General features: G+C 44.4%; 7 protein-coding genes across 7 annotated transcripts; 6 read left to right on the forward strand and 1 right to left on the reverse strand.

The window, feature by feature from the left end:
• Positions 1–3,321: 3,321 nt before the first annotated feature.
• LOC123346848 (olfactory receptor 14A16-like) lies at positions 3,322–4,111 on the forward strand. Its single transcript, XM_044984296.1, has 2 exons — positions 3,322–3,483; positions 3,554–4,111. The coding sequence occupies exons 1-2, from the start codon at positions 3,322–3,324 to the stop codon at positions 4,109–4,111; spliced, it is 720 nt and encodes a 239-aa protein (XP_044840231.1).
• An 8,638-nt stretch (positions 4,112–12,749) lies between these two features.
• On the forward strand, positions 12,750–13,307 carry LOC123346849 (olfactory receptor 14A16-like). Its single transcript, XM_044984297.1, has one exon. The coding sequence runs from the start codon at positions 12,750–12,752 to the stop codon at positions 13,305–13,307; it is 558 nt and encodes a 185-aa protein (XP_044840232.1).
• Positions 13,308–14,707: 1,400 nt separating this feature from the next.
• Positions 14,708–15,310, reverse strand: LOC123346850 (olfactory receptor 6M1-like). Its single transcript, XM_044984299.1, has one exon. The coding sequence runs from the start codon at positions 15,308–15,310 to the stop codon at positions 14,708–14,710; it is 603 nt and encodes a 200-aa protein (XP_044840234.1).
• Positions 15,311–20,414: 5,104 nt separating this feature from the next.
• On the forward strand, positions 20,415–21,362 carry LOC123345679 (olfactory receptor 49-like). The gene has a single exon (XM_044982663.1). The coding sequence runs from the start codon at positions 20,415–20,417 to the stop codon at positions 21,360–21,362; it is 948 nt and encodes a 315-aa protein (XP_044838598.1).
• Positions 21,363–24,180: 2,818 nt separating this feature from the next.
• LOC123346851 (olfactory receptor 10A7-like) lies at positions 24,181–25,210 on the forward strand. Its single transcript, XM_044984300.1, has 2 exons — positions 24,181–24,950; positions 25,039–25,210. Exons 1-2 carry the CDS (start codon positions 24,181–24,183, stop codon positions 25,208–25,210), a joined length of 942 nt encoding a protein of 313 aa, XP_044840235.1.
• Positions 25,211–27,325: 2,115 nt separating this feature from the next.
• On the forward strand, positions 27,326–28,117 carry LOC123344828 (olfactory receptor 6M1-like). The gene has a single exon (XM_044981304.1). It carries the CDS (start codon positions 27,326–27,328, stop codon positions 28,115–28,117), a length of 792 nt encoding a protein of 263 aa, XP_044837239.1.
• Positions 28,118–51,624: 23,507 nt separating this feature from the next.
• LOC123346852 (olfactory receptor 14A16-like) lies at positions 51,625–52,545 on the forward strand. The gene has a single exon (XM_044984301.1). The coding sequence runs from the start codon at positions 51,625–51,627 to the stop codon at positions 52,543–52,545; it is 921 nt and encodes a 306-aa protein (XP_044840236.1).
• The last annotated feature ends 18,534 nt before the right edge of the window (positions 52,546–71,079 follow it).

Below are 71,079 nucleotides of genomic sequence, written 5' to 3' on the forward strand. Positions count from 1 at the left end.
AGGTGTTTTTGCATATAATTTGAGCACTGAATAAGAGGTAAACAAATATCTAAGTATCTATCTGTCCTCTGTCTATTTTGATGACTATGTAATGGTCCATTTGCAGAAGTTGACAAGAAGTTAAGAGGAATGGGTGAGGGGTAGGAGAGGAATAAACATGGGGAAATAGTTTTACTTTGTGTAATGACACGTCCACTCCCAGACTTTATTCATGCCTAATTTAACGGTGCCCATTTTGCAGATTAATTCCAATTCAGCAGTCTCTCGTTGGAGTCTGTTTTTGAATGGTTTTTTGTTGTTGTAATATTGCGACTTTTAGGTCTGTAATCGAGTGACCAGGGAGACTGAAGTGTTCTCTGACTGGTTTTTGAATGTTATAATTCTTGATGTCTGATTGGGGTCCATTTATTCTTTTACATAGAGACTGTCCGGTTTGGCCAATGTAAATGGCAGAGGGACATTGCTGGCACCTGATGACATATATCACAATGGTAGATGTTGTAACAATTCCAACTACTCCAAGTTATAACTCTTATCCCCATTGTAGGGATGACAACTGAGGAATGGAGCAGTGAAGGGACTGAACAAAGTCAGAGGAATCAGATCTCAGGATACCTTGGATCTTAGCTTTTTAATAATTAATTATCTGATGGTTGAACCTGATATGAGAGGTCTATTATATTAGGTAAGACACAGTCTCCGCCCAAGGACAGGCAAAGGGTGGGAGGGAAAAGACAACCCCAGGAACGACTTTCCCAAGGTAACACAGCAGGCCAGCGGCAGGGCTAGGAATTGATGACAGAGGTCTGGAGTACAGTCCTGTGTGCCCGCAGTGTTTGCCTCACAATCTTTCCTCTAGACCCTGCTGCCTCGTTGGAATTCTGATTATTTTAGTTTCTGGAATCTGTTGAGGGAAGTAGAGGGCAAGAGAAATTAAAAGTTGCCTCTGGGCAATTGAGGGTTCCAGGCAGTGAGTCCCACAAGCCCTTAGAAAACAGACATGGATAAATCACCTTCCTGCAGCACCAGCCTTTTTGACACACAGCTCATCTGCAGACAGCACAGATCTCAGTGTATTTCCAGCAGCTCAGCCTCAGTGCAGTGCGGGAACAACCTCTCATAATACAGTGATAAGGGCATTAGATAGAGAGATTGGTGGATAGAGCAGCATATGGGGCTACAGAGAGAGGGGAAACCAATTGCAGTCTGTAGCTGGAGGAGAAAAGACATCTCAGTCTGGGAAGATTCCACATTGACTGGCACCATAAGTTTGCTCTTGCAATTAAATATATTTGGGAGTTACACAGTGGCACTTTAAGGATGAAATTGTAAGTGATTTTTTTTCATAGTTTCACTGTTAGTTTAATTTTGGCATGGGAAACTGAGGCAGTCCAAAGAATTTATCTTAGGAAAGAAAGGGCAGAATATCTGTGCCTCAGTTTCCTTCTATTGGGAGTTGGGAAATTGATGAAACTGACGGATTTTTTTTTAGAATGGATTGAGGAGTTTACATTAAAGTAGTCCAAAAATTGTGACAAACACTATCAGCTCGTTGATAGTTTTCTCTCTGTATACATTAGTTTGTTGTTATTGCTGTTTGTCTGTCTGTTTGTACTTTTCTCTCTCAATTAGTTTGTTTTTACTACTCTATCTATCTGTTAGTTTTTGTTAGTTCTGTGTTTCTCTCGCATTCTCTGTAGCTGTTCTTTTCTTACTTGTTTCTCTCTCTTAGTTGTTATTCTAGCTAGCTAGCTAGCTATCAATTTGTCTCTAGTTCTCAGTTTACTGTTACTTCTGTCTATCAAATTGCAGCAACGGCAGTTGAGTCAAGTGGGTTAAAGTAGGGTGATTAGGACCCTGGACTCCTGGGTTTTATCCCCAGCTCTGGAAAGGGAGTGTGGTCTAGTGGGTAAGAGTAACGGGGACAAGAGCCAGGCATCCTGAGTTTCATGTGTGTCTCTGGGTGGAAATTCAGTCCAGGGTGAAGAGGAGAGGAACCAGAACTGGGGGTTCTATTTCTGTCTCTCATAAGGACTCTGGAGCAGTCACCCCTCATAACTTCAAGCTAAGTGGTTAGGGCACTCTGCTGGCTTGTGACAAACTCAGACTCAATCTTTCCGTCTGACTGATCTTGAGAAGGGGTTTGAATTCCCACTTTACAGCAGGGTGCCTAAGCCGCTAGGCTATGGGCTGTTCTGAAATGAGACTGTCTCAGTCTCTCCTGTTGAAGCTGAGCCACTCTGTATCAATAATTAAATAGTGATTGCAGCAGGGGCTTGAACTCTTTCAGACACAAGATGAGTGACCGAAGTACCACGCTGGAGAATCCTTCTCACTAGCGTTTGTTAGCCCAATGACTCTCCAAATTGTCACTCTCGGCAGTCACTGCTGATGGCAATGGAGAGTCACTGGGACAGAGGCTGATGCAGTCATTAGAGAGGACTGGGAGTTATGACACATCACTTGTGTGCCCAGCTCTGGGAGCGAGTTGAGTCCAGTGGGTAGAGCCAGAACTCCTGGCCTGTTAATTTACTGGGTTAGTGCAGGGGGAGGACTGGGAGTCAGGACTCCTGGGTTCTCTTCCAAGCTCTGGGAGGGAGTTTAGATAAGTGGTTAGAGAAGCAGGAGAGGAGCCGGAATGTATGTCTCTCACAACGAGTGTGGAAATCTGGCTAGAACAGTGGACGGGGCACCAGAGCTCCTGGGCTGTATTCCTAACTCAAGTATACCATGTAATTATAATTGGGTTGGATCACCTCCATGTGAAATGCCGCTCCAGTTTAGAGCAGTATAAAGTGGGAGGAATTCCATGGCATGCAGTGAAATTACCCCACCTTTACAGCAGTGCCCCTCACAGCAGAATCTGGCCAGGCAGACCCCCAATTTCCCTTGGCAAACTGAGGATAGCAACACTGTTATCCAGAATTCGCCCACCTCTGGGTGACAGAGCTATACAAATACCTCGAAAGCAATTGTTCCTATTTCTCCTCTCTGTCACCTCAGCGTAAATCAGGAGTAACTCCATTGGAGTCAGTGGGGCTCTTTTCCCCATCCTTATTCCCATATTACACCAAACTTCACAAGCTAAGATGAATTTCACAAAATGAGAGTTATTTTACTGATCTAATCCTGCTCCTTGCTCTTGTCCTTCCCTCCGCAGACATCCTGAGACATATCCTGAGAAAGAAAATGTCCAACCGAACCACAGTGACTGAGTTCCTTCTCCTGGGATTCTCTGAAGTTCGGGAGCTGCAGATTTTGTACTTTGTGGTGTTTCCAGTGATTTATCTGGCATCCCTGGTGGGGAATCTTCTTGTCATCATGGTTGTAGCCCTCGACAACCACCTTCACACCCCCATGTACTTCTTCCTGATGAATCTGTCCATTGTAGACCTTGGCTCCATCTCTGTGATTGTCCCCAAATCCATGGCCAACTCCCTCATGAACACCAAGTCCATTTCCTATGCTGGATGTGTTGCCCAAGTCTTTTTCCTCCTCTTCTTCCTGGGAGAGGATTTTGCTTTTCTTAACCGTCATGGCATATGATCGATAGGTCACCATCTGCCAACCACTGCACTATGAGACAATGATGAACATCAGAGCTTGTGTTCAAATGTCAGCTGGTGCCTGGATCAGTGGGATTCTCTACTCTGTGTTACACACCGGGAACACATTTGCTTTGACCTTCTGTGGAGGCAACATGGTGGATCAGTTCTTTTGTGAGATCCCCCAGCTACTCAAGCTCACCTGCTGTGACTCATATCTTAGTGAAGTTGGGGTTCTTGTCTTTAGTGTGGGTTTAGTCTTAGGCTGCTTTATTTTTATCACTGTGTCGTATGTTCAGATCTTCAAATCAGTGCTCAGAATCCCCTCTGAACAAAGCCGGCATAAAGCCCTATCCACCTGCCTTCCTCACCTCATTGTGGTCTCCTTGTTTGTTTGCACTGCCATCTTTGCCTACCTGAAACCCACCTCCAACTCCCCATCTGCTCTGGATCTTCTGATGGCTGTTCTCTATTCTGTATTGCCACCAATCATGAATCCAGTTATCTACAGCATGAGGAACAAGAAGATCAAAGCTGCCTTGAGGAGACTGACTGGGTGTAGGTAATTCACCAAGAATTAATTTCTGTCTTTATCTAATAAAACTTTGCTTACTTAGTATCTGCTCATTAATGTCAGTTATTTCCATCACCACACAGCTTGCACACAACCAGCTCTGATTCTGATCTCAGTTGCACCAATGCAAATCCAGATTAACTCTGCTGATATCACTGCTGCTGGGGTGATTTTCACCAGTAGAAAATCTGGTCCAGTTGAGGAATTAAATGGGTGTAAATTGTGTGCGCAAAAGGAATCATACTTTCATTCCGTGCCAAAACAATACCTGTTATACTGCCTGGTCACTTGCACCCATCCCATGGCCAGGGAAAATAAGGATGGGAGTTGTCTTGCTTGTGTGTATAAATCAGGAGTGGCTTTATTGGAACCTGAGGAGTCAGACTGGTGTAAGACTGGGGTAGGTGAGGAGACATTTGGTATAGATCCTCATCACATCAGTGTAGTTCCATTGACTTTGGTGGTGCTAAATCAATTTGCAGCATCTGTGGATCTGAGCTATTGCCTCCAATGGAGCTGTATATCCATTGCCACCAGCTGGGGACTGGGCCCATTGTCTTATAAACCACCATTTGTGGCCTAGCCACTAGAGGGGGACTAGGAGCCAGACAATGTTAGCCTGGCTCACATGCACATTTGAGTGTGTGAGAAATGGAAAGACTGGCTAGAAATTATGGGGTGGTTTCTAACCACCAGTGGGGCGAGCTTCTGGAGCAGCCTCCCAATAGGAGTTGTGGAGGGCAAATGACCGAATTAGTCTTGATTAAATGGTGACCCTCACAGACAGGCAAGTGGCCTGAGAACTTCAGGGGACCTTATTCCTGCACTAATCAGAGGCTGATGTTGCCTACCAAGCTACAGCAGAACAGCAGCAGGAGTGAGACCTAAGAGGGGAGGGACTCCTTAGTGAGAGGAGGGGCAGGTTTATTCCTGGATCATCTCATTCCTAGTCCCTGGAGACCGAAGATGCATGATCTTTATCCGGCTTAAATCCACGCTGCAAGATGGAGTTTTGGAGTCACATGGGCAAGTCTCATGTCCATGCATGACTCAGAACTTTAGCAGCTGATGCCACATTCCCAGGAAAGCTCAGATGTGGATTGGCATCTCTCAGAGTTCATTGTTAACTGAAGTGTTTCTTGATAGGGCTCTTACTGAGAATAATGTTTTCTCAAGAAGGTGACCAACTGCTTCACTGAGGCTACTTAAAATCAAAGAAGTACATAGCCACACTCATAACTTCAAATACAAAAATGATACATGTATGTAATTAGGATGAATATATCCAATAGATCATAATCTTTGCAGAGATTATGGTTACTTGGCACATCTAGTGTAAAACATATTCCAGTCATGTTATATTTACACTCATAAGCATATTTCTATAAAGCATTATGGGGTGCAACATCACTCCAGACATTCTGGTACTTCTGGGAAAGATGTGTCCCTGCAGCTGCCTACCTGGCCCCTCCCACCAGTGTGATCTTGCATGTGTCCCTCATTTATGAAACTGGACAAAACCACATCTGGTTTTCTCTCAGTACCAGACAGGGGACAAGCCACACGGTAAGGGGATTATCCAGCTTATAACCAAATGAATTGCCAGTTCCCTCGATCCACCATGCTCACCCCTCCCGAACAGCTTCTTAGCGGCTTCTTAGAGACCTCCTCTACCACGAATATGTTCCAACAAACCAGATCTCCTGCATTCTGTCCCAGAGGCACTGGTGGCGGGTATATTGTCCAACAGTTGTAGCCTGATTTGGGGTGGGTTAGTAGGGACAGTGGAATTTAGTTTTATTTAATAATTAATTTTCTAATTAATTAGTAATATTAATAATTAATAGATATTAATAATATGGGTATGGCTCGCCAATATGTGTGATCAGAAGATAAAGTTCGTCTGGAATCAGGCTTCACAGAATTTATACAAGGAGATTGGGGTATCTGACAGGAAATTACACTGAGACAGAAATAGTCAATCAAGACCTTTTATTTAAAATCAATGGAACAAGAAGTAAATGCAAAAATGTTAAAAGCAGTTTGAGATTACAAAGTTACAAAATATCACAGTTCTTTAAGAGAAATACCTATGATAATAAATGGTTCTAAATTCTCTAGTGCAGTAGCACTAGGGTGTTCACACTTCTGATAGATAAAGGAAGTGATAAAAATGATTATGAGTTTTAGCCCTATAATGCTTTAGAGGTAAAGCAGAAATTAAAGTCCTTTTTATACTTACAACTTTGAAAAGAAATAACACCACGACTTATCAGTAGTTTGACAGCTTTTGTAGGTGTAGGCAGGGTGAGACGATGGAGAATAGAAAGATGTATCGCCTGCCTAATGGTGGATTGTCACCCTTTTTATAGGGAGAAATCCTTCCTCCTATGCCCAGATTTGTCTTTCCCCCATGGAAATGTTAGGGTACCTATTTTCATAGGCTGACCTTTTATGTGCGTATTAATGACAGATATGTACGCAATTTGTGGTGTAAATGTGAGATTTGTGGGCAGAAATCCCCCACTCTTCACCCTATCTACGTGAAAGGTTAGCAGACATTCAAAAGGTCCCTAGACATTTGCGTAGGTTTGTATTCTATTATTACTTTTCTGAGTAAGGGTCTTAAAGGTTGCTTTCAGCGTCATGCAGGAAATTGGCCAGGGTGTCTGGCCTGGATGTCTATAGGTATCTTGCATTACAGCTTATTATAAAGATTCTATAATCTATGCAGCCTACACACTTTTATCAAAAAGACATTTTATACAGACCAACAGATTAATCCTCAGGGCTACACAGTGAACATTGTGGCTCCCTTCTGGAGTAGGGCCTAATGGAGTTAAAGGAGTCCTTGGGAACTTGTGTTTAACTCCTCAGGACTCTTAGAAAATCACATCTTAGACCAACCTCTTGTCCTCTCCCTAGATGTGACACCTCCAGGTTATGTGTCAGACATACTGCCTTGGAGAAGTGCACTTGCTTTATAGGTGAAAAGAAGGATTTAGTTCTCAAGGGCTCTCAATTAAGGACCAAATTAACAAGAGATGGAAAACAGGCTTTAGTCTAGAATTTTAAAGGTCCCTAGAGGATCTGGACCCTAGGTCCCATCAATGGAAATTTTTGGAGAATATTCATAGCATTTAAGGCCAGAAGGGACCATTAGCGCACCCAGTCTGAGTCTTCTGACCTCCTATAGATCACAAGCGAGTTACCCCTGTCTTGAGCCCAGTAACTAATTTTTCATGAATGCATGTTCCAGAAGAGCATTCAGTCTTGATCTGAAGACATGAAGCGATGGAGAATCCAGCATGGGCCTTGGTAAAAGCTGTCAAGGTGAATTGGACGTCCAGTCCCACTGAAGGGAATTTTCAAAGCTACTTGGGGAATATGATAGATTTGAAGTTCTGAGCCTTATTGTATTCGTGTCCCACCATATGGTTTAGCATATGGCACAAGGGATGTTGCTGCTCTTTGAGCATATCCTCAATGGCAGTTGCTGTACTGGGAAGAGAAAAGAAGTCTGAGTGGGGACCTGATAACAGTCTTCAAATGTGTTATGGGCTGTTATAAAGAGGATGGTGATCAATTATCCTCCATGTCCACTGAAGATAGGATGAGAAGTAATGGGCTGAATCTGCAGCAAGGGAGATTTAGGTTAGAGATTAGGAAAAGTTTTCTAACTCTAAGAACAGTTAAACTCTGGAATAAGCTGCCAAGGGAGGTTTTGGAATCCCCATCACTGGATGTTTTGAAGAAGAGGTTGGACAAGCACCTGTCAGGGCTGGCCTACGTTTACTAGGTCCTGCCTCAGCTTCTCGGGGTTCTTTTCAGCCCCACATTTCTATGGTTCTGTGATTCTATAATATACCTACAAAAGACAGAGTTCACTTTTCTCTATCGGGTGGGTTGGCACCAGCCGTGGAATCAGCAGAGATATGGGCATGTTCTTCAAAGGGAGGATTATCTTTTTCCAGCAATTTAAGAAGGGATTTACAAAGATCCAGGAACCTGATTCCCCTTGGATTTCAGTCCCTCCCAGCCCAGCATTTCTGTGATTCTAGGATCTCTGGTGGATATTGAAGATCATAATCAATGAACCCACAGCTTCATACCAGGGTATCATTGCCCAGTATAGACACCCGCACTTCATCACTTAAGGCCCAGATGTGAAAGGTGTTTAGGTGCCTAGTAGGATTTTCTAAAGGATAGAAGTGTCCAAAACTTATTGACCCAGGCAAGGTGACCCGCAGTGCAGAAACACCTAACTTTTAGGCACCACTGGGACAACAATAGGGTCACACAAAACCTGAGTCAGGCCCCTGGGCTCCCTATAAAATAGATATAGAGAGACAGACACTTAAGAATGGGAGTCACAAAATCCAGCACGCTAGGAGGGGAGATGCCTGAGCTAGCCAATAGGAGATGCCAGGAAGAGGAGTGTGTGCTAGCTCAGATAGAGATGCCTAAGTCCTGTCAGGGAGGCCCCTGTGTCTGCTAGCGATCCACGAACCAGGGGAAAATAGTGACATGCTCCGTCTAGGGCCTGATCTGATAGTACCCAATACTTGATGACATCAAATGGATACTTCCCTCCTATCAAACATACCTCGCCCTCCCAAACCCCCACCCACCAAAAACATCTGGAACAAAGAAACAAATCAACCAACCAACAAAATACAGTACATCTTCGCTATAACCAACCCCTGGGGATCCAAGCCATTTGTTCGTTAAAGCCACAGGTCCATTATAGCAAAAGAGCCCTGCTGCTGGGGGCAGCAACTGACACCTTGAGCCCCATGGCCAGGCGAAGGCTGACAGATCTTCCAGCCCTGGGGGCAGAGAGCTCCTCTGGCCTTGGGGCTGTAGCAGGGGCAGAATGTTTACTTTCCACCCTGAGAAAAGGAGAAGAGCCAGAGACACGAATTGTGACTTTGATATGGTAACTGTTTTTATGTGGAAAGTGCTCTGATACCATGGTGATGGGTGGCACTACAAAAGCCTCAGATTGATTGATCGATTAGTAGATGGAAGGGTATGTTTAGGGATGCATGGATAGCTAGACATGATAAGTTCATAGAGGATAGATCCATCAATTGCTAGTAACCAAGAGTATCAGGGATGCAACCCTGTGCTCTGGGTGTTATAATTCTTGACGTATGATTGGGTCCATTAATTCTTTTATGTAGATACTGTCCGGTTTGGCCAATGTACATGGCAGAGGTGCATTGCTGGTACATGATGGCAAATATCACATTGGTAGACGTTGTAACTATTCCAACTATTACAGCTACTCCAAGTTGTAACTCTTATCCCCATTTTAGGGATGACAACTGAGGAATGGAGCAGTGAAGGGACTGAACAGAGTCAGAGGAATAGTTGGGATCAGATCTCAGGACACCTTGGACCATAGCTTTTTAATTATTAATTAATTAATTAATTAATTGTCTGATGGTTGAACCTGATATGAGAGGCCCATTATATTAGATAAGACACAGTCTCCACCCCAGGGACAGGCAAAGGGTGGGACGGAAAAGACAGCCCCAGGGAAGGATTTTCCCAAGGTAACACAGCAGGTCAGCAGCAGTGCTAGGAATTGATGACAGATGTCTGGAGTACAGTCCTGTGTGCCCGCAGTGTTTGCCTCATAATCTTTCCTCTAGGCCCTGCTGCCTCGTTGGAATTCTGTGTATTTTAGTTTCTGGAAACTCTTCGGGGAAGTAGAGGACAAGAGAAATTAATTGTTGCCTCTGAGCTGTTGAGGGCTCCAGGCAGTGAGTGTCACAAGCCCTTAGAAAACAGATATGGATAAATCACCTTCCTGCAGCACCAGCCTTTTTGACACACAGCTCATCTGCAGACAGCACAGATCTCAGTGTATTTTCAGCAGCTCAGCCTCAGTGCGGTGGGGGAACAGCCTCTCATAGTACAGTGATAAGAGCATTAGATAGAGAGATTGGTGGCTAGAGCAGTGTGTATGGGGCTACAGAGAGAGGGGGATACCAATTGCAGTGTGTAGCTGGAGGAGAAAAGACATCTCAGTCTGGGAGGATTCCACATTGACCGGCACCATAAGTTTGCTCTTGCAATTAAATATATTTGGAGTTACACAGTGGCACTCTAAGGATGAAATTGTAAATGACGACAGATTTTTTTTCATAGTTTCAGTCTTAGCTCAATTTGGGCATGGGAAACTGAGGCAGTCCAAAGAATTTACTTTCAGAAAGAGAGGGCAGAATATCTGTGCCTCAGTTTCCTTCTATTGGGAGTGGGGAAATTGATGAAATTGACACACATATTTTTTAGAATGGATTAAGGAATTTACATTAAAGTTGTCCAAAAATCGTGACAAACATTGTCAGCTCATTGATACTTTTCTCTCTGTATATATTATTTTGTTGTTATTGCTGTCTGTTTGTCTGTTTGTAGTTTTCTCTCTGAATTAGTTTGCTTTTAATTCTCTATCTGTTAGTTTTTGTTAGTTCTGTGTTTCTCTCGCACTCTCTGTATCTGTTCTTTTCTTAATTGTGTCTCTATATTAGCTTGTTGATCTATCTATCTATTTGTGTCTAGTTCTCAGTTTATTATTACTTCTGTCTATTAAAAGGCTGCAAGGGCAGCTGAGTTAAGTGGGTTAGAGTAGTGGTGACTAGGAGCCAGGACTCTTGGGTTCTATCCCCAGCTCTGGAAAGGGATTGGGGTCTAGTGGGTAAGAGTAGCGGGGACAAGAGCCAGGCATCCTGAGTTTTATGTGTGGCTCTGGGTGGAAATTCAGTCCAGGGTGGAGAGGAGATGAACCAGAACTGGAGGTTCTATTTCTGTCTCTCATAAAGACTGTGGGACAGGCACCCCTCATAACTTGAAGCTGAGTGGTTAGGGCACTCTGCTGGCTTGTGAGAAACTCAGGTTCAATCCCTCCCTCTGACTGATGAGGAGAAGGGGTTTGAATTCCCACTTTACAGCAGGGTGCCTGAGCCACTAGGCCAGGGGTAGGCAACCTATGGCATGTGTGCTGAAGGTGGCACACAAACTGATTTTCAGTGGCACTCACAGTGCCTGGGACCTGGCCACTGGTCCAGGGAGCTCTGCATTTTAATTTAATTTTAAAAGATGCTTCTTAAAAAATTTAAAAACATAATTAACTTTACTTTACAACAATAGTTTAGTTATATATTATAGACCTATAGAAAGACACCTTCTAAAAATGTTAAAATGTATGACTGGCACGTGAAACCTTAAATTAGAGTGAATAAATGAAGACTCAGCACAGCACTTCTGAAAGGCTGCCGACCGCTGCGCTAGGCTATGGGCTGTTCTGAAATGAGACTGTCTCAGTCTCTCCTGTTGAAGCTGCTCCACTTTTTATTAATAATTAAATATTCACTGGAGCAGGGACTTGAACTCTTCCAGACAACAGGTGAGTGCCCCAAGTACCACGCTAGAGAATTCTTCTCACTAGCATTTGTTAGCCCAGTGACTACCCATTGTCACTCGCAGCAGTCATTCCTGATGGCAATGGAGAGTCCCTGGGACAGAGGCTGAGATACAGTCTGATGCAGTCGTTAGAGGAGGGGACTCAGACTGGGAGTCATGACATGTCACATTTGTTCCCAGCTCTGTGAGGGAGTTGAGTCCTGTGGGTAGAGCCAAAACTCCTGGCCTGTATTTCCAGCTCCGGGAGGGGTGTTGGATGTACTGGGTTAGTACAGGGGGCGAACTAGGATTCAGGACTCCTGGGTTCTCTTTTCTAAGCTCTGGGAGGGAGTTTAGTTGAGTGGTTGGAGAAGCAGGAGGGAACCGGAACATCTGTCTCACAGCGAGCGTGGAAATCTGGCTAGAACGGGGCATGGAACATCAGAGCTCCTAGGCTGTATTCCTAACTCGAGTTTACCGCGTAATTATAACTGGATTGGGTCTCCTCCATGTGAGATGCTGTTCCAGTTTAGAGCAGTGGGAGTAATTCCATGGCATGCAGTGAAATTATCCACATTTGCAGCAGTGCCTCTGACAGCAGAATATGGCCAGCCAGACCTCCAATTCCCCTCGGTAAACTGAGGGTAGTAACATTTATACACTGTTATCCAGAGATTGCCCACCTCTGGGTGACAGAGGTAAATAAATACCTTGAAAGCAATTGTTCCTAATTCTCCTCTCCGTCACCCTGGTGTAAATTAGGAGTAACTCCACTGGAGTCCATTGAACTGATTCTACTTTCTCTCACCCCAGTGTAAATCAGGAGTAACTCCGCTGGAGTCAGTGGGGCTGTTTAACCCATCTGGAGAAAGAAAATGTCCAACCGAACCACCGTGACTGAGTTCCTTCTTCTGGGATTCTCTGAAGTTCGGGAGCTGCAGATTTTGCACTTTGTGGTGTTTCTAGTGATTTACCTGGCAGCCCTGGTGGGGAATCTTCTCATCTTCATGGTTATAGACTTCGACCACCACCTTCACACCCCCATGTACTTCTTCCTGATGAATCTGTCCATCGTAGACCTTAGCTCCATCTCTGTCACCATCCCCAAATCCATGGCCAATTCCCTTATGAACAACAAGTCCATTTCCTATGATGGATGTGTTACTCAAGTCTTTTTCCTCCTCTTCTTACTGGTAGCAGATTATTCCCTTCTTACCGTCATGGCGTATGACCGATATGTCGCCATCTGCCAACCACTGCACTATGAGACAATGATGAACAGCAGAGCTTGTATCCAAATGGCAACTGGTGCCTGGATCAGTGGGATTCTCTACTCTCTGCTACACACTGGGAACACGTTTGCATTGACCTTCTGTGGAGGTAATATGGTGGATCAGTTCTTCTGTGAAATCCCCCAGCTACTTAAGCTCACCTGCTCTGACTCATATATGAGTGAAGTTGGGGTTATTGCCTTTAGTACATGTTTAGTCTTAGGCTGCTTTATTTTTATCATTGTGTCGTATGTTCAGATCTTCAAATCAGTGCTCAGAATCCCCTCTGAGCAAGGCCGGCATAAAGCCCACTCCACCTGCCTTCCTCACCTCACTGTGGTCTCCTTGCTTGTTTGCACTGTCGTCTTTGCCTACCTAAAACCCACCTCCAGCTCCCCATCTGCTCTGGATCTTGTGGTGGCTCTTCTCTATTCCGTATTGCAACCAATCATGAATCCAGTTATCTACAGCATGAGACACAAGGAGATCAAAGCTGCCCTGCCCTGAGGAGACTGCTGGGTGTCTTTCTCTAATTAAAGATTGCTTACTTAGTATCTGTTCATTTAATGTCAGTGATTTCCATGACCACACAACTTGCACACAACCAGGTCTGATTGTGATCTCTGCTGATATCACTGCTGCTGGGGTGATTTTCACCAGTAGAAAACCTGGCCCAGTTGTGGAATTAAATGAGTGTAAATTGTGTGCAGAAAAGGAATCATATTTTCATTCTGTGCGAAAACAATACCCGTTACACTGCTTGGCCACTAGCATGTGTTCCATGGCCACTGAAAACAATGATTGGAGTTGTCTTGCTTGTGTGTATAAATCAGGAGTGGCTTCATTGGAACCTGAGGAGTCAGACTGGTGTAAGACTGGGGTAGGTGAGAGAAGACATTTGGGGTAGATCCTCAACACATCCGTGTAATTCTATTGACTTTGGTGGACGTAAAGCAATTTGCAGCATCTGTTGATCTGGCTTACTGCCTTCAATGGAGCTGTATATCCATTGCCACCAGCTGGCGACTGAGCCCACTGTCTTATAAACCACCATTTGTGGCCTAACCATTAAAGGGGGACAAAGAGCCAGACTGTGTCAGCCTGGCTTACATGTACATTTGGGCATGTCAGTGATGGAGAGACTGGCTAGAAATTACAGGGAGGTTTCTATCCACCAGTGGGGCGAGGTTCTGGGGCAGCCTCCAAATAGAAGTTGTGGGGGGCAAGTGACCAAATTCATTTTAAGAGAGATCTGGACACATGTCTGAGTGAGAGTGTATGATGGGGCTGCTTGTGATGGTGGAGGGCAGGGATCATAACACTGGGTCTCACTTGCAGCATATGTCTTATCAGAAAGGGATTCTCCCGCCCCCAACCAGTGTATTCTGGGAGTTTTTTTTTTTAATCTCAGAAGAATCGGGGTGGCCCTAGCTGGAGATGGAAGATTGGGTGGGATGTGCCAGGGCTCTGAGGTGGCACTGAGCCATTATCTCTCTCTCTTGGGTGTTTGGCTGGCTGGTTCTTTCCAACATGTTCAGGGTCTAACTGATCATCATGTGGTGGTCAGGTAGGAATTTCCCCCCCGGTCAGATTGGCAGGGACCTTGGGGGGGGTTCGCTTTCATCTCCAGCATGTGATGCGGATAACCTGCCATTATTTTCTGCATGTATCTCAATCATTTCCCTGCCATTGACAGATGCTGCTATGTTTTTAGCTGAGTTAAACAATCTGCCAATGGCTTGGAAAAATGTTGCCCAACTCTGCCCTCAACTAGGGTTGGCCACTGATGCATTCCCAGAATACCAGACATTCTGGTACTTTTGGGAGAGCTGTGGCCCCATCCACGAGTGTGACCTTGCATGCCTTCCTAGTCCATGATACTGGACAAAACCACATCTGGTTTTCTCTCAGTACCAGACAGGGGACAAGCCACACAAAGAGGGGACTTGCGAGTGCCTAATGGAGATGGAGATGGAGGTGCTGTAGCCAATGGTAACCACAGTGAAATGAGACGCACAGGTGGAGAAATCTTTCTCCCTGCCAGATGGGATACGGATGATGGTGCAGATAATATACATGTAGGAGATGACCATCAGCAGCAGGGAGCCTAGCAACACAAATAGCGAGATGATGAAGTTGATGAATTCCACCAGCCGGATGATGGCACAGGCGAGGTATAACAAGGGGGCATGGTAGCAGAAGATATGGTTGATGATATTGGGGCCACAGCAGGGCAATTCAAGTTTGATTATGGTAGGGACCAAGATGGAGACGAATCCCCGCATCCATGATCCCATCACCAACCAGACGCAGACCTTTCTATTCATGATGGTGCTATAGTTCAGTGGGTAATATATGGTCACATATTGATCGCAGGACATCATGGCCAACAAGACATTCTCTGAAATGCCCAGCAGGAAATAGAAGTAAGACTGAGCCAGGCAGCCATAAAAAGAGATGGTATTCCTCTGATAGGAAGTTCTCCAGCCTAGATTTCTTGGCCAGAACATTCTCCTTTCAGCAGCTATGGGGCTGAAAGTCAGAAACAGCTTTCAGCCAGCTCCTCCTTTCACCATGCACATTCACAGTGCAATCTGTTCGGCGTGACTCCAATCACTTCAAAGGCTGATGCGCCTAACTGAGAACTAAACACTGTGGTTGAAAACGCTGTCACTTTATTTCCCCCGAGGGCGAGTAGGTGGACTGAACTCTACTGAGCTTTGGAGTCCCCAGTTTGAGGATCTGAGTCCTGGTTTGATCTCTAGCCGTGCACAATAAATCAGCACCCAAATGTACCAACGGTAAGAAAAGTTAGAAATACTTCACTGCAGTCAACTGATTTCCCTCTCACTCATCCTGGTGTAAATCAGGAGTAACTGCACTGGAGTCAATAGAGCTGATTTCCCAGTCACTCATCTCAAGGTAAGTCCATAGTGTTACAGTGGCGTATGTCTGGTTTCAGGGAGAGGAGATTCAGGCCCTGTGACTCCAGCCTCTGCCGCATCCTCCAGCCCCTGAATGTTCTTACTCTAGTCCTCGGGTGTCTCCTTCCCTCTGCCTCACACAGCTCAGACCCCCAAACAAAACCCCCAGCCCTAATCCCCTTCCTCCCCTCTCACAACCCTCCACCTCACAAACGCTCCTGGGCCCCGTTCTCTGAGATTCCCCCTCCCATGGCCCAGAGCCAATTCTCCACCCAGAGTACCTGACTCAGCTTCCTCAGAGAGGTAACTGGTCCTAACCTTTTTCTGTCTATCTGTTACTATCTACTGCTTTAACAGTGGCTATTAACCTCAAGAAATGCTTTTGGTTCAAATAAAGGTTTGATCCGACCCAAGTGTGTTGGCCACAATGTGCTATAGAAAACCCAACAGTTCTCCCCGTACCTCATGTGGAGAAGATCTGTGAAGTTGGGTCTTCCACGCTACAAAAGAGATCCCTAATCATTGGATTATGGGATAATCTGGTGTAGGACTCTTTCTCAGTCTTTGATGTTGAAGCTGCTTCACTATATATAAATAATAAACAGAGACATGAACATAGCTCTTCTACATCCTAGGTGAATGCTCAAAACACTAAGCTTTAGAGTCATCCTCATGATCTTGTCCCTGGCCCAATGATTATTCATTGTCATTCGTAGTGGCAATTCTTAGCCTATCTCACCGGCAGGGTCTGATCCAGTAGGAGTGCTCTGAAGTAGCCCAACTCCACACAGGGGACAGCAGGGGGGTCCTTTAGCTCAATTGTTAGGGTGCTCACCTGGGATGTGAGATGCCCTGGTTCAGATTCCCTCTCCGGGTCTCTAACATCCCAGGTGAGTGTCCTAACAAGTGGGCTAAAAGCTATAAAGCATTGCTTCTTCTCCCCCAGGCATGTCTTGCAAAAAATGACATCAGTACCTAACTCCAGGAGAGGATTCACAGCTGAAAATCCCAAACAAAGCTAGGTGCCTACCTCCAGCCCAGATTTAGGAGCTGAACTCCCTGAGAGGGGCAGGCTTAAGACACATCCCTCTCATTGGCATCTGGCTTTGTCTAATTTAAGCATTTCCCAGCCTAGCATGATGGCTTTTGTGGATCCCATTCTTAGGTGCCTGTCTCTTCCCATTCATTGTATAGGGAGCCTGGGTGCCTAAATCAGGACTTGTGGATTCCACTGGCTGTCTTGGTGTCTTAAAATTAGGTGTTGCCACACGTTGCAATGCCTCAGTCTGTTTGTGGATCTGGGCCTTGGACACTCAGTGAAAACAAGAAACAAGAGGTTAGGAACATAGGATCCCTCATCCCCCATGTGTGTCATTACCCCTGGGTTACAAGTTATGAGTCGAGTTGGCAGAATTGATTTCTTAAAAAAAGTAATTTTGAGCAATATTATTGATGTTTATTTTTAAGTCCCCCCCCCAATTTTTATTGATTTAGGATTTCAGAGTTTTGCAAAATCAGGGGTTTTAAGCTCCCCCCCATCACCACAATGTTTATCTTTTTTAATGTTCACAGTTGCAGGAAATTATGGTGGAGGGGATCATACAATAATTATTTAATGACAGTAGATGCTGACTTTCAAAAAGTTAAAGCTTTATAAAATGTTATAATACACATTGTCAACATCACATGTGAAAATATACAAAGTAAATATCCTTAAATCAAACTGTAATAAGTTCTCAGGTAGTATTTTTCTTACTTTGTCTATCTGTCAATTTTGATTATCGATGGCAATATTTTTTGTCAGTTAATGGGTGTTTGGTGAAATCGACATTTATTAATATTCACCAATAAAAATTGAATCCCTCCTAACCTAGTTATGAGGGAAATCCTCCTTCCTCCCGCCACTGTTTTCTGTGGATTTAGGCATGCTCAGAACCCTAGCAGATCAAGTTCCCCAGGAGAAAGAAGTGCAGCAATGCCTATGTTCACCTGGTTTGAGGATCCGGCTGGGACTCACACTTGAGAGAGGCAACCAGGCACCTCAAGTGAGGCAGCAGTGTGCATGCCTAGAGGCAGAAACGTAAGCACTTAGGGGACTTTTGCAGCAAAACTTTAGGCATTGAAAGAATTAAGGCACTTACAGAGTTAGGCAACAGCTAAGTGAGGGCTTTGAGGATCTCAGTGCTGCCTAAATTTTGAACGTAGGTGTCTAAAGTACTAGTGTTGTGTTAATTAAGATGGAATACGAGGGCCCAAAAAGTCAAAGGTGTTACCATAACCCTGTCACCGTCCAACATCAAACAATGTTAAACAAAGTTCAGGGTTCGATACACACAGGCCTCAGCCTGCTTAATCCCATGGCAAACACACCATTAAACTCCTTTTAACCTTTTATTAAATATAAAGAAAAGAAGAAAGCACAGTTAAAGCATTTGAAATGTAAGGTATTAAATAAGGTTTTCATTTTAACAACGTCCCTCGCTCCCTGTCCCTTTAGCTGAAGAGAGTTTTAGAAGGGAAAAAAAAACAACCACCCTCATCTGTCAGTCTCTTTGATGGCATCAAAGATGGTAATAACTGTCCTTTGGAGAGAAAGTGAAGAACTTAGTTGAGATGGCCTGGAGCTGTTATTGTTAAAGTCCCTCCAATCACATTTCATTTGAAGCAGTGTTTGGGACTTGATCTGTTTATAACATTTATTTAGTGAACTTTCCATAGTTAATTCCCAAGGAGGCAAAAATGATGGGCCCAATTGTCACAGCAGTAGTTAGGCACCTAAATGCTTTTCTGGATCTGGGTCTTAGTGCTAAAGGACCTGCCCTGAGCAAATGGAATAGATATAATTAGAAGTGAGCATCTCCTGTTGCCCAGACCAGTGCATAACCCACTGGACTATGCCATGCACCAAAGAAGTGTAAGGAACACAATAATTATATGGTAGGAGGCACATGAAATGAATTAAATGGCACATTAAAGGTCTCTGCCATCACAAGTGAGTCTATGACATATGGGCAAAGGCTAAAACATTCTGAAAGGTACAGTAGTTGGGTTCACAGATGGTAACCTATTTAAAATCTCTTGGAAAGTGTCATGATTTTTTATCTTTCTATGTACATCTCAAAAAGTGGCTCTGGGATTCTCCAGTGTGTGGATCCCTTGGGGTACCTGTGATCATTAAAACTAGTCAGCCTCACCCAGTTGAGGCAGACCTACTTCACAGAGAATGGCATGTAGATTGTGAGACCAGAAGAACTAGAGTCAACATATGAAATTAAAATTCGCTTAGATGTGACAATACCCGCTGGACAAGTCAAAAGACCCTGATGTTGCAGGTGCTGTTTAAGGGCTTCTCACGGCTTGACATGAAGGGAAAAATCAGAATGATTACTACTTTTCAGTCTTTGAAGAAGTTCAGAATAAACTACTTTAGTATTTAATCCAAAAGAGCAGGGACTAGAATTTAAAAGATTACCCTAAAAGAATGTGTTTTACAGTAGTTGGTGATGACTGAGGCACAAGACTCAATCTGTTTGTAGCCGGCTTGGCTTTATGGTATCTTCCTAACATCACAGACCTAGACTAACGTGAGTAGCTGTTCTGCCCCCCTTTCTGTTTATCTATTTCCTTTTCTAGTTTTTCTTTTTCCTCTTCTCTTTCCATTTTAAAATATCTTTTATCTCCATTTTGATAACTTTTTTTCTTATATTTTCATTTTCCCTTTCTCCTTTCTCCCCTTTTTTTTCTTTCACTCATCTTTTTTTTCTTCTTCTTTGTTTTTTTCTTTCCTTCCTTTTTTTTTTGGTTCCTACATTTTTCTCCTTTCCTTTTTATTCTCTTTCTTAATTTCTCTCCTTTCATTTTCACCCTCTCCTTTCCTTTATTGCTTTTCTCTGTTCCTTTATTTTAATTTTACTTCTCCTTTCTTTTAAACTCATAGACTTAAGGTCAGAAGGGATCATTATGGTCATTTAGTCTAACCTCCTGCACAACGCAGGCTACAGAATCTCAGCCACCCACTCCTGTTATTACTTTTTTTTTCTTTCCTAATTTTTAAGGCTAGTCCAAATATTTTTATCAAAACTGTTTTTGACAAAAAATAAATGGGTTTTCAAATAAACTAAAACTTTTGTGGTAAGTGTCTGCTTTTTGTGGACAATTTTTGACTTTTCATTAAGAAAATAAAAACCAGAAATTTTGAAGAGTTTTCAGCTGAAAACATATCTTTTTTCTTCCCCTCTCTCCCCCACACCTAAAAAAAGTAAAAAAATTACCCAGGGAAACAATTCCACCCAGCTCTGCTCTTCTTTATTTTTGGGGCTTTTCTCTCCTCCACTTTTCTTTCCTCTTCTGTTTGCCATTTGTTTTCTCTTCTCGTTGTCTTCACTTCCCTGCTCACATTGACTTGTTGTTCTTCCCATCCCACCCATTGCCCACAGGGTAATTTTTATTTGATGTATTGTTCTTTTGTCTTCTTCACTTTTCTTAATTCACCCTTGCTTTCCTCCTCTACAGTTTATCATTTTTTCCTCTGTATCTCTCTTCCTTTTCCTTTTATGTTCTCTTCTGATCTTTTCTTTCCTCTTCTCTACTCTTCTGTTTTTCTACTTTTCTTTTCTCCTGTTCATCTGACACATTATTCCCTATTCCCTCCATCCTCCCTCTACCCCTCACAGATAGATCCAATGTAGCCATGCAGAACCAAACCACCGTGAACGAATTCATCCTCATTATCTTCCTCTACCCCCGCCATCTGGAATGCCTCATTGCTCTTGGCTTCCTGGCCTCTTACTTGCTGATCTTGTCTGGCAATATCATGATCATCGCCATCATCCTCTTACCCCATCACCTCCACAGCCCCATGCACTTCTTCCTCTGGAACCTCTCCTGTCTGGAGATCCTTATTACATCTTCTGTCCTACCCAAGGTGATTGCCAGCTTTCTGACGGGTGACAGGTCCATCTCCTACGTGGCTTGTATCACTCAGTGCTTCTTCTACTTCCTTCTGGGCTGCAGTGAGTTTGTCCTGCTGGCCGTTATGTCCTATGACCGCTATGTGGCCATCTGCAACCCACTGCGCTGCAGCATGGTCATGAATGCTCAGCTCTGCTTCCAGCTTGTGGTGGGGTCGTGGGCAACGGGGTTCCTGGCCACCATCATCCCCACCATCCTGGTCATCACCCTGCCCTTCTGCAATGCAAACCAGATTGACCAACTCTTCTGCGACGGCTTGGCCTTGGTCAAGCTGTCCTGTGTGGACATGAGCTTTGTGGAGCTGCTGAGTTTCATGACCTCCTCCGCCATCCTGCTGGGCTCTTTGATCCTGACGGTGGTGTCCTACACTTATATTGTTGCCACCATCTTCAAAATAACATCCCACTCAGGACGCAACAAGGCTTTCTCCACCTGCTCCTCCCACTTCATCATCATCACCGTGGGCTATAGCAGCTGCATCTTCATGTATGTCCAGCCTTCAGGCAGCGACATCTCGGTCAACAAGCTGGTGGCCCTGCTCAACACAGTGGTGACCCCTCTCATGAGCCCCTTCATCTTCAGCATGAGGAACCAGCAGATGAAAGATTCCTTGAGGGCAGCCTTGAAGAGAAGCATGAACTTCTCAAGGAAGCATATTAACTTCTGAATGGGTTTTGTGAGGGGAAAAGAAAGGGAAATTAAACACGAGTAATAGTCATAGTACTCTTCTAAATTAAAATACTGTCCTAAGAAGTAGTAGTTCCCTGTTCAAATCCCTTTTCTCCTAAGGCAGAGGGGGAAATTGAAGCTGGATCTTTCGCCTCCTAGTTGAGTACCCAAATGGTTGAGCTAAGAGTGATGAATGAGGCATCCTTCTCACTCCCCAGGCCTCTTGTGAAAAACACCTTTGGTGCCTTACCCCATGAAAGTGTTCACAGCTGACAGATAGGCACCTCCCTGGAATATCCCATTGGCTAGCCTAGATGAAGAACCTCTGAGCATGCTGGCTTTTGTAAATCCCATTTTGAGGTGCCTACCTTTCCCCTTTCATTGTATAGGGAGCCGGGTGCATAAACTGAGGCTTTGTGAATCCCTGTGAATTTCTAAGTACCTAAAAGTCAGCTGCTTCAATGATCAGCACTGGAACATCTATGTCTCTTTGTGAATCTATCCCATGTTGTCTTGGTCTATTACTGGGGATCCTAGTTGATCCTGAAATATGAATAATAAATACTAAAGACTATGCAATAAATGACAGTTATGTAGGAATGATTATGGGGTACACATATTGTGCCAGTGTGATGGTGCAATCATGGTGAAATGGACTGTGCATCATTATCTCTCTCAAGCAAACTCATCAAAATATGCAACAAAGAGTCCTGTGGCACCTTATAGACTAACAGAAATACTGGAGCATAAGCTTTCATGGGTGAAAACTCACTTTGTTAGATGCATGTGAGTATTCACCCACAAAAGCTTATGCTCCAAAAGGTCTGTTAATTTATAAAATGCCACAGAACTCTTTGTCACTTTTTACAGATCCAGACTAACATGGCTACCTCTCTGATACTTGTCATTGAAATAAATGACTCATCTATTTACCTATTGACTCTATTCAGGTGGTGATTTTCAAAATAGATTGGGGATGCAAAAGTTGTCAACACTTGGCTGACTAGGGGTCAGGATTCTGACCTAGATACCTTATTGGTTTAGTCTGGGGTTTGAGGGCCCCACTGACCACAAGGCCCCACCAATTGGCTCACGCTTCCATGGGACCTGCATGGAGCCCTAGATTGGACAGACAGATGGGAGTGTGGGCAGGATGCAGAAGGTGTCATGGGCGCTGGAGATAAAACCAAACACTCATTACACATGCCCTGGGAAGTGTGGTTTCAGGAGATATTAACAATTGTGATTTCTGGGTTTCAGTGATGATTAGTCAAGGGGAGAGAAGGAACTACCACCAAAAGTTCCTGCCTGTGCCCCAGAGCAGATGGTCATTGGGTGCAGGACCTACATCATGCCCCCCTTAGCACTGCCCCGAACAAGTCTCTTAGCACTGCCCCCTGACCAACCAGCACTGAGGGGCGAGAACCAATTTTGACAACTAGAGTGTGAAAAGTTTGACAGGATGGGTGTGAAGAAATTTGTTAAGGTGTACAAGATGTGTATTCCATAACTACATTGACAGCCCACTTGGAATTTCACAAAAGTCTAATTGAGGAAGCTCCCAAATGCCATTCAAAGTCAATAGGAGTTGGATGATTGTGAGTCTTTGCCTTCATGTTTTAATGGAATCATGTCCCAGAATAAGAATCCCTTTCCTTAGTCCTTCCCAGTCTGTTGAAAACTAAGACTTTCTTCAGGGGAATGAAACCAGTCACAGACTCTGTCCACCAGTCTATGGTCATTCGGTCATTTTTGCAGACCTTGATGATTTGGCTAAAATATTAAAGGATGAGACTGTCAGTCACCCAACTCCCCTTGGTTTTGAATTGCATTTTGGAGCCTAAATCCACTAGGATCCTTTGAAAATCCAAGTCTACAACCATGTAGGGAGTGATATCCATGCTCAGATGATCCAAACAGGACAGGGGATCTATTGATCTGCCCATAATAAGGGTATAATTGAAAATTTGGTCCCTTCTCTGACGAGCTGTCAATTAAAGAAGACAGTTGGCCTCCACAGGAAGGAGGAGAGAGATTATATAAAATATATTCATCTACATGATTCTCTCTCATCTCACCCAGATTTCAGAGTCCCACAGACACAGTGGAGAATCTTATCTGTCAAGAAGAACAGAAATTGGTCCCACTGTGTTCCAGTAACGTGAGAGGTAAATCTTACCACATTAGCTGGCAGTGAAGTGTAAGATTAGACGAGACCAGCCATGTGTCTGGGCTGTTTGTTGTTGGTTTGTCTAGTGCTTTTTCTCTCAACACTCTGGTATCTCATTCTCATTAATGGGATGGCACTGTATGAGGTAGGGAAGTGGGAACAAATGTGGGGGTGCTCTTTAATAATCATTTGTAGGGCTGCATGTCTGTCACAATGGGAAAGAAGTCACAGACACTGTGATTTTCCCATTTGTTCATGACTTTTTGTGTGTGTCCATGACGCACCCTGCAGTGGAGGCTCCTGCAGTGCCTGTCCTGTGGGGCTATACCCAGCCCCCCACTCCAGGCATTGTGACCAAGTTCACGGGGTCGCAGTGCCGCTCAGGTGTGGCCCAACTGCCCATCTGGACACAGCAGCTACCAATGTCCGTTCCTGAGGTGAGTGTGGGATAGGGTGTCAGAATCGCCAACCAGAGATGAGTAAGATCCAAGGGATAGAACACCTGAGCTGTGTGAACATAGAGAGATGAGAAAGGGGGGAGGTGAAGCTGATTGTGTAACTAATCTATCTTTTTATCTATTATGAGATACCTTGCAAATCCCTGAGAGGGATCTAAATACCTATGTAGTCTCAACAGGACCGAGCTATGGAAGAAAACCTAACAGCAGTGACAGAGTTTATCTTTCTGGGCTTCTCAGACCTCCAGCATCTGCAGCCCCTTCTTTTTGTCCTCATCTTACTCATCTACCTCTTCACACCGACAGAAAATGGTCTCATCATCGCTGTCACGGTTGCTGACCTGGCCCTCCACACCCCCATGTATTTCTTCCTCAGGAACTTGTCAGTCTTGGAGATCTGCTACACTTCAGTGGTCGTCCCTAAGACCTTGACCAACCTCCTGTCAGAGAAACAGGCTATCTCTTTCCTGGGCTGTGCAGTCCAGATGTACTTCTATCTTTTCTTTGGCAGCACAGAGTGTGGCCTGCTGACTGTTATGTCCTATGACTGGTATGTTGCCATATGCAACCCCATGCATTACTCACTCATCATGAGCAGAAAGGTCACCCTAAGCTTGGCAACTATGTTGTGGATTGTGTGTAAGTTGGTGGCATGTGAGCAAACGGCAGCCATATTCACATTACCCTTCCATGGGCCGAATAAAATCAACCACTTCTTCTGCGACGTCCTCCCAGTGCTTAGGCTGGTGAGCACGGACACATCGCTCATCAATGCCATTCTTTCCTTTCTCACTATAGTGTTCACAATAGTCCCCTTAATCTTAATTATCACCTCCTATGCAAGCATCATCATCTGCACCATTCTGAAGATGCACTCAGGCGAGGGGAGACACAAAGCTTTCTCCGCTTGCTCTTCACACCTAATCACAGTCATCTTATTCTACTGCAGCGCCTTTATCACCTACAAAAGCAGCAAAGAATCTTGAGGCACCTTATAGACTAACAGACGTTTTGCAGCATGAGCTTTCGTGGGTGAATGCCCTCACCTACATGAGGCCCAGTTCCAATGTCTCTGTGGACACCGATCGAGCCCTTGCCCTGTTGTACACGGTCATTATTCCAACATTCAACCCAATCATATACAGTCTGAGGAATAAAGAAGTCAAGGAGGCTCTGAGGAAATTCTTGACCAGGAGTAACATTTCTTTGTTCTCATAAATACGGTTGTTTTTTTCTGATCATTGAGACCCATTGAAGTGGAAGATTGGACAAATAACCAGGGAGGAGTATAAAAGTATTGCTCAGGCATGCAGGTGTGAAATTAGGAAGGCCAAATCACACTTGGAGTTGCAGCTAGCCGGAGATGTTAGGAGTAACAAGAAGGGTTTCTTCAGATATGTTAGCAACAAGAAGAAAGTCAAGGAAAGTGTGGGCCCCTTGCTGAATGAGGGAGGGAACCTAGTGACAGAGGATGTGGAGAAAGCTAGTGTACTCAATGCTTTTTTTGCCTCTGTCTTCACAGACAAGGTCAGCTCCCAGACAGCTGCACTCTGCAGCACGGTATGGGGAGGAGGTGGCCAGCTCTCTGTGGGGAAAGAAGTAGTTCGGGACTATTTAGAAAAGCTGGATGAGCACAAGTCCATGGGGTCGGATGCGCTGAATCCGAGGGTGCTAAAGGAGTTGGCCGATGAGATTGCAGAGCCACTAGCCATTATCTTTGAAAAATCATGGCGATCGGGGGAGGTCCCGGATGACTGGAAAAAGGCTAATGTAGTGCCCATCTTTAAAAAAGTGAAGAAGGAAGATCCAGGGAACTACAGGCCAGTCAGTCTCACCTCAGTCCCTGGAAAAATCATGGAACGGGTCCTCAAAGAATCAATTCTGAACCACTTAAAGGAGGGGAAAGTGATCAGGAACAGTCAGCATGGATTCACCAAGGGCAAGTCATGCCTGACTAACCTAATTGCCTTCTATGATGAGATAACCGGCTCTGTGGATGAGGGGAAAGCCGTGGATGTGCTATTGCTGGACTTTAGCAAAGCTTTTGATACAGTCTCCCACAGTATTCTTGCCAGCAAATTAAAGAAGTCTGGGCTGGATGAATGGACGGTAAGGTGGATAGAAAACTGGCTAGATGGTCGGGCTCAACGGGTAGTGATCAATGGTTCCATGTCTAGTTGGCAGCCGGTATCAAGTGGAGTGTCCCAAGGGTCGGTGCTGGGGCCGGTTTTGTTCAATATCTTCATTAACGATCTGGAGGATGGTGTGGACTGCACCCTTAGCAAGTTTGCAGATGACACTAAACTGGGAGGAGTGGTTGATACACTGGAGGGTAGGGATAGGATACAGAGGGATCTTGACAAATTAGAGGATTGGGCCAAAAGAAATATGATGAGGTTCAACAAGGACAAGTGCAGAGTCCTGCGCTTAGGACGGAAGAATCCGACGCACTGCTAAAGACTAGGGACCGAATGCCTGGGCAGCAGTTCTGCAGAAAAGGACCTAGGGGTTACGGTGGACGAAAATCTGAATATGAGTCAACAGTGTGCCCTTATTGCCAAGAAGGCTAATGGCATTTTGGATTATATAAGTAGGGGCATTTCCAGCAGATCGAGGGATGTGATCATTCCCCTCTATTCAGCACTGGTGAGGCCTCATTTGGAGTACTGTGTCCAGTTTTGGGCCCCACACTACAAGAAGGATGTGGATAAATTGTAGAGAGTCCAGCGGAGGGCAACAAAAATGATTAGGGGGCTGGAGCACATGACTTATGAGGAGAAGCTGATGGAACTGAGATTGTTTAGCCTGCAGAAGAGAAGAATGAGGGGGGATTTGATAGCTGCTTTCAACTACCTGAAAGGGGGTTCCAAAGAGGATGGATCTAGACTGTTCTCAGTGGTAGAAGATGACAGAACAAGGAGTAATGGTCTCAAATTGAAGAGGGGGAGGCTTAGGTTAGACATAAGGAAAACCTTTTTCACTAGTAGGGTGGTGAAGAACTGGAATGGGTTACCTAGGGAGGTGGTGGAATCTCCTTCCGTAGAGGTTTTTAAGGTCAGGCTTGACAAAGCCCCTGGCTGGGATTATTTAGTTGGGTTTGGTCATGCTTTGAGCAGGGGGTTGAACTAGATGACATCCTGAGGTCTTCCAACCCTGAGATTCTATGATTCTATGATTCTATAAGGCGCTGTAGGGAAGTGGCCCAAGGAATTAAAGCAGCGATATGATTTAGATAAAGGGACACAGTGAATGGCTGCTATCAACAGGGTCCCTGGGCTGGAGTTTGTGCTTCTGAGGTTCTCGCTGTCACAGCCCATGGAGCTCCTGGTTTTCATGCTGCTACTGGCCATCTTTGCCTTGACTCTAATGGGGAACATGGCCATCATCACCATTCTGTATGTGGATCTGCGCCTCCACACCCCCATGTACTTCTTCCTCTGCAACCTCTCCCTCTTGGAGATACTCTTTGTCCTTTCCATCACTCCAAAGATGCTGGAGAACCTGCTCTCCCAGGCCAAAGCCATCTCCTTCTGGGGCTGCATCACCCAGTGTTACTTCTACTTCTTCCTGGGCACTGCGGATTTCATCCTCATCGCCATCATGTTCTTCGACCACTACATAGCCATCTGCCACCCGCTCCACTACCCTGTCATTATGAGTGGGCATGTTTGTGTCTTCCTGGTCATGGGTTGTTGGTTGATTGGATTTCTCTCCACCCTTTGCCCACTTATTTTGCTGTGCCAGCTTCCTTTCTGTGGCCCCAATGTGATAAACCATTTCTTCTGTGACTATGCCCCACTAGTGAGACTATCCTGCGTCAACACACACTTCCTCCTCATGATCGAGTATGTCCTCTCCTCAGTGGTTCTGCTCACTTCCTTGTCTTTTACTGCAGTGTCCTACCTTTACATCATCGCCACAGTCTTGCACATCCCCTCAGCCACAGGCAGGCGGAAAACCTTTTCCACCTGCAACTCCCACATCACGGTAGCCTCTATCTACTACGGCAGTGTCATCTTCATGTATGCTAGGCCCAGTCAGGGCCGCTCCCTGGACCTCCAGAAGGTAGTGGCTGTGTACAATGTCATAGTGAGCCATTTATTGAATCCTTTCATTTACACCTGAAGGAACGAGAAGGTCAAAGAGGCCCTCAAGGAATACTTCACTAGAAAGAGCTCTGTTCTGCAACCAGAGTCTTGATACAGATACTTCTTCATCTCAATAATGAATTGCTGCTTTTATCCATTGAGTATCATTGTTATTTAGTGGGGTAGAAGCTTGACTTAGGCTCAGGATTCCTGGGTTCTGTTCCTGGACCTGCTGTGTGACCTTAACAGAGTCTGTTTCCCCTCCCACTTTTTTTTCATTTAGGTAAGGATTTTTCAAACATCTAAGAAATTTCAAAGCTCAAGTCCCAACTCCTCAATCAATCCATTGCTTTTGACATCCCCACTCTTAGACTATAAGCTCTCCAGGGCAAGAATTGTCTCCTGTCACCATCTGTTTATACAGTGCCTAGCACAATGGGTTCCCAATCTCTGTTTACAGGCACTCATGTAGCATAAATAAATAGAGTTCCTGGGAATTTCAAAGGGTTCTAAGGGAGTTAGACACCCATCTTCTATTAAATTGCAGTGAGGTTTGATGGTGAGGGGCCATTGATTTCAATGGATGCTAGGAATTTAGATGCTTTTGAAAACCCCACTGCCTAAATACCGTTGAAAATATGGCCCTTGGTGCCTAACTCTCAATGATTTCAATGGAAGATAGGCAACTAGGCACTTTTTCAAAATCCCACTAAGTGTCCATCTGCATGTTTACGTTCCTAAATGGCATTAAAAATCTGGCCCAACTCTTTTAGCCTCCATTGCAAATCCCAATTAATCAGTGTCTCAGTATTAATAGTCAGAATGAGCTCTTCATCATAGATTCATAGATTCTAAAAGGACCATTGTAATAATCTTGTCTGACTTCCTGTATAACACAGGTCATAGCAATTCCCCATAATAATTCCTAAACCAGATCTTTTAGAAAAACATTCAATCTTGATTAAAAATGATCAGTGATGGAGAATCCACCACGACCCTTGGTAAATTGTTCCAATGACTAATTACTCTCCCCGTTAAGAACTGGACACAGTATTCCAACTGCAGTCCCATCAGCACCAAATACACAGGTAAAATAGCCTCTCTTCTCCTACTTGAGATTCTCCTGTCTATGCTCTTTTGGCCACAGCATCACACTGGGAATTTGTGTTCAGCTGATTATCCACCATTATCTATTATATACGTGAGTAAGAGTATCCCACATCTGCCTGATATGATTCTAACACCTTCCTCTGAAGCATGTGACACTGGCCACTGTCAGAGAGAGGATACTGAGCTGGATGAACCCTCGATCTAAGCCTTTGTAACAATTCCTATGTTAGTATGAGGCTGCAGTATGCATTGAAGCAACTCCATTCTCTGGCCAACTCTAGTAAATATGTATTGGCCTGTACAATGCCCTATGTGAAAATGAGTATGCATTTTCAAAGGAACCTAAGGGAGTTAGTTACATAGATCCCAATGATATTCAAAGGGAGTTGGTGGTGGATTTTCAAAAAAGCCTAGCAGGTTTTAGCCATTGCTTTAACACATTCTGCAGCCTCATACCAGTATTCGAATTTTGCCCAATGTTCAAGAAGAATGTTGCTAAATTGGAGACGGTTCAGAGAAGAGCCATGAGAAAGATTAAAGGATTAGAAAAACATGCCTTATAGCAGAGGTGGGAAAATTACGGCACACAGACCATCCTGCCCGGCCCTTGAGCTCCCAGCCAGGGAGGCTAGCCCCTGCCCCTCCCTTGCTGTTCTCTCTCCCCTGCGGCCACGCTGCCGCTCAGGCAGCATTCTGGGCGGCAGGATTGCACACTCCTGTCGAGCAGCATGGCAGCGTGTCTGGCTCCAGCCGGGTGGCGCAGCTGCCAGACATGCTGCTCTGAGTGGCATGGTAGGGGACTGGGCCCGGGGGGTTGGATAAGTGGTCGGAGTTCCAGGGGGCAGTCCAGGGAAGGGAGAAGGGTGCAGCTGGATGGGGTGGAGGTTCTGGGGGGTGGTCAGAGGATGTGGGGGTTGGATAAGTGTGGGAATCATTGGGGGCCTGTTAGAGCATGAGGGTGTGGATAGGGGTCAGACCAGTCAGGGGACTGGAAGCGGAGGGGTTGGATAGGGTGTAGGGTTCTGTGAGGGGGTTAGTGGTGAGGGGTCCCAGGAGGGGGCAGTTAAGGGACAAGGAGCAGGGGGGGTTGGATGGATGGAGGTTCTGAGGGGGGCAGTCAGGGTGTGGGAAGTGGGAGGGGTCACATAGGGAGCAGGGGGCAGGCTGTTTCAGGAGGCACAGCTTTCCCTACCTGGCCCTCCATACAGTTTTGCAACCACAATGTGGCCCTTGGGCCAAAAAAATTTCCCACCCCTGCCTTATAGTGACAGATTCAAAGAGCTCTATCTATTTAACTTAACTAAGAGATGGTTAAGGGGTGACTTGATTACAATCTATAACTACCTACATAGGAACACATTTTTAATAATGGGCTCTTCACTGTAACAGAGAAATGTCTTTAATGATTCAATGACTAGAAGTTGAAGCTAGACAAATTCAGACTGAAAATAAGGCTTACATTTTTAACAGCAAAAGTAATTAACCATTAGAACAATTTACCAAGGGTCATAGTGGATTGTCCATGACAGACAATTTTTATATCAAAACTGGGTGTTTTTCCAAAAGATCAGCTCTCGCCTGTGTTATACAGGACGTCAAACTAGATGATGACAATGGTCCCTTCTGGCCTTGGAATCTGTGAAAAAGAATCCAAGACATTTTGGAAACTATGAATGAATCTCATAAGTCACATTTTTAAAATGTTTAGAAACCTAGTGCAATTTTTGAGAAGCAACTGGGTACCTAAAGCCCATTGAAATCAATGGGAGTTGGACACTTAGTTGATTTTGATAATCCCACTAGGACCCTAAATAGCTTTAAAAATCTGGCCCTTCACCTTAGTTTGAAAATTGTACCCCAATTCTTGAAATCATCCCTGGAGAACAACTTCAGCAGAGCTACATCAAGGATTAATTTGGACCTTTTAAACAATCCTTTATTCAAATTCAAATTAAAAGAAAAAAGTTTCATGTGAGAGAAAGTTCAAAGAAAGGTCAAATATAAAAGGCCGACAAGAATCATCAAAAGCATATTTTGTAGGAAACTTTAGTTTAGTCAATGCCCCTTAATGGTGACCTGCAGCCCCCTATCCCAGCTCTGCCAATGTCCCTGCATACGAATCTAGAGTCCACTACAGTCCCAGGTCTGGGCTTTCCCCACACATTTGCCAATGCCCTTCAGTCCCAACCCATAGTGGAATTAATTACATTCACTAATCATTTTTAATCAGTTTGTGATCCTGAAATAGAAGATATCAAAATGTAAAAAGAAGTTTCTGAATAAAGACAATCCAATAATACTAATAACATTCCATTTTATTCTGCTCTTTGATTATTTTTCTACATTTAGTCCTCTAAGAATCTGTTCGTGACACATTCATCTTTAGGGATCTTGGGTGTTTTTACCTGCAAACACTGACTTGATCACACAAGCTCAATATCCATTAGTTCCTGGCAATAGAAACAGAGTTTTTGTGTAAGAGAAACACTAATGCTGAGTAGATCTCTCCCTCCGTTTCTATTCTGTCTCTATCTCTCTCTTCCCTAGCCAACTATCTATCTATCGATCACAAGGAAATCATCAAAATATCCAATACTACCCTGCTAATATTGCAAAATATGTGGAGCGCTATTCTCTTGTCTGTAGGAACATAGGAATTGCCAGCATGGAAGAGGCCACAGTTCCGCATAGCCCCGTTTCCTGTCTCTAGCAGTGGACAGCATCAGCTGCTTCAGATGAAAGTTCAAGAAACCCTGAACTTCGAGATTATGGACTAACCTTCCATAGTGTATGTATCTCTCTTACTTCCTTCAGGTAGGGGTTATATTACACCCTGAAGGACAAATATTTGTGGATGAGATTCTGATAGATAGATAGATAGATAGATAGTTATTAATCATGGTGTAATGACCATTCCTTTTATTTAGAGGGCTGTGTATAGTTACACTTGGTTATCACAAAGACCACAATATATTAATGGCTCTTTCACCTGCTCTCCCCCAACCAAAACTCTCCAGTCCTTCTTGGACTTCAGGATTCCTGTCTTGTGTTCAGTTGCTGCAGCCCTTTGTTGACAGACCACACTGGCACAAGACATCTCTGTCCATGCCTTTGACTGACACCTGGAGAGGGAGTTGAATGTGCAGAAACTCTCTACACTTCTGCACCTCTTCTAGGAGGTTGATGATTTCTCATCTCATTGGTGCTGCCTGCATGAATATACCTGTATTATAGTCACCTTCTTAAAAGTGAATCTTGGTCAACTGTTAAAACCAATACCTTCTCTCACTAGGTCCTGTCCATCCTAACAATCTCCCATCATTTCCCAGAATAGAGTTATCCCCTGGAGATCTTTTTTTCAAGTCTTTGGTTTCGAGTCAGCATCCGAGTGTTCTACTTCATTCATTCTGATATCAAGGTGAGTCTACATCAACATTTCCAGAAAGGGAAGTTATCTGGAGGAAATGCAACAGTCTTGGCTGTCTAGGCATTGTGGTAACTCCAATCTGATTTGCATGTTCGCTCTTCTTCGGTTTAGGTTTTACGATTATGCCTTCAGTCTAACTTGATGCAGTTTAAACAGTAGCCTTCCAGATAGATATCGGATTTCCCCCTAAGCATAACTCCATCTTTCTCATCCTCTCGCTCTTATCTACAGTTGACAGGCTTCATTCATTGGACTCCGACTTAGATTATGGAACTAACCTGTCCTTTAAATCTAACTCTAACCCTTAGTTCTAGCCCTAACTCTGATCCTAACATTAATCAATAACCCATGTGAAGTCAACAGGCAACAGTGTAGAAAATAGCACTTTGTCTACCTCTTGTCAGCAAATAAGGAAGAGAAAGGGAATACTGTCAAACACTTTGTGGCAGCTGAGACTTGTCATTTTCTCCATTTAACTAACTATCTTTCTTTCTTTCTTTTTCTTGACCCACTGCATTTCTCAGTGTGTATTAATTACAAGCATAGGGTCAGGTCCCAAACTAGTGTAAATTGACCTCACTCCATTAATTTAATGGCGCTCCAGTGAATTATACCTGCTAAGAACCTGGCCTCTATGCTGATTTTAAATAAAAAAAAACCATAATATATAAAACATATGGTATTGCAGAACTATATTAGCAGGTCAGTATCACACCAGATGTTAGCCTATTTCACCCCCACTTTATCATCAGATTAACTGTATTTTTCCCAATGAAACTTGTGGTGTTCACATTTCTGTAAATGATTCTGATTAAACCACAAATAACTTGTGATGAATGGAACAGATCAGGAGGGCAGTCTCTCAGCTCCTGTAAATTGGAGCAGTTCTGTTGACTTCACTGGTGGTCTGCCAATGTAACCCAACTGGCCTCACATTTCCAACTACTTAGTACTGCACATTATGCTACCAATACAATATCTATTTCTTTGTGGTTGCTGGAAGGATTTGTTCATCTCTCAGTTACAGCACAGAGATGTTTGAATTTGATATTTGATATTTTAATAATAATACTTAGAAGCAGTATTGGTTCTATATGATCATATGAACACTTCCATCAACCTAGATCGAGGTTCCCTTGCTCTAGCCACTTTACAAACACATAGTGAGAGATACTTCCTGCCCTACAGAACTTAAATTTAAGTAAGAAAGAGACACACCTGTGGGGAGAAGGGAGTATAATCTTCCCTATTTTGCAAATGCGCTGCTAAAACTCAGTGAGATTAAAGCTGGAAGTTTCAGAGGGACTTCAGTGCCCAAATCCTATTGAAAATCAATGGGATTTTGGCACAGAATATATCCTATGTAACCATAGCCAACATAGACAGAATAGCTGCTTGGAAGTTGGGATTTCTGGGATCTATTCCTGGGTGTCATACGAGAGTGGGGTATATTGGGTTGGAGCATGAGAATAGGTAGATAGATATGGAAAGAGAGGGATGTGCCGAATTTGTTGTTTTTCACAAGAGTCTTGAAGCCAATTACTGATCACCTGTGCTTAATAGAATAACAACTCCACCATAGAAAGATAACAAGACCATCACAAATAAAACTTTTTGATGAAAATATCCATTTTTTTATAAAAAATTGCCTTTTGATTACAGTTTTCATGGAGAATTTCATGCACTTTGCAGATTTTTGTTACTGAAAACCTTATCAAACTGGTTATTTACATTCTTGTTTACCAAAAACTGGCAACATTTTTGATATTTTTTTTAAATCTAAAACTATTTGCACAAATGAAAAACGGGCTAATTTCAAACACAAAAATAAAGACAACATTAGCACTTCTTATTTTTTTCAAAAACCAGTGTTCATTTTTCACCATCTCTAATAAATATTTCAACAATGTCAATTTTGGAGGGTGAAAACCCACTTTTGATTAAATGCAGTTTTTTTATGGACAGAGTGTATTTTATTAAATGTAATAAAACTTACAGAATGAAATTTTAGAATCTGCAAAATAGATTTAATAAACAGTTTCCATAAGAAATTAATTAATTGATCTTTAGCAGGATTTGAAAATATCAGACTTAATTGTTTACCATTATAGCTGGACAAAAAATGTATTTTTCCTTTTTTCCACACACACAAAAAAAATATGATTTTTGATAGAAACTCAAATGTTGCAAAAATCCTGACAAAAAGTCCAAAAGATTTTTTTTTGCCCAAAACACTTTGAAAATGATCAATGAAATGATGTTTTAACCAGCCCTATTTACTGCAGTTTCACTACACAATTCCAGAGTTTGGACCTTCATGTATTTCTTTGTACCTACTGTATATGGAGAATTATTTATATACAAATGTGATGCCCAACTCCTACATCACATACTCCATCACATTTTATATAGTAACAGGGGGGAAAATCCCTGAATGATCTCAGAGTTTTTAGGTGGCCTCTTCTTCCACTCTATATTGTGTAAATACATTTTCCTAATAAATATAATTGTTTAATAATTTTTTTGACTAGCACTAATTGTATTTTGTTCCGTTGACCCCAAATGAGATCACTGTGCTGACCACTGTACAAATACATAGTAAAAGATAATCCCTGATCCAAAGATTTACAATCTAAATAATAAGACAGACAAATGTTTTGAGAAAACTTTATTATTATCATCCACGTTTTACAGATGGGAAACTGAGGTGCAGAGAAGTTAACCAACTTAACCTAAGGTCATACAGGGCGTGTGCTGGAAAGTGTAAAATTGAACCTAGCTCTCCTTAGTTCTGGCGCAGTGCCTTAGCCTCAAGACCAAGTTTGATTCATACAGTCTAAGGCCAGAATGTTTCCACTTGGATTATCTCGTCTGACCGGCATAACACAGGCCATGGCTTTCTATCCTCCTTCAAATGCTGTTTGGCCATGTCGTAATTATCAGTGTAAGAAAATGTTATTTTCAAATCAGTTCAACTACTTCAAATTTCATTTCCCCGCTTGGTTCAAAAGGAAAATCACATATTTCAACATTCAGATATGACACATGGAAAGCATGAAGCCTTCTGCCTTTGTGACCGTCACTTTTCTTGATGTCAGCGGTCTTGGGTCAGTTCCTTGTCAGCAGAGGGAGGTGAAAAGGGTTCTACAGCATAGATATTTTTAAGATGATTTGGATTTCAAAGGGAGACTAAGGGAGATACATGCCCAAATCCCATTGGCTATTCTGGGATTGAGCGCCTATCTCACTTGAGTGCTTTTGAAAATTCCCCTCAAGGGGCTAGATTTTTATGTGTACTTAGGTGTCTACAGAATGATAGAGGCACCAAACAGGATTTTTCAAAAGTGCCTAGTCACCTAACTCTCAGAAGATTTATTGGGAGTTAGGCACCTGCGTGCTTTCGCAAATCCCACGAGACATCTAGCTGCCCATTTAGGTGCTTAAACACCTCTAAAATTCTGACCCTTAGCAACTCATTTGACTTTCAACACCCCTACACTTCGGAATTACGTAGACACCTCTGAAAATTCCACCTGCAGATACATTTGAAAAATTACTCTACCTCTGTAGTGCTGGAATCACAAGTGGTAAACTCTGTAATCAGGACATGTACAAAGCTTTTAAAGGATAACGATGATTCACTCTTCTACAGCATTTTTCATGTATAGATTTCAAAGGAAAGTATCACTATTCCATATTTTTAAATATTTGTATGATAATTAATAATTATGGTTGGGATTTCCAAAGGCACATAGGAGAGTTAGGCACCCAGGGCTAGATGGACAAAGAAACTTATTTTCTTCACTGTACCTAACTTTTAGGCTCAGAAAAAAAATCACTGTGAATCACAATGCCTGAGTTAGGCATCTAGGTCCCCATGCAATGAATGGGGAAAGATAGGAACTTCAGAAAAGGATCCACAAATGCCAACACCCTAGGCAGCTCATTGACTAAGTTAGCCAATGAGAGATGCCAACCTGAGGGAGTGTTCCTCTTGCAGAGATTGGTGTCTAAGTCCTGGAGGTGCTTCCCTGTGTTTGAGAGTCTCAGCTGCAAACCTTCTCTTGACACTAGTCGCCTACACTGTTTTTGCAAGAATCCAGGGGCATGGGGAAAGAGGCCTTCCCTCATAACTTTTAGACCAGTGGTTAAAGTTCTCACCTGAGATGTGGAATGCCCCTGGTTCAAACCCCCCCTCTGCCCAAGCAGGGGCAGGGATTTCCTACCTCTCAGGTGAGTGCCCTAACTCCTGGACTATGGAATCATAGAAATGTAGGGCTGGAAGGGACATCAAAAGGTCATCAAGTCCAGCCCCTGGCACTGAGGCAGAACCACGTAAACTTAGATCATCACTAACAGGTATTGGTCCAACCTGTTCCTAAAAACCTCCAGTGCTGGGGATTCCACAACCTGCCTTGGAAGCCTGTTCCAGAACTTAACTACCCTTAGAGTTAGAAATATGTTTCCAAATATCTAATCTAACTGAATCCTTGCTGCAGATTAAGCCCACTGCTTCTTGTCCGACCATCAGTGGAGTGTGGGATATTCCGACAGACAGCTTCCTTGGTCTTTCCCATTGAAGCTGTTCCACTCTGACTTAAATTATGAAATAATCATTGGGCCAAAGAAAAAGAAAGAGCAAGTGTGAGAATCACTCTGTAGCCCAACGATTAGAGCACTCACCTGACAAATGGGAGACCTAGGCTCCCCCATACCAATGACTTTTTTATTTTTTATCCAAAGTACAACAGCTTCAACAGGAGAGAAGGAAGGAGCCCTGCATCAGACTATCCCATAGCCCAGTGGTTAGGACATTCAGGTGAGATGTAGAAGAGCCAGGTCTAAATCCCTGCTCCCCCTCAATCAGAATGGGACTTGAATCAGGGGTCTTCCTCCTCCCAGGCAAGTACCCTAACCGCTGGGCTAAAAGTTATGGATACATCCTCCTCCTTCTGGCCATTTTGTGCAAGATCACCTAAAGGGACCCAATCCAGTAAGCAAGCTCTGAGCACACTTGCTGGATCAGGCCCTGCAGGTGAGTTAAGCCAAGGAATGCCTATCTTTCCCTGGTTTATCAGTTTCCTGCAGACTGATTGTGGGATTTAGGTGCCTAAAGTGAATCTAGCCCCCAAATCCCATTGACAGTTAATACATTTTGGGCATCTCACTCCCTTAAACTGCACTGAAAACCCCAGCCCAGAGCATTCAGACAATGTAAGTAGGCTTGGCAGAATTTGATTTTTATTTTTTTTTAACTTTGATGGATAATATCAATTTTTATTTTTAAGAATTTTTTAGATTTTTAGTTTTAATTTTCAAAATTGTGGAAAATTATGGGCGGTCAGTCAATTATTTAATGACAGTAGACAATGCGATTCAAGATGCTGATGCTTTATGAACTATTAACACAAATGGTCAACATCATATGTCAAAATATACACAGTGAATAGCCTTAAATCAACAAATCATACCTGTTTCTACTACTCATTTGCTAGTTCATTTGTAACAGCCCTAATTTGAAAGTCTAAATCACTGGAATTTTACTCTAAAAAGTTCTCAAGCAGCATATTTTCACTTTTCTTTTCTTTAAATTTTGATTATCAGCGATGGAAATATTTTTTCAGTGGTTGCATGTATACAGTGAAATCAACATTTACCAATAAAAATCCAGTCTTTCTAAGCTTAAATACAAGGTTGAGTAACTGGCTGATGGAGACTGACACCACAAAAGGAATCTTTCCACAGATACGGTATGAAAAATTACTGTGGAGCGTCATGAAATATTCTGGCCTAGAATCCCATAAATAAATAATCCCACTTTCTCACAGATGGTGGGATCTTTAGCTGAAGTAAATTAATGTAGCACTATTGGAGTAAATAGAGCTAAACCCAGTTCATACCAGTTTAGCATCTGGAGTAGAAGATGGAGTAGAATGAGATTCTGGCAAGTACCATAAGTAAAAAAGGCTACTGGAATTGTAAGGGGTTGAATCCTTGAGTAGGAAGAGGTGAGTCCTTTATACGGTCTCAACAAGATCCCACCTGAGATTCTGTCCTTAGCTCCTGACCCCTCAGAACCTGCAACCGATGGTAAGTCAGTAATGTGAGTATAAGTCTAATAATTTATTATCTGTATTTTAGTAGCACATTGATTTTTCCATCCTAGAGAAGTGAGGAGATATCTTGTTCTAGATCCCCACTAGCTGAGGATCTGTCTCATAAAGTGAATCTCAGACTGTAGAATTTCCCCGTTCCTTCTGGAGGAGATTATAACAGGGTGACGAGGCATCTAGTTCCCATTGACTTGGGGACCCAAATCCCTTAGGCCCCTTTGAAAATCCCAGTCTCTACCTAGTGCCCAAAGTCAGGCCCCTATCCTTATCCAACACATTGTTGAATACATCTCTCAGGGCTTGCTTTACTTGCTTATTCCTCAGGATGTATATGAAGGGGTTGACCAAGGATGTCACCACAGTGTTGAGAATGGCCACTGCTTTGTTGAGGTCTAGACTGTCACCTTGCTTGGGTCTCAAGTGCATGAAAATGCAGCTGCAGTGATATGTGATGAGCAAGTCGAGAAGACTTTTGTCTTCGCCTTGGCAGATGGGATGTGCAATATAGTGGAGATGATGTTGATGTAGGAGATAGTGGTTATCATTAAGGTACCAATTAAAGTCACAGTCACTGCAGTGAAACCTATAAACTCCAGGAAATGTGTGCTGCACAAGAAAGTTTAATCAGTGATGAACTATCACAAAATAAATTGTTAATGACATTTGGGCCACAGAAGGGCAAGGGGTACAGTATAATGGCTGGGCTGATAATTAATTTGATGCCCCAACCCAAGACAATAGACCCAACATGGCACATACAGGACTGTTCATAATAGTAGCATAGTGCAACAGTTTGCAAATACCAACATAGCAATCTAAGGACATCATAGATGGGAGGAAGAACTCTGTGAACCCCAAGATGAAGAAGAGGAAAGGTGGGTGAAACACCTCACTAATTAGATAGTCTTTCTCTCTGTCAAGAGGTTGGCCAGTGTTTTGGGGCTTATGATGATTTCCAAGATGGAGAAGTTCCTGAGAAAGAAATGCATGGAGGTTTGGAGGTGATGATCCACCAGAGCTATTGAGATGATGACTACATTCCCAGCTATGGTCAAGATGAAGATTCCAAGAAGCACCACAAAAACCTTACCTTTGCCATGTTTCCTGAGATATTTCAGGGCTCCTGAGGAATAAGACAGTCCTGATGATGTGGTCCCCATCCCTGTACCACCTGGGATAGGCATGGCGCTGCTCCAGAGGGCACTGCGGTTTCATGTCCTCTTCCAGGGCATGGGCACAGAGCAGCAGGAAGACCACTAAAGCCATCAGTGACCCCTGTGCTTCCAGGTCCAGGCGGAGCAGGGAGGTTGGCAGCTGCCTCATGCCTGGGGCGTGGCTGCAGCTCCAGCCCCATTCACTGAGGCAAACAGGCTGAGAGGGGCCTTGCAGTTCAGCCAAAGAGCCATCCCGGGGAGGATGTGACAGGGACTGTATCTGGTCCCCAGCACAGGGCCCTCAGCGTGCCACCCTTATAGCATCTCTGTAGCCATTCTCAGCAGGTCAGCACCAGCTGTTCCCTGGGAATAGGACATTGAAATCCAGAGATGAGCAGAGCTGGCATAATTACAGGGCAGGGGGGAAGAATCTGAATCTTGTCTTTGTGTCTATTTACAGCTGAGTAAAACATGTTTGTGCCTCTTGCCCAAGAGGGGAGTGGCTGCCCATCCCCATCACAGCAACTGGGATCTGCCACCTGGCTGCAGCCTAGAGACAAAGCACATGCACGAGCCTGGCAAAGCAGGAGTCTCTGTGCGCAGACAACCAGCCAGCTGCCAAACTTCCCCCAGTGCCACAAATCATTACATCTGGTTCAGGGCTGGACGGGGGCAGAAGTTCCACTAACCCTGGGCATCCTGCATGCACTGACCCCTGGTAACTGACCTCAGCTCTGACTGTCACAGGCTCTGTTCCAGAGTTCCAATGGGCCACAGGCAGGTCTGGACTGTCACTGGACTGGAGACCAGCAAAGGATCCCCATGGCAGTGGGGTGGGCAGGATCAACCTCAGCTGTTCTGCCTGGCACCACCCCACATACTTTCCCTGTGGAGGGGCCGGTAGCCAGAGCCCACCAGCCCTGCAGCTTAGCTGGCAGCAGGAGGGTTAGAGAGAAGAAGAAAACAGGAAACGTAGCTGGATGTGCGGTGGGGAGGGACAGGGGCTACAAACAAACCACATTTCCTCTGTGGCTGGGGACCTTTGCATCAGTTATCTTGAAACGGCACCTAGAAACTCTGCCTCGTGAGAGGGGGTGTGGTCTGGGTAACAACAGGATGAGCCCTATTTCCACATCCCCACCAGATGGAAAGCAGCTCAGTTTGGGGGACTGGTTAAATCCCCAGCTTCTGTGTGGAGTGTGACAAAGAGGAAACCAGTCAGTGCCGAAGTAGTATTACCCACTCCCACTCAGTGTGGGCTATGCCCCCTGTGGAGCCTGACAGGATACTAATTCCCAGAATTCTGTCAGAGCAGTTGGTCCTCCATCCACCAGGGACTAATATGTTGTTCAATAAAGTCTATCAGGGTCCTCTGGTAAAGAAAGAAAAATTGGAGAAAGAACAAAAATAAAGTTTGATTCTGACCATTGCCCCCAGATGACACATACTAATATTTTACCTTCCCTGCTCCCCGCTCAGATCCCCTTCCCCAGCCAACACTGAACGTCGATCCCCCATTGGGAGTGGTGAGAGAAGGAGGTGCTGTGCTTCTATCCTGTGTGGTCCCTGGGAGTGTTGTCCATTGGAGGTGTCATTTCTACAAGAATGGCGTTGAGATCATCCCCAAGGCCACAGGGTCAGAGCACAGTTGTGTGGTGAATAGCACTGTGGACACTGGTAGTCACCTTTCCAACTGGTTTATGCTCCATATCCCACAAATAACTCCACAGTGTGCTGGGGAATATGCCTGCCAGTATGAGGAGGATGTGATCAGGCGGTGGATTCTGTCCTTCAGGAGTGAGGTTGTCAATGTCGAGGTGACAGGTGAGATTCTCTATCACTTTGAATGCTCCTCAAACATACCCAAGACTAACATACTCCCCAAACTTTCCCCTCCCACAGGACAGAAGGGTCCTCATAGCAACCTATGAGATATAGAGACCTGTACAGAGACATCCATGCACAGAGAGTCAAAGAAGGACTCTAGATAGAATGATGGCAAGAGAAATATTGATTAAAGATATTCTGCTGAGAGGAGATATTTGTCTCTCCAGCTGTCCCAAACAAATCCTGTGGTACTTGATACTTCACCAGATGTTCTCCTCTCTACACAGTTCAAATGAGTTTTTGGCTTCGAGAACTTGTGGTGGCTGTGTCTTTCTTCACCATCATTGGCATCATCTTTTTGATCTCCAACTGCTGCTGGCACAGTGAAGGTAACAGGCTTGCCAGTTGGCCTGCTCATTTTGCACCTCCTATTCTCATGTCATGGGAAATTCCCCAAACAAAATATCCCATTTGCAATGAAATTTCTCCTCCTTATTCTCAGCCCAAAGTGGAAGGTCTGACAATGTGTTCCCTGTACAGATCTCCATCTTATCTCTCATCCCAGTGGACCATAAAGGATTCACAAGTCAGATGCTGTGTACACTGCGTTCAGTAGCAACACACTGAACCTCTGAGGTGGGATGTGGTAGATATCTAACAGCTGCTTAGCAACATTAAAGAACAGACAGGAACTTAAAGAGAATCTCACACGCGGGAGAAAGGTAAAGGGTTTCACCAAGCTGGGACCTGGGATGCTCAGTTATTGGTGAAAGTGCCAGGATATCTATAATGGCTACAGTCCCTCAAGGCTTCAGTATTAATCCTCATTAAAATGACATCACCTCCAATAAACCTTGGCCATCACCAGCATCCTCTTATTATCCCCATGTTCTTGCCACAGAGTGTGACTTATGTTGGAGTTTATCTGCCACCGGGTGTTTCCCTGGCTGGGAAAAGTGGGGTGCTGGACAGTGAGATGGAAGCTGGTTTGTGCCAACATGTTGGGAATTCACTTCCCCACATCCCTTCCTGGTCTCTTAGTGGGTGTGTCTCTGTCTGGGAACAACACAGCTGCCTCTGTTCCAGACCACCTGCCTCCTCCCAGATGCTCTCTGGACACCCTGCATCTCACAAAAGAGGCCGTTGCTCTCAGGCACTCAGCTCCTGGGCATGAGGAAATGAGCAGATACAGGTTCTTCAGTCAAAGTGTGGAGCAGACCACTGATGACATCCCCAATCTGCATGAAGGTGCCCAGGTGAAACAAAACAGAAGGCAGTGCAGTCAGAAGCATGAACTTGGGAATGGTGGAGAATCAAATTAGGACAAGTGATCCCAGCTGGAAGGAGCAACCCTGTTTCCATAAAATTATGAGTAAGTCCCATTTCTTTTGTTCTTTTGGGTGGCCATCCCTGGATATTTCTGCATATCCAGCAGATGAGACACCCACACTTTTCTCACCTGAGCAAGGAGGTACCAGCCTGGTTAGTGTCACTCCCTCTGACTCAGACAATGGATGCATGGGGCTGGGTGGGTATAGGGTTCCAGCATTAAAGAGAAGACTTTCTGTTGGATTTGTGGCAGATTGTGTGAAACAACCAGTATTTTTATTCTTATAGAACCTAGAACCTGGGACTAAAATTCATGGACAGTTTCCCATTATTACTAAATGATTACACTTTTGCCTTTCTCTAAAGTCTCTTTCCATGTGAAGATCTCAAAGCACTTCACGTACATTGATTAACGAAACACCCACTTCCCATACTTCTGCCGTGGAAAGTGCTCTGAGACCTTCTCATGTCTGCAGTGGGACCTTTAATCTGGTTGTAGCATCAATATTATTGTTTTCCGAATTCAAAATGTCTCCTATTCTCTCTGAGATGTGTATTTCACATTAAGATTTCAGAGCCTTTGTTTCTTTAACACCTTTTAAATTCAAATCAAGGTTCATCATTGGTTTCTCATCTATATCTAGATCTATCTAGATAGGGTCTCCCTAGCTATATACCCTTTTTCACAGGAAAAGAGCACCGTTACTTAACATACATCTACGCTATGGGCAAGGGGTATGATTCCCCTGCTTTGAATACATACTCATTGAATTAGTGCAAATATATATAGCAGTCTGGTTGCAGTAGCATGGGTAGAGGCAATGGAGGCATGGCTTAGCAGTGCCAAGTATGTACCTCCCCCATTTTCAGGACCCCACCACAACCCCTGCAAGACAAGCCCCTAACATTGCACTGGGCATTGGGGTGAGCCTTGACTGAGAGGGGACAGTGCCCCCTACTGAGTCCCCCTCTCTCTGCAGCACAGCTATCCTAGTATCTCACAGGGACATTGGGGTCAGCACTGACTGTGTGGGGAGAATCCTCCCGGCTGAGCCCCAGCCACGGTCCCTCCAACAGATTGTCCCCAAGACATATGCTGGGGCACTGTGGTAAGCACTGTCTCCAAGGGGACAGTGTAATCCACATTGCTCTCTCCAGCCCTTGGGTTGTTCTCTGAGGATCCTATATGCAAGAACTGACCCAGATCATTCTTGATTAGAGAGATATCTCATAGGATCACTATGAAGAGAGAGATGTTTAGTGAGAGTTCACTGTAATTATTTTATTTTGTTTTGTTTTCCAGGTTCTCCAGGATACCCCCCTTGGAAGCCTAGGACTGGAACTCAAATGGAATAAATGTCTCCATAGATAGCTATGCTGATCTTCCCAGTCATGCTGTGACCTTGGTGGGAAGTCATTCCGCCTCTTTGTTTCTGAGCTTGTCTCTGTATAAAATGGAGATGATAATATGTATGGCTCTCCAGGGAATAATAATGTAACCCTTCTGCCCCTCTGAGTTGGCAGCAACAAGGGCCGGGTTCAGTATCCAGGGGTTCCGTTTCAATAGCACAATGCAAAACTGACTCGAGCCCCCATCCAGTGAACTGGGACAATTATATACCACCACCCCCCAGGCGCCTCTAGGAGGCAATACTTCCCCTCTTGCAAGCACAGAGTCTGAGTGTAGCAAAATCCTTTTAATAGAGGGAAACAATGCGGCATTATGTTGAGGAAACACCACAAACAGGATTCATAACACAAAGCATGCCAAGTAAGTTTGGCAATGTCCTTTTCCCCTCAGGGTCTTAAGTCCAAATCACACCAAAGTCCAACATCTCAAAAATCTCTGTCCCTGGTTAGTGCCTCCCCAGAGTTCAAAAGTTCATCTGCAGAGTTTTACCCACCCCAGCCTTGGTGGAATTTGTGGGGGGGGGCACATGGGGTGTTAAGGGGCTCCTTACGTGGGCCAAGGCCAACTGCCCTGCCTCTCTTTGGAGATCTGCTGCAGTCTTCACCACAAACAGCTCTGCTCCACCAGCCGCTCTGCTCCACTCCTCTCCTCCAGCAGTCCCCACAAACTGCTTCACTCTGCTCCACTCGCTGTTCCATGGGCCGCTCCAAATGTCCCACAAGCTGCTCCACTCCACTGTGCTTGCCACTCCAACCATCCTGCAAACTTCTCTGCCAGCAGTTTAGTAATATATCTTCAGCCCCCCCCACACCAGTTAACACAGCACTCAATGATCTCAGCTCAGTAGTTTTATCTCTTCTAGCAATTTCAGCTTGTAGTAGGAGAGCCCGAGTGCTGGTGCACCATTGGCCCGAAGTGAATTCAGCTCAGCAGCTTCTAGTTAAACTCCTAACAGAATCAAAATTAGCTCTGCTATTCAACAGTGTAGAGAAAGAAGGAGGTGCAATTGGTGTGCCAGGCTCTCAAAAGTGCCCATACCATCAAGTACACACACCTATCCCAATCTCTCTCAATTCACAGGGCTTTGGAATCCATATCCCTTGTCTAGTGAGTGCTTCTTAGTTGATGGTGAGACCCTCTGTCATAAAACAGTCTCATAGTCCTTCATTCACATAATCCGGGTAACAACACTTTATTCCTCCTACCCCAATAACCGAGAAATTGGGGATCACACAGCTGTCAAAGTGACCATTTTGGGCTGCCGTGGGCTCATGCTAGGTGGAGTGGGTGTGCCTATGCAAACAAGATCAGCCTCCTAAGTTCTTTTCCACACTTGCCATAATTCACCACCAGATGTCAGGGTAGAGCTCATCCTGACTTTGCTTACAATAATATTTATAGTGATCCCATGAGACAGATCACTAAACAGGGTCAGGCTGGATAAGTACTTGGGAAGGAGACCATCAAGGTACAGCTAAATGTTTGTGAAGTTTAAATAGTGTCTGTAAAGTTCTTTCTGGTCCTGGGATAAAAGTTGATTTAGCAAGCAAAAAGGATTATCGTTCTTATGGGATCTTAACTTTTTTTTATTCTGAAAATTAGGGTTTCTCATGTACAAGCTGCTCCCTTGAGATTTATCGTAGAATCACAAAAAGCTCTAGGATGTCCTGATAATTTTATTCTAGAAAGGGTTTAGGTGCCAAACCACACCCTGTATTCCAGTGGAAAATGGGCATCCAAATTCCTTAGGCAGCTTTGAAAATCTCACCCCAGGTTTCCATCTTGCTCACAGACACTCTCAGTTCTGTCTGTCTCACTTGCAGGATGGTCAGAAAGGAAACATCCATTTATTCCAAAAGGGTAGATATGGGACTAGTCACCCATGTGAGAATTCAACTCCTAGTCCCTGCAGTGTTTGCTTTCATTCCGCATTCTCCCTTGGCACAGAGAGACAGAATAAAATTCAACTTCCTTAGCTGGCAGAAGTTTTAAGTATCAATTTTCAGAACTTCAAAGAAATATGTAAAATTTACATTACAATAAGCCCTAAATCAGTGACTTTCAAAAATGGGCTGAAAGGAATAAGGGCTTAATTAGGTGGTAAGTTATTCTGGAACAGCTATTCCTAATTAACTCTCTGTGTGGATGCTCTTATTCCAGAAGAAGAGTGTTTTATTTTGAATTAGCGTAATTACATGACTCCCAAAAACAGAGCAAAGATTGTACTTTGCTGCCCAGCACCTTGCTCAGAATTTTGGAAACGTGGACCTTCAGAACCCACTGTCATTGAGTTCAATGAGCTTCGGAGTAGGACTCAAAAGGGCAAGCCACAGCTGCATGAGCTAATGGAGTAGTTTGCGCACTGCTAGTGATAGAAGGCTTGTGTCATCTGTGTGGACCAGTCACTACAGAAGGTCATGTTTCACTTAGCCAGGGTGTTACAGGGAGATAGTTCCTCAGCCGGTGGAAACTGGCAGAGCTCAACTGGAGTCAACGGAGTTATAACAACTTCTACCCTCTGGGGCTCTAGCTTATTGACTTGGATGTATCTGTAGCAATTTACACCAGCTGGGGATCTGACCCATTGACTTCAGTGGAGCTACACTGATTTACACCAGCTGGGGTCCTGCCTGCATTGACTTCAGTATAGCTCCATCAATTTACACTAGCTGGGAACCAGGCCCCCTTGACTCTAGTGGAGCTATACTGCTATATCTCAATTGAGGATCTGGCCCATTGGCTCCAGCTATGCCAATTTGTATAAGCTGGGGATCTGGCCCTGAGTAATTTTACTTAGCTGATGAGAAAATGTCTGTTTGTTTTCTATACAGATGAATTACATGAAGGAACGAATGAAGCAAATCAGACTGAGGTTTGGACTTCATTTTCCAGGGGTTTTCTGACCTCTGGGAGCTGCGGGTTTTATTCTTTGTAGTGTTTTTTAGTGACATATGCACTCACATTGATGGGAAACAGTACCATGGTGGCTGAACAGGAAATGGGCACCCCAGTGTATTTTTTTCTTATGGAGCTTTTCCTTCCTAGAAGTCTGCTACACTTCCATCACCCTGCCCAAGATGTTGGTGGATCTCCTCTTGGAGGAGAAAACCATCTCCACCCTCAGCTGTGCTGCACAGATATATTTCTTCCTCTTGTTGCCAGACAAGGCATGTTTCCTGCTGGCTGTCATGACCTATGAACATCACACCATAGGCTTTTACAGAACTAGAGTAACAGGGCTACCCCTCTGATACTATCACCAACACATCATCATATAATCCTGTGGCACCTTATAGACTAACAGACGTTTTGCAGCATGAGCTTTCGTGGGTGAATACCCACTTCTTCAGATGCAAGATGACTGAAGAAGTGGGTATTCACCCACGAAAGCTCATGCTGCAAAACGTCTGTTAGTCTATAAGGTGCCACAGGATTCTTTGCTGCTTTTACAGAACCAGACTAACACGGCTACCCCTCTGATACTTGACATCATCATATGTGTTCCTCTGCAGTATTTGGTCCTCATGAGCAGGAGAACTTGTGTTGTGTTCTTGGCTGGCTCATGGATTAGTGGGAACATGGTTTCTCTGGGGCAGACAGCTTTTATATTCAGTCTGCCATTCTGAGTGTCTAATAAAATTATCCCTTTCTTCTGTGAGAGGCCAGCCATGTTTGAGCTGGCGGGCTCAGACGCCTCCTTTAATGAGGTTCAGATTAGCATAGCTGGCACCTTAGTACTAATGATGCACTTTGCTTTGATAGTCATATCGGCATCTTCTTCACCATCCTGATATGCCTTTAAAACTAAGGGCTGAGTGAAAGCCAACAGGTGCGGAGAAGCCTGGTATTAAATAAGGATATTGTTGTAATAGGAGACAAACTGGGTGGAATGATGACAATCAATAAGACACTGTAATACTAGGGTACAAAATATATATGAATGACGGAATAGGTTGTGCTGGTGAGGGGAAGTGGCATTATATGTGAAAGAATGCATAGATTCTAATTGGAGACTGAAAAGTGTTTCGTTTTCAATAACATTCTATAGTAATAATGCCACTTTATGGTAAATATTTTCTAGTTTTGGCAAAAAAGATTTCTAATATTGAAAACTTTTCCCCATAAATCTGAAAAAAATATACAAACATATTATCCATCTCCAGGTTTTCATAAAACTAAAACCAAAAACACGAATAACTCACCCCCTGCAAAAGAAAAAAAAATAGAAAGTTGAGTCCAAAATGAATTTTTTCCACACTAAAATCATTTTCAATGACAAGTGATTTTTCTTCAAAAAGCTGTTTTGTCAGGAAGATATTTTGAGCATCTCCACTCATTATGAATTATTCTCCAAGTTATAACAATTAACCCCATTGGACAGATGACAAACTGAGGAATGGAGAGGTGAAGTGACTGAAAAAAGCCAGAGGAATAGTTGGGATCAGCTCTCAGGACAGCTTGAACTTTAGCTTTGTAATAATGACTAATTCATTAATTATCTGATAGTTGAACCTGATATGAGAAGCCCGTTATATTAGGTAAGACACAGTCTCCACCTCAAGGAGCTTATAGTAGAAAAGACAGGCAAAGGGTGGGACGGAAAAGGGAATGACTTTGCCCTATGCAACACAGCAAGTCAGAAGCAGGGCTAGGAATTGATACCAGATGTCTAGAGTATAGACCTGTGTGCCCCTAGTGTTTACCTCACTACCTTCCTCTAGACCCTGCTGCCTCATTGTAATTGTGATTATTTTAGTTTCTGGAAACTCTTCAGGGAAGTAGAGGGCAAGAGAAATGAACTGTTGCCGCTGGGCTGTTGAGGGCACCAGGGAGTGAGTCCCACAAGCCCTTAGAAAACAGACATGGATAAACCACCTTCCCGCATCACCCGCGTTTTTGACACACAGCTCATCCGCAGACAGCACAGATCTCAGTGTATTTCCAGCAGCTCAGCCTCAGTGTGAGGGGGGAACAACCTCTCATAGTACAATGATAGGAGCATTAGAAAGAGAGATTGTTTGATACAGGAGTGTGTAGGGGTTAGAGAGAGAGGGGTAGCCAATTGCAGTCTGTAGCTGGAGGAGAAAAGACATCTCGATCTGGGAGGATTCCACACAGACAGGCGCCACACGTTTGCTGTTGCAATGAAATATATTTGGGAGTTACAAAGTGTCACTTTCAGGACGAAATCGTAAGTGACAGATATTTTTTCAGAGTTTCACTCTTAGCTCAATTTGGGCATGGGAAACTGAGACGGACCAAAGCAGTTATTTTAGGAAAGAGAGGGCAGAATATCCGTGCCACAATTTCCTTCTGTGGAGAATGGCGGGATTAATCAAATTGATGCACATATTTATTTTTTTTAGAATGGATTGAGGAGTTTACATTAAAATTGTCCAAAAATTGTGACAAACACTATCAACTTGTTGTTACTTTTCTCTCTGTACATTCGTTTGTTCTTATTGCTGTCTATCTATTTGTACTTCTCTCTCTCTGTTAGTTTATTTTTCTCTATTTACCTCTTAGTTCGTCTTAGTTCAGTGTCTCTCTCTCACTCTCAGTATCTATGTTTTTCTTACATGAGTCTTGCTGTTAGTTTGTTACATCTCCCCCCCCCCCCAGTTTGTATCTAGTTCTCAGGCTCTTTCTCTATCTCTGTGTTTAGGGTTACTTCTGTCTATTAGATTGTTGCAAGGGCATTTGTGTCTAGTGGGTTAGAGTGGTGTGGACTAGGAACCAGGACTCCTGGGTTCTATCTCCAACTCTGGGAAAGGAGTGGGGTCTAGTGGGTAAGAGTAGCAGGGACTGAGAGCCAGGCCTCCTGAGTTTTATGTGTGGCTCTGAGAGGAAATTCAGTCCAAGGTGGAGAGGAGAGGACCCAGAACTGGGGGTTCTATTTCTGTCTCTAATAAGCAGTATGGGACAGGCACCTCATAACTTGAAGCTGAGTGTTTAGGGCACTCTGCTGGCCTGTGACAGTTTCAGGTTCAATTCCTCCCTCTGACTGATGTTGAGAAAGGGTTTGAATTCCCACTTTACAGGAGAGTGCCTGAGCTGTTTGGCTATGAGTTGCTCTGAAATGAGACTGTCTCTGTCTCTCCTGTTGGAGCTGTTACACTTTGTATCAATAATTAAATAGTCATTGGAGCAGGGACTTGGATTTGTCTCTTTCAGACACCAGGTGAGTGCCCCAACTACCACGCAGGAGAATCACTCTAATGCATGTTCGCTGGCTCAATGACTCTCCATTGTCACTAGCAGCAGTTATTTCTGATGGCACTGGAGAGTCCCTGGGACAGAGGCTGAGATGCAGTCTGATGTAACGGTTAGAGGAGGGGACAGGAAGTCAAGACACCTCACTTGTGTTCCCAGCTCTGGGAGGGAGTTGAGTCCAATGAGTAGAGCCAGCACTCCTAGCTTGTATTTAGGGGGTTAGAGCAGTGGGCAAACTGGGAGTCAGGACTCCTGGGTTCTCTTCCAAGCTCTGGAAGGGAGTTTAGTTGAGTGAATAGAGAAACAGGAGGGGAACTGGAATGTCTGCCTCTTGAAATGAGCATGAAACCCCGGCTAGAACAGGGGATGGCGTGTCAGGGGTACTATCTGTATTCCTGACTCGATTTCATTGTGTAATTGTGGCAGGGTTCAGTCACCTACATGTAAGATGCTGCTTCCATTTAGAGCACTATAAAGTGGGAGTAATTCCACGACATGAAGTGAAAATACCCGACATTTGTAATAGTGCCCCTGACACCAGAATCTGGCCAACCAGACCCTCAATTCCCCTCTGAAATCTGAGGATAGTAACATTTATACACCACTATCCAGAGTTCGCCCACTCTGGGTGACAGAGGTATACAAAAACCTCAAAAGCAATTATTCCTATTTCTCCTCTCCATTATCCTGGTGCAAATCAGGAGTAACTTCACTGGAGCCCATTGAGCTGATTCTATTTTCTCTCACCCCAGTATAAATCAGGAGCAACTCCATTGGACTCAGTGGGGCTTTTTTCCCCATCCTCATTCTCAAATTACACCAAACTTCACAAGCTAAATATCTGACTCAAGAAAATTAAGATGGATTTCAAAAAAGGAGAGTTACTTTACTGATCTAATCCATGCCCTTGCTCTTGTCCCTCTCTCCGAAGACATCCTGAGACACGTCCTGAGAAAGAAAATGTCCAACCGAACCACCATGACCGAGTTCCTTCTCCTGGGATTCTCTGATGTTTGGGAGCTGCAGATTTTGCACTTTGTGGTGTTTCTAGTGATTTACCTGGCAGCCCTGATGGAGAATCTTCTTATCTTCATGGCCATAGCCTTCGACTACCACCTTCACACCCCCATGTACTTCTTCCTGATGAATCTGTCCGTCCTAGACCTTGGCTCCATCTCTGTCATTGTCCCCAAATCCATGGCCAACTCCGTCATGGACACCAGGTCCATTTCCTATGCTGGATGTGTTGCCCAAGTTTTTTTCTTCGTCTTCTTGGTGGGAGCGGATTTTTCTCTTCTCACCGTTATGGCCTACGACAGATATGTCGCCATCTGCCAACCACTGCACTATGAGAGAATGATGAATATCAGAGCTTGTGTCAAAATGGCAGCTGGTGCCTGGATCAGTGGGATTCTCTACTCTGTGCTACACACCGGGAACACATTTGCATTTATCTTCTGTGGAGGCAACATGGTGGATCAGTTCTTCTGTGAAATCCCCCAGCTACTCAAGCTCGCCTGCTCCGACACATATCTTAGTGAAGTTGGGGTTCTTGTCTTTAGTGTGTGTTTACTCTTAGGCTGCTTTGTTTTTATTATTGTGTCATATGTTAAGATCTTCAAATCAGTGCTCAGAATCCCCTCTGAACAAGGCCGGCATAAAGCCCTATCAACCTGCCTTCCTCACCTCACTGTGGTCTCCCTGTTTGTTTGCACTGCCATCTTTGTTTACCTGAAACCCACCTCCAGCTCCCCATCTGCTCTGGATCTCGTGGTGGCTGTTCTCTATTCCGTATTGCCACCAATCTTGAATCCAATTATCTACAGCATGAGGAACAAGGAGATGAAAGCTGCCCTGAGGAGACTGACTGGGTGTAGGTAATTCACAAATAATTAATTTTCTGTCTTTCTCTAATTAAAGTTTGCTTCTGTAGTATTCGTTCATTAATGTCAGTGATTTCCATGACCACACAGCTTGCACACAAACAGATCTGATTCTTATCTCAGTTACACCAATGCAAATCCAGATTAACTCTGCTGATGTCACTGCCACTGGTGTGATTTGCACCAGTAGAAAATCTAGTCCAGTTGGGGAGTTAAATGGGTGTAAATTGTTTGCACAAGAGGAATCAGACTTTTACTCTGTGCTAAAACAATACCCGTTACACTGCTTGGCCACTTGAACCCATTCCATGGCCAGTGAAAACAATGATGGGAGATGTCTTCTTTGTGTGTATAAATCAGGAGTGGCTTCATTGGAACCAGAGGAGTCAGACTGATGTAAGATTGGGGTAGGTGAGAGAAGACATTTTGGGTAGATCTTCAGCACAGCAGTGTAGTTTCATTGTCTCTGGTGGCACTAAATCAATTTGCAGCATCTGTTGATCTGGCCTACTGCCTCCAATGGAGCTGTATATCCATTGCCACCAGCTGGGGACAGGGCCCATTGTCTTATAAACCACCATTTGTTGCCTATCCACTAGAGGAGGACAAAGAACAAGACTTTGTCAGCCTGGTTTACATGGACATTTGGGTGTGTGAGATATGGAGAGACTGGCTAGAAATTACAGGGAGGTTTCTAACAACCAGTGGGGCAAGGCTCTAGAGTAGCCTCCCAATAGGAGTTATGAGGGGGGTCCAATGATGGGATTAGTTTTAAGAGATAGCTGGACACATGTCTGGGTGGGATTGTATGAAGTGGCTGCTTGTGATGGTGGGGGGCAGGGCTGAGCAGCCCTGGGGCTCACTTGCAGCATATGTCTTATGTTCCTAAATGCATATGCTTCATGGTTTCATCTGGCCACTGGCAGGGGTCAGGAAGGGATTACTCCCCATGACCCAGTGTATTCTGGGAGTTGGTTTTTTTTTTAAATCTCTGAATCATCGGGCAGCACTGGCTGGAGTTGGGACATTGGGTGGATGTGCCAGGGCTATGAGATGGCACTGAGCCATTCTCTCTCTCTCTCTCTCTCTCTCTCTCTCTCTCTCTCTCTCTCTCTCTCTCAGATGCTTGGTTCCTGCCCACATGCTCAGGGTCTAATGATCACCATGTGGGGGTCAGGAAGGAATTCCCCGCTCCCATCAGATTGGCAGGGAACTTGCGGTGTGCGGGGGTTTGCTTTCCCCTGCAGCATGTGGTGTGTGTCACTTGCAAGGATTTTCTGGGTGTATCTCAATCATTTCCCTGCCATTGCAGGGGCCTCAGGCACTAGTGTCCCTCGATCTCTTCTGTTCTCTGCTGGTGGCACAGAACTGTCTACTCTCCTGAGGGCTGTGACACTTCAGTCTAATTTCAGTGGTTGGGTTTGGTCTGTGGGTGCCGGGTGGTGTTGGCATAGAGCAGGTCAGACTGAACTCTATGACTCTGACTTTATTGATGTTCATGGACGGGGAAGAGAAGAAGATGCCACACAGAGAATAAACTTCAGTAGAGTCCATGGCATTGCATTAGTACAACTTTCTGTGACTCCCTCTCCTCCTGGCTGAGGGAGGTGACTCCAGCTCAGATGGAGCCCTTGACCCCTGCAGCGGTGCAGTGCCGCTGTATAAACCTCAACCATGGGCACTGTGTGTAATGAGGCCCCTCTGTGCCCCACCTAGAGGATAGGAGGCTGTTCCAGTGGCTGTCAGGCTGCCTGGCTATTCAGCTCAAGCTGTAGAAGCTTGTAATTTGGGCCCTAGATGTCTCTGGTTGAGTCCCCCAGGTGCCAGCCTAGCTTAGATGGTGACTCTCGCATATGCGGAAGTGGCCTGAGAACTTCAGGGGACCTTATACCTGCACTAATCAGAGGCTGATATTGCCTACCAAGCTACTGCAGAATAGCAGTGGAAGTGAGACCTAAGGGGGAAGAATTCTTTAGTGAGAGGAGGAGCAGTTTTATTCCTGGATCATCTCAGCAATGCCCATTCCTAGTCTCTCTGCACTCTAGAGACCAAAGATGCATGGCATGGGCAGGGGTATGTGTGTTGCTTTCACCTCAGGTTGGTAGAGATGGTCAAAGTAACTCATCAATGGAAAATGGTTTCCTCAACCTCTTCATGACAGATGCTGGTATGTTTTTAGCTGAGTTAAACAATCTGCCAAAGGTTTAGAAAAATGTTTCCCAGTTCTTCTCTCAGCTAGGTTGGCCACTGATGCATTCCCAGAATGCCAGATCTGACGGGTTGGATCACCGAACCCCCCCTGGGAACTGCCACCTGTTGTGCCTGGACTACTTCTGAGCCTGTCTTCTCTGCCAGCTTGGGACTTCAGTGACTTGCCTGGTTTGAGCCAGACATGCTTGACTGCTACAAACACAGACCCAGATCTGAACCACATCCACTAAAAGCTGCAGACTTAACTGAAAACAGCTTAAGAAGTGTTCCTGTCTCCAGCACTCAGATACACAACTCCAAATGGGGTCCAAAGCCCAAATAAATCCATTTTACCCTGTATAAAGCTTATAAGGGATAAATTCATAAATTGTTAAACCTTTAAAACACTGATAGAGACATATGCACAGCTGTTTGCCCCTTCCCCAAGATATTAATACATACTCTGGGTTAATTAATAAGTCAAAAGTGATTTTATTAAAACAAAATGTAGGATTTAAGTGGTTCGAAGTAATAAGAGACACAACAAAGTGAATTACCAAGCAAAATAAAACAAAACATGCAAGTCTAAGCCCTAATACAGTAAGAAAGTGATTGCAGATGAAATCTCACCCTCAGAGATGTTTACAGACTAGCCTCCTTCTAGTCTGGGTCCAGGAATTACTCACACCCCTGTGGCTAGTATCCATTGTTTGAGTTTCTTTCACATATCCTTTGGGGATGGAGAGGATATCTCTTGAGCCAGCTGAAGACAGAATGGAGGGGTTTCCTGGGGTTTAAATGAAATTTCTCTTGTGGGTGTAAACCCTTTCTCCTCTCCTATGCAGAGTCCAGCAACACAATGAAGTTTTGGATTTACATGGGGAAGTCACATGTCCATGCATGACTCATAACTTTACCGAATGATACCATATTCCCAGGAAAACTCAGATGTGGATTGACATCTCTCAGAGTTCATTATTAGCTTAAGTCTTTCTTGATTGACCACTTACTGAGAATAGTCTTTTCTCAAGTGTTATATCCTTGGGGGCAGCCGGTTTAGGAAGGAATCACTTGAGGCCAGACAGCAGACAGCTAACAAAACCACCATTTTATTTACAGACTCAGAGAATTCACTCAGCCGGCTGAAGCTGGCTGAGCTAACCCATAATAATCTAACTCAGTTGCCATAGCAACAAAACCCATGACAACCAAATACACAACATATTCCTCCCCCCCTAATAAGAACATCCCCTAAATAAAACACACACTAGACTAGAGAAGTAGGGTAGACTGCCTCCATTCCCGGCTAAACCCTGGGGATTATTTTGCCCCATAACCGTGGGTTCGCCCTAGCTAAAGATCCAGCCGATGAGGAGGCCTTCTGTCTCTAGGTGGATTACGGCGAACTTCTGGTGTTATTGCACCCGAAAGCACTAGGGGCTCAGGGTCCGCAGCACGAACGGGTGAGGAGGTGGTATCAGCTCGTGCTGGGCAAAGGGGTATCTTAGCTGCTGGCAGTAATGGAGGAGAACAATCAGGAACAGGTGACTCGTGATTCGGTGCCTCACCAGAAAAGGTGAAGTCAGACCCCTCAACTGCAGATGGGTCCTGAGGACTGGCATGACCTGGCAACAGCTGATCTACATGTCGCCGCCAGGTAAGATTCTCTGCAGTCCGGACTGTGTAGGAAACAGGTCCTGCTTGACTGATGACTGTGGCCGGGACCCATTTAGCTCTGGAAGTATAATTCCGAGCCAAAACTGGCTTTCCCGGGCTAAAGGTTCGGTCTTTTGCTCTGGGTGCCCGTCTGATGACTTGATATTGCTGCTGATGTTGCACAGTTTGTTGGGGTTCAGAAGCTTTCAGCAGATCAAAGCAAGTGCGCAGCTGTCGTCCCAACATTAGAAAGGCTGGGGATGCCTGGGTCGTAGCATGAGGTGTGTTTCTGTAGGAAAGTAAGAAGGTATCCAGACGCTTTTCAATGGAGTGTTGTCCCCTTGCTGATTTCAAAGCGTTTTTCATTGTCTGCACAAATCTTTCAGCTAATCCGTTGGTGGACGGATGACATGGTGCTGACGTGATGTGGTGTATCCCATTTGCCTTCATAAAATTTTGAAACTCCTGAGAAATGAACTGCGGTCCGTTGTCGCTCACAAGTTGTTCTGGCAGACCAAAATGACTAAAGAGTCCTCGTAGTTTTTGGATAGTACTCTCTGCAGAAGTGGACTGCATTATAGAGACTTCTGGCCATTTAGAATGGGCATCTATTGCCACCAAGAACATGCTTCCTTCAAGGGGGCCAGCGAAGTCAACGTGAATACGTTGCCACGGGTTTTCAGGCCAGTCCCATGTGTGTAGGGGTGCCCACTGGGGTGCGTTCCTCACACCCTGACATGACATACAAGCTTTTGCCTTCTCTTCAATAGCGCTGTCCAATCCAGGCCACCAAAAATAGCTTCGTGCAATTTCCTTCATGCGCACTATTCCACAGTGACCGGAATGTAGCTGTTCTAACATCTGTGATCTCAGTGGTGGTGGAATAATGACACGTCTCCCCCACAACAAACAACCAGATTGGACCGATAACTCCGTCCGCTTGGACATGTAGGGAACAAGGTCGGATGAGACCGGAGAGGTTTGTCGAGATTTTCCATGCATCACCAGGTCCATAACTTGGGACAATACTGGGTCAACGAGAGTTGCCTTCTTTATCTGAGTAGCAGTGATGGGTGTATTCTCTACCTGTTCAAAGTAGAAGATTTCCTTTTGGGCACTATCCTGATGTTTGACCGGCAAAGGCAACCTTGAGATGCCATCTGCATTGCCGTGCAGAGTGGATTTCCGATATTTGATTTCATATGTGTGTGCTGAAAGTAACAATGCCCAATGTTGCATACGACTAGCAGCTAATGGGGGAATGCCTGTGTAGGGTCCAAAAATGACGTCAGAGGTCGATGGTCTGTAAGAAGAGTAAACTTTCGCCCAAACAGGTACTGATGAAACTTCCGAATTCCAAAAACAATTCCTAATGCCTCACGTTCGATTTGGGTGTAGTTAGTTACTGCTTTGCTTAGAGTGCGTGAAGCAAAAGCAATAGGTCTCTCTTCTCCCGAAGGCATAATGTGTGACACGACTGCTCCCACTCCATAAGGGGAAGCATCGCAGGCCAATTGCAGGGGTAAGGATGGATCAAAGTGCGTTAGAACTTCAGAATTTAGCAATGCACACTTAGCTTTGCTAAATGCAACATCACAGGCTTCAGTCCACTTCCAGGCCTTGTTCTGCCCAAGGAGCTCGTGAAGTGGTTTTAGCAGTGTGGCTAACTGTGAGATGAACTTTCCATAATAGTTCAGTAGTCCTAGAAACGAGCGCAGCTGGCTCACATTTCGTGGTGGGGGAGCCTCCACAATAGCTTTAACTTTTGCAGGGGCCTTATGAAGACCTGCAGAATCGATGATGTGTCCCAACTATTCAACAGAGGGCTTGAAGAATTCACATTTGTCTTTGCGAACTCGTAGGCCATACTCTTCCAGTCTTTGTAGGGTAGCCTCTAAATTCTTTAAGTGATCCTCTTCATTTCTTCCAGTGACCAGGATATCATCCAGATAGCACTGAACTCCTGACAAGCCACACAAGATCTGGTCCATAGCTCTCTGGAACAGGGCGGGAGCCGATGTTATTCCAAAGGGTAGGCGACAGTATCGATAAAGCCCCTTATGAGTCACAATAGTCAACAGCTCTTGGGACTTTTCATAGACGTGCATCTGTAAATATGCTTGACTCAGATCCATCTTACTGAACTTTTGTCCCCCAGCCAGGCCTGCGAAGAGGTCATCGATGCGGGGAAGCGGGTATTGTTCTGCACACAACACTGGGTTGACAGTGACTTTAAAATCACCGCAAATCCGGAGAGAGCCATCTTTCTTCACTATTGGAACGATAGGAGTGGCCCATGAGCTATGGGTAACTGGTATTAGGACTCCATTGGTGACCAGGCGCTCCAGGTCTGCTTCAAACTTTGGCCTGATGGCATATGGCACAGTTCGGGCTTTCACATATTTTGGTGGACTGCCAGGTTTAATGTTCAATGTCACAGTGATTCCCTTCATACTTCCCAAATCATCTCCAAAAACAGCAGCATGTTTCCTTAGTATAGGGGTTAGACTGGTTTCTTCTTTAGTCATCCGGTGCACTTCTGCCCAGGTCAGTTGAATCTTCCCAAGCCAAGACCTACCCATTAAGGCTGGGTAGTTACCTCTCACCACAAACAGTGGCAATTTAGCCACCTGTCCATTGAGCTCCACCTTAATAGTGCCCAGCATAGGCACAGCTTCTCCCGTATACGTCTTCAGAACAGTTTTTGTTGCCTTAAGCGGAAGATGCTGTAGCTTTTCTTTATACACAGTCTCGGAGATCAGTGAGACGGCTGCACCGGTGTCCAGTTCCATGCGTATACGTTTGCCATCCAATAACGGGGTTACCCAGTATTCATGTGAGCCCACTGCCAAAGACAAAACATGCAGTGGCACTTTCTCTTGCGCTGAGGTGTCACATTGATCATCCTGGGTCTGCTCTAGGGTATGCAAGGTTCCTCTTTTTGTCGGCCAGACCACAGGCCTCCTTTTCTTTTGTTTACAAGCACACTCAGTGTGTCCCTTTTTGCCACAGTGTCGAAACACCAGTTCCTTACACCAGCATTCCGATGCCTGGTGACCCGGCTTACCACAGCGGTAACATTCTTGACTCTGCACCGTTTTGTGGGTCAGTTCTTGTGACACTTTTTGCACCCTAGGGGATTCAGCGATGTATTGTGCCTCCCTTGTAGCCAGTTCCATGGAGACAGCAATATCAACAGCCTTCTGTAAGGTAAGCTGAGCCTCTGTCAGTAGGCGCTTCCGTATAGCTTCACTGTAGAGGCCACACACTAACCTGTCACGCAAGGCATCATTTAACATCTCTTTAAATTCACAGTGTTCTGCTAGCTTTTTTAACATGGCTACAAATTGTACAACTGTTTCATCTTCCTTTTGGTCTCCTTTGTGGAACCTATATCTTTCAGCAATTACCAGTGGTTTTGGGGAGACATGGGACACCAGGATTTCCACAATGTCACTATAAGATTTAGTCTCAGGCTTAACAGGGTGTAGTAAGCTGCGTAGCAGGGAGTAGGTTTTAGCCCCTACAACACTTAAGAATATTGGCACCTTCTTTGTTTCTGTAATGTCATTTGCAATACCAAAAAGCTCAAAACGCTCAGTATACACATGCCACTGCTCTATATTCTCATCAAAAGGTTCCAGTGGCCTGGTCAGAGTAGCCATGATTTTAGTTTCACTTTCACAGTCAGTGCAAACAAGCAGTATTTTTATTTGTTTGTTTTGTACCTTGACTTCTACTTCCTTCTGTTACTGGAGCAGCACCAGGATCCAATCCATCGTAGCCACTTGTTATATCCTTGGGGGCAGCCGGTTTAGGAAGGAATCACTTGAGGCCAGACAGCAGACAGCTAACAAAACCACCATTTTATTTACAGACTCAGAGAACTCACTCAGCCGGCTGAAGCTGGCTGAGCTAACCCATAATAATCTAACTCAGTTGCCATAGCAACAAAACCCATAACAAACAAATACACAACATCAAGAAGCTGACAAACTGCTTCACAGAGGCTTCTTAAAATCAAACAAGTACATTGCCAATATTCATAACTTCAAAAACAAAAATGATACATGCATTTAAATAGAATGAATATATCCAGTAGATCATAACCTTTGCAGTGATATGTTACATGGCACATCTAACATAAAACATAATCCAGTCATGTCATATTCACACTCATAAGCATATTTCTATGAATCATTTTGGGGTTTATTATTTCTATAAAGCAACGTCACACCTGACATTCTGGTACTTCTGAGAAAGCAGTGGCCCCACCCCATGCTCATCGCCTTGCCTGTCAGTGTGACCTTGCATGCGTCCCTCATCCATGATAATGGACAAAATTATGTCTGGTTTTGTCTCAGTACCAGACGGGGGACAAACCACACAGAAAGTGGATTATCCAGTTTAAAACCAAATGAATGGCCAGCTACCTGGATTCACCATGCTCAGCCCTCCCAAATAGCTTCTGCACGGCTTCCTAGAAATCTCCTTTTTCAGGAATATTCTCCAACAAACTAGATTTCCTGCATTTTGTCCCAGAGGCACTGGTGGTGGGTATATTGTCCAACAGTGAACAGTGTGGCTCCCTTCTGGAGTAGGGCCTAATGGTGATAAAGGAATCCTTGAGAACTTGTATTTAACTCCTCAGAACTCTTAAAAAGTCACAGCTCTGGTCTTAGACCAATGCCCTGTCTTCTCCCTAGACAGGATGCCACCGGGTTAGGTGTCAGACATACTGCCTTGGAGAAGTGCACTTGCTTTATAGGTGAAAAGAAGGATTTAGTTCCTGAGGGCTCTCAGTTAAGGAGCCAACTAATAAGAGACTGAAAACAGGCTTTAGTCTAGAATTTTAAAGGTCTCAAGAGGGTTTGGACCCTAGGTCCCATCAATGGAAACTTTTGCAGAATATTCATAGGATTTCAGGCCAGAAGGGACCATTAGCTCACCCAGTCTGAGACTTCCGCCTTCCTGTAGATCACAGGCCATGTACCCCTGTCTTGAGCCCAATAACTTATGTTTGATGAATGCACGTTCCAGAAGGACAGTCAGTCTTGATCTAAAGACATCAGACGATGGAGAATCCAGCACGGGCCTTGGTAAAAGCTGCCAAGGTGAATTGGACGTCCAGTCCCATTGAAGGGAATTTTCAAAGCTACTTGTGGAATTTGATAGATTTGAAGTTGTGAGCCTTATTTTATTTGTGTCCCATCATATGGTTTAGTGTATGCACAAGGGATTTTGCTGCTCTTTCATCATTTCCTCAGTGTCAGTTGCTGTACTGGGAAGAGAAAAGAAGTCTGAGTGGGGACCTCATAACAGTCTTCACATATGTTATGGGCTGTTATAAAGAGGATGGTGATCAATTGTCCTCCACGTCCATTGAAGATAGGACAAGAAGTCATGGGCTGAATCTGCAGCAAGAGAGATTTAGGTTAGAGATTAGGAAAAGTTTTCTAACAATAAGGACTCTAGGAGATGCCGAGGAGAGGATTGTGTGCTAGCTCAGAGAGAGATGCGTAAGTCCCATCAGGGAGGCCCCTGTCTCTGCTAGCAAACCACAAACCAGTGGAAGATAGGCGTGTGCTTGATCCAGGGCCCGATCTGGTAGTACCCACTACTTGATGATATCAAATGGATACTCCCATCAAATCAGAAATACCTAGCTCTCCCAAACCCCGACCCACATATTCCAAAAACATGTGGAACAAAGAAACAAATCAATCAACCAACCAAATACAGTACATCCTTGCTATAACGAACCCTTGAAGATCTAAGCCATTTGTTCGTTAAAGCCAGGGGTTCATTATAGCAAAAGATCCCTGCCGCTGGGGGCAGCAGCTGACACCTGGAGCCCGATGGCCATGGCAGAGGCTGACAGCTTTTCCGGCCCTGGGTCAGTAGTGGGGGCAGAGAGCTCCTCCGGCCTCGGTGACATGACGGGGGCAGAATGTTTACTCCCCATCCTGAAGAAAGGAGAAGAGTCAGAGACCCTATGTTTGACTTTGATATGGTAACTGATTTTATGTGTAAAGTCTCTGATATCATGGTGATGTGTGGCAGTACAAAATCCTCAGATTAATCGATCGACCATTAATTGGGGGGTTATCTATGGGGATGGATGGATGGATAGCTGGACATGATAGGTTCATAAAGGGTAGATCCATCAATGGCTAGTAACCAGGAGGATCAGGGATGCAACCCCGTGCTCTGGGTGTCCCTAAGCATCTGACTGCCAGGTGCTGGAATTGGACAGCACATTATGGGTCACTCAATAATTGTCCTGGTATGTTCATTCTCTCTGAAGCATTTGATATTTGCCACTGTGTGTAGACAGGATAATAGGCTAGACGGACCTTTAGTCTGACCCATTATGACCATTCTTATGTTCTTAGCTGGACAGATAGATAGATTTTTATCTTATTTATATAGGTGAAAATTTAAAGCAACTCCATTGACCTGAGTGCAGTTTTTCTATATATTTACCAGTGTAAATATGTCAGTGTGCAGAAATGCTTTGCACGTTATGTTCTCATGGAAACAATAATGTCAACAGTTGATTATATTTATAAAGAAGCACAGAATGAGACAATGGTCCTGAGAGAAAGATGGCCATTATATTTTTTGGACAATAGCCTTGACCCAATCATTTTCCAAAGGGCAGCATTGATATCCTCGTTCCTCATGCTATAAATGATCGGATTCTTCATGTGAGGCACCACAGAATACAAAAACAGCCACCATGAGATCCGGACCTAAGATTGAGCTGGAGGTGGGTTTAATACAGGCAAAAATAGCAGTGCAAACATACATGGAGACAACAATGAGGTCAGGGAGGCAAGTTGAGAAGGCTTTTTGCCGTCCCTGCTGAGAGGGGATTCTCAGCACTGTTTTGAAGATCAGAACATATGACACAATTATATGATACTGCAAAACTGGTACAGTAGGGTGGACAGTTTTTACTCAATCTTTACTCAGCCAAAAACTCACAGTAGAGGAAATTCTGATCTCAGAGATTAAGCCAAAATAACTCCAATGACTTCAGCTCTACTCTGGTGTTACTGAGAACCCAGTCTGGCCCAACCAAAGTCTTGCTTCATTAAACACTTATAAGTAACTCACAGTTTGGCTCCTAAATAGGCTTGTTCAGCAATTTATAACTATAGATCAATACATCAGCTGCAGATATTTCAAACCCACTTGTCTTCTCTCATGTACCTTGGAGAAAAGCAAAAATGCTACCAAGAAATAAGGACCTGAAGCCAATCAACAGTGTGAATATTTCTGTCATTCACAGCATTCATATAGCCAGTGATTCCCAATTTTGTAGTTGTACATTTGATTTTTCCTTGGTAAGAGAAGAACTTTGCACTTGTCTTTATTGAATTTCCTCTTGTTGATTTTATACCAATTCTCCAATTGGTCAAGGTCATTTTGAATTCTTATCATGTCCTCCAAAGTCTTTGCAACCCCTCCCAGCTTGGTGTCATCTGCAAGATTTATGAGCAGTTTCTCTCCTTTGTTATCCAAATTGTTAATAAAAATATTAAATAATGACCTTAAATATGCCACCAGAAAAGTGTTGCAGGTTTTAATTGTAAAACTATGGGAGGAGATTTTCACCTAGGGGACTGGGATTCCCAATTCCCATAAAAACTAATTGGAATTTTGGTGGCCAAATATCTATAGGCAACCTTGAAAACCCCATCACTGGTCAGGTTGGCCAAACCATGAACACAAAATAGACTATATTGCCAAGAGAGAGATGGTGTTGCCCAATACAGCTAAAATCTCCCAGAATTAAGTTTCATAGATCTGGTCAATAAATGGGGCAGAGGAGCAGAATCCTCTTGCTCCCTTCAAACAATTTAAACTTTGTTTAAATAATTCATAGAAATTTAGATTTTTTTAAAAAAAATCTACTATTAGGTGGCATTTTTAGAGAAATTTTGTACTCCTTTTTGGTGCAGTTCAAATTATATTAATAGGCCATCAGGGACCATAGTGACTGTTTAGTCTGACCTCCTCTATAACCCAGCCAGAAACCATTCCCAAAACAATACCTAGAGCGGATCTTTTGGAAAAACATCCAATCTTGATTTGAAAGCTGTCAGTGATGGAATCTACAAAATAAGTAATTAATAATAAACTAAATGAGATATTTAAAGGGGTTTAATGGAACTAGGCACTCCTCTCCTGTAGAAAGCCAATAGGATTTAGACACACAAATCAAGTAGGTTCCTTTGAATACTGCAGCCTATCTGCATAATGAGGGCATGCAGTTACTATGAGGGGTAGAAACTCACCTTCCTCATGCTATAGATCATTCACTAGCTGAGGATGATGAGACTCCACCATGGGCAGGTTATTCGAGAACTGTCCTCTTTAGGGCCTCTTAGGACACGTCTACAGTACAAAATTAATTTGAACTTATTTTATTTGAATTCGCGGAAGCGATTTTATACATTTGGAGTTGTGTGTCCCCACTAAAGTGCATGAATTCGGTGGAGTGCGTCCACAGTACCGAGGCTAACATTGAATGTCAGAGCAGTGCACTGTGGGAAGCTCTCCCACAGTTCCCGCAGACTCTGTTGCCCATTGGAATTGTGGGTTAAGCTCCCAGTGCATGATGGGCCAAAAATATTCCCACAGGTGTTTCTGGGTGTGTGTCATCACTCGCTCCTCTATCCGTGAAAGTTACGGCAGATGCCATACTACCAGCAGATGGTGCAGCACGGTGCACCGCCTGTCTCCTGGTACTGTGAATCCACCTCGCATGTCCTCTTGTCTTTCTATCTACTCTTTCATCTAAGCATTTCCCACCTTTTTCGGCTACCATGAACAGAGCCGCCCAGCTTCCGCCACTTTTTCCATGTTGTCTGTCCTGGGCTCCTGTGGAAGCTACAGAAGGCAACAAATCCCTGCTGTTTTTCGGCCATTGTGAACAGAGCCACACAGCTTCCACCAATTTTTCCATGTTGTCAGTCATGGGCTCCCATGGAAGCTACAGACAGCAACAATTCTCCACCGTTTTTCGCCCGTCATGAACAGAGCTGCACAGCTTCCGCCGCAAACTCTGCTCTACCGCTCTTGCAGCTCTAACAAGCTTACCGACTCTGTGAAATCTACAGAAGAAAACCATTTACTGCCTTTTATCAGCCATCTTGAACCGAATAGCTCATTTCGTGCCCTTTTTCCAGGATTACCCTTGCAGGCGCCATAGCCCAGCAAGCATGGACCCCGCTCAGATCTCCGCTGCAGTTTTGACCATTGTAAATACCTTGCGCATTATCCAGCACTATGTGCAGTACCTGCAAAACTGGGTGAGGAAGTGACGACAACACAATTACTATACTGATGACGACATGGACACAGACATTCCTAGCAGCACGGCATGTGGCAATTGGGAGATCATGGTGGCGTTGGGCAAGGTTCATGCAGTGGAACGCCGATTCTGGGCCCGGGACACAAGCACAGACTGGTGGGACCGCAAAGTGTTGCATGTCTGGGATGATTCCCAGTGGCTGCGAAACTTTTGTATGCGTAGGGCCACTTTCATGGAACTTTGGGACTTGCTGTCCCCTGCCCTGAAGCGCAAAGACACCAAAATGAGAGCAGCCCTCACAGTTGAAAAGCGAGTGGCCATAGCACTGTGGAAGCTCATAATGCCTGACAGCTACTGGTCAGTCGGGAATCAGTTTAGAGTGGGCAAATCTACTTTGGCGGCTGCAGTGCTGCAAGTAGCCAATGCAATCATTGACAAGCTGCTATCAAGGGTAGTGACTTTGGGAAATATACAGATCATTGTGGATGCCTTTAATGCGCTGGGGTTCCCTAACTGCGGCTGGGCGATAGACGGAACACAGATTCCTATCTTGGCCCCGGCACACCGGGGCGGCCAGTACATAAACTGCAAGGAGTACTTTTCCATGGTGCTGTAAGCACTGGTAGATCACAAGGGACGTTTTACTAATATCAACATAGGATGGCCAGGAAAGGTGCATAATGTTCTCATCTTCAGGAACTCTGTTCTGTTTGAACAGCTGCAGGAAGAGACTTACTTCCCAGATCAGAAAATTACTGCTGGGGATGTTGAAATGCCGACCGTTATCCTTGGGGACCCAGCCTACCCCTTAATGCCATGGCTCATGAAGGCATACACAGGCACCCTGGACAGTAGTAAGGAGCCGTTCAACTATAGGCTGACCAAGTGCAGAATGGTGGTAGAATGTGCTTTTGGACGTTTGAAAGGGTGCGGGCACGGTTTACTGGCTCAGTTAGATCTCAGCACAATCCATATTCTTATTGTAATTGCTGCTTGTTGTGTGGTCCACAATATCTGTGAGTAAGGGGGAGACTTTTATGTCAGGGTGGGAGGTTGAGGCAATTCGGCTGCAGCCAATTTCGCACAGCCAGACAACAGGGCTATTAGAAGAGTGCAGCAGGGTGCGCTGCACATCAGAGAAGCTTTGAAAGCCAGTTTCATGACTGGCCAGGGTTTGGTGTGACAGTTGTGTTTGTTTCTTTTGAGGTTACTCTCTCCCCGCCATATATATGAAAGGAAATAAAGTCTAAATTGTTTAAAAACTGTTCTTTATTGTTTTTTGCACAACACATTGAGAGAAATCAGAAGGCAGACTGGGAGGGTGGGTGGGGGAAGGCGGGTGGAGGTGGAGGAGGAGGAAAGGACAAGTCCAGAAATCAAACCAAAAGTTCACATATGCCAGCTTTCTGGTGCTTGGGTGATTCTCTGGGGTTGAGTGTGTAGGTCCCTGTAGCCTCCCCCCTCATGTTCTTGGGCATCTGGGTGAGGAGGCTGTGGAACTTGGGGAGGAGGGAGGGCAGTTATACAGGGGCTGCAGCGGCAGACTGTGGTCTTGCTGCCTTTCCTGCATGAGATCCACCATACAGTGGAGCATGTCAGTTTGCTCCCCCATGAGCTTGACCATAGCGTCCTGCCTGTTCTCATCGCACGTGTCCGTCTTCTGTTCGCGTTCCTGTAATGCTTTACGGGACTCTGCAATTGTTTGCCTCCACGCATTCAGCTGGGCCCTATCAGTGCGGGAAGACAGCATGAGCTCAGCGAACATGTCTTCCTGAGTTCGTTTTTTCCGCCTTCTAATCTGGACCAGCCTCTGTGATGGAGTAGATAGGGGCCACGTTGAAACATTTGCACCTTTGGGAGGAGAAAATGGGAGGGTAGTATTTTAAAAGATACATTTTAGAGAACAAAGGGGACACTTTGGTGTGAGTAAGCCATCACACACAGCCGGGCAACAGAATTCAGCTTGCAGGCAGCCTAGGGGCACATGGGGTTCTGCTTCTTCTACATTCATTTCAATGTTTGAAAACTGCTGGGCCCCCTTTCCCATAGCAAGCAATGCCTGGTGGGTTTGCCATAAAGAAGGGCCTGCGGGCTCTCTGGGATGATCACTTCACACAACACCCCCCCCACCACCACATGGCTCTGATGAGGCTCTGAGCAGGGATGAGCCCTTTACACTACACCTGAACAGCCCAGAGTGGCTTTGATCAGGCTCTCGCTCACCAGAAGTACCTTCTCCAGAGTCATGTGCTGGGAGCCCACATTGGGAGTGGGGGGAGGCTATTGGCTCCAGCGTTAAGCATAGTTCCTGGCTGGGGGGAAAACGGATTCCCCACTTGCCACCTGTGCACTGTGCTCCTCTTCCTCCTCCAATGACTATTCATCTTTGCTCCATGCAACTCTCCCCTGGCAGGTGTCCACGGACAGTGGTGGGGTAGTGTTGGTGTCACCCCACATAATTGCATGGAGCTCACGGTAGAAGTGGAATGTATGGGGCTGTGACTCAGAGTGCCTGTTTGCCTCCTTGGCTTTTTGGTATGCTTGCCTGAGCTCCTTGAGTTTTGTACGATACTCCCTGGAGTAGCCTGTTTCCATCACGGCCCTGGAGACTTTAGCATACGTATTTGCGTTCCTTTTTTTGGAACATAGTTCTGCCATAACAGATTCATCTCCCCAACATGCAATGAGATCCAGTACCTCCCGTTCAGACCATGCTGGAGCTCGTCTGCAAATCTGGGACTGCGTGATCTCTTGCGATGGTGGACTCTACATGGTCACCTGTGATGGTGGACTGTGCTGATGGTCACCTGTACTGATGGTGACCAAACAGGAAAGGAAATTGAAACATTCCCGGGGCTTTTCCTGCCCACCTGACTAGTGCATAAGAGTTGAGAATGTTGTCCAGAGCGGTCACAAGGGAGCATTCTGAGATAGCTCCTGGAGGCCAATAACATTGAATTGCGTCCACAATACCTTTAACCTGGGATTGCGATCTCGATTTAAGCGCTACTCCACTTGCCAAGGTGGAGTACAGAAATTGATTTAAAGAGCCCTTTAAATCGAAAAAGCTGGTTTGGTCATGTGGACGGAATCTTTTTTTTTTTTTTTCAAATTAACTCGGCTAATTCCGAAATAACAGACTAGTGTAGACCAGGCCTTAGACTTTCCTCTGAATTAGTTGGTACTGGCCACTATCAGGGACAGAATACTGGACTGGATGGTCCAAACATCTTACCTAGTTAGAAAGTTCCTATGACAAGCAGATGCTGACAAATAAAATTACAATGAATGTTGCACCCACATCAATTCAAATGCATTTAATTTAGTTTTAATTACTCATCATTAAAGCTGGCCAAAAATGAAAATTATATTTTTATGGGAAATGTCAAGGTTTTGTTTTCATAGAAACATCCCATAATATTGCTTATGGATGGGGTGCTGGGCAAAAAAATGAAACTGGAGACTGGAAAGCATTTACTTTTCAATAAACTTCTCTAGTAAAAATGCCAGTTTATGGTAAATATGTTCTAATTTTGGGAAAAGATTGAAAACTTTCCCGCAAACCCTGAAAAAGTATACCAAAGAGTTTTCCATCACCAGGTTTTCATAAAACTAAACCCCCAAACAACTTCCCACCACCAACAAACAAAAACCCATAGACTAATGAGTTCAAAATGAATTTTCTCCACGCCAAGATTATTTTCAATGACAAGAAATTTTTCTTCAAAAAGATGTTTTGACAGGAAGATATTTTTAGTATCTCCGCTAATTATGAATTATCCTCCATGTTGTAATTATTATCCCCATTGGATGAATGACAAACTGAGGAATGGAGTGGTGAAGGGACTGAACAAAGCCAGAGGAATAGTTGGGATCAGATCTCAGGACACCTTAGACCTTAGTTTTTTAATTAATTAATTATCTTATAGTTTAACGTGATATGAGAGGCCGATAATATTAGGTAAGACACACTCTCCGCCCCAAGGAGCTTACAGTAGAAAAGACAGGAGGGGAAAGACAGCCCCAGGGAATGACTTTCCCAAGGTAACACAGCAGGTCAGTGGCAGGGCTAGTAATTGATGCCAGATGTCTGGAGCACAGTCCTGTGTGCCCGCAGTGTTTGCCTCACAATCTTTCTTGTAGACCCTGCTGCCTCGTTGGAATTCTGATTATTTTAATTTCTGAAAACTCTTCAGGGAAGTACAGGGCAAGAGAAATGAACCTTTGCCATTGGGCTGTTGAGGGCACCAGGCAGTGAGTCCCACAGGCCCTTAGAAAACAGACATGGATAAATCACCTTCCTGCAGCACCCGCGTTTTTGACACAGCTTATCCGCAGACAGCACAGATCTCAATGTATTTCCAGCAGCTCAGCCTCAGTACGGTGGGGGAATGACCTCTCATAATACAGGGATGGGGCAATAGATAGAGAGATTGATCGATAGAGGGGTGTGTATAGGGCTAGAGAGAGAGAGGAAATCAATTGCAGTCTGTAGCTGGAGGAGAAAAGACATCTCAGTCTGGGAGGATTCCACACACAGACAAGCACCGTAAGTTTGCTATTGCAATAAAATATATTTGGGGATTACAGAGTGACACTTTAAGGAAGAAATAGTAAGTGACCATAGATATTTTTTATAGTTTCACTCTTAGCTCAATTTGGGCATGGGAAACTGAGGCAGTCCAAAGCATTTACCTTAGAAAAGAGGAGGCAAAATATTTGTTCCTCAGTTTTCTTCTATTGGGAGTGGGGGAATTGATCAAATTGGCACACAATATATTTAGAATGGATTGAGGAATTTACATTAAAATTTTCCAAAAATTGTGACAAACACTTTCAGCTCATTGTTATTTTTCTCTCTGTACATTAGTTTCTTGTTATTGGAGTCTATCTGTCTGTTTGTACTTTTCTCTCTCAATTAGTTTGTTTTTACTTCTCTATCTATATGTTTGTGTTAGTTCTGTGTTTCTGCCGCACTATCTGTATTTATTCTTTTCTTACTTGTACCTCTCTGTTAGTTTGTTGTTACATCTATCTATCTATCTATCTATCTATCTATCTATCATACATCATCTGTTTGTGTCTAGTTCTCAGTTTATTTTTACTTCTGTCTACTAGATTTCTGAAAAGGCACTTGAGTCAAGTGTGTTAAAATAGTGATGATTAGGAGCCAGGACTCCTGGGTTCTATCCCCAGCCCTGGAAAGGGAGTTGGGCTTAATGAGTAAAAGTAGTGAGGACTAAGAGCCAGAACTCCTGAGTTTTATGTGTGGCTCTGGGAGGAAGTTCAGTCCAGTATGTAGAGGGAAGGAACCAGAACTGGGGGGTTCCATTTCTGTCTCTCATAAGGACTGTGGGACAG

The sequence above is a fragment of the Mauremys mutica genome, chromosome 12 (assembly GCF_020497125.1).
Source record: "Mauremys mutica isolate MM-2020 ecotype Southern chromosome 12, ASM2049712v1, whole genome shotgun sequence".
Lineage (NCBI taxonomy): Eukaryota > Metazoa > Chordata > Testudines > Geoemydidae > Mauremys > Mauremys mutica.

Excerpts from the sequence above, each read along its gene's own strand:
- LOC123346848 (XM_044984296.1), top strand. The coding sequence starts at position 3,322 with ATGGTTGTAGCCCTCGACAACCACCTTCACACCCCCATGTACTTCTTC. Across the intron at positions 3,484-3,553 it reads ATGCTGGATGTGTTGCCCAA|GTCACCATCTGCCAACCACT; the intron begins GTCTTTTTCCTC and ends TATGATCGATAG.
- LOC123346849 (XM_044984297.1), top strand. The coding sequence starts at position 12,750 with ATGGCGTATGACCGATATGTCGCCATCTGCCAACCACTGCACTATGAG.
- LOC123346850 (XM_044984299.1), bottom strand. The coding sequence starts at position 15,310 with ATGTTCTGGCCAAGAAATCTAGGCTGGAGAACTTCCTATCAGAGGAAT.
- LOC123345679 (XM_044982663.1), top strand. The coding sequence starts at position 20,415 with ATGCAGAACCAAACCACCGTGAACGAATTCATCCTCATTATCTTCCTC.
- LOC123346851 (XM_044984300.1), top strand. The coding sequence starts at position 24,181 with ATGGAAGAAAACCTAACAGCAGTGACAGAGTTTATCTTTCTGGGCTTC. Across the intron at positions 24,951-25,038 it reads TTCTACTGCAGCGCCTTTAT|CTACATGAGGCCCAGTTCCA; the intron begins CACCTACAAAAG and ends GAATGCCCTCAC.
- LOC123344828 (XM_044981304.1), top strand. The coding sequence starts at position 27,326 with ATGCTGCTACTGGCCATCTTTGCCTTGACTCTAATGGGGAACATGGCC.
- LOC123346852 (XM_044984301.1), top strand. The coding sequence starts at position 51,625 with ATGTCCAACCGAACCACCATGACCGAGTTCCTTCTCCTGGGATTCTCT.